Source organism: Anser anser (genome assembly GCF_964211835.1).
Source record: "Anser anser genome assembly, chromosome: 4".
Classification (NCBI taxonomy): Eukaryota; Metazoa; Chordata; class Aves; order Anseriformes; family Anatidae; genus Anser; species Anser anser.
In genome coordinates, this window is record NC_139724.1 from 19,428,702 (window position 1) to 19,500,790 (window position 72,089).

Below are 72,089 nucleotides of genomic sequence, written 5' to 3' on the forward strand. Positions count from 1 at the left end.
ACCAATAATAATACCTTTAAAAAAATAAAAATAAATAAATGAAAAGAACCTTTATGAGAAATACCTGCTCAGAGTAAAGACAATTATCAGTCATTAATCTTCCACACACATTCATGCTTAATGTCAAAGTAAACAATAACAGAAAAGAAACAGAAGATACCTCTTAAGGAAGAATTCCTAATTGTAAAGAATTATTATTATTATTATTTTTAATTGCAAAAAGTTGTATGTTATCAGAGCAGATACTCAAAAGATTCTTTTTAATTAGATAAGGATAATTTTTAATTAGAAGTATTCTGATTTATAAATCGTAGTAGCATATAATCATAGAATGACTTGTGTTGGAAGTGACCTTAAGTAGACCATGGAAGTAGACATTCTAGTTCTGACCCCCCTGCCATTGGCAGGAATGCCACCCACTAGACAAGGTTGTTCATGATCCCATCCAGCTTGGCCTTGAACACTTCCATGGATGGGGCATCCACAGCTTCCTGGGCAACCTGTTTCAGTGCCTCACCATGCTCTGAGTGAAGAATTTCCTCTTAACATCTAATCTAAATCCCCTCTCTTTTACTTTAATACTGTTCCCCCTTGTCTTATCGCTACCTGTGTGTAAAAAGTCTCTCTCCACCTTTTTTTTTTTTTTTTTTTTGTAAGCCCTCTTTAATTACTGAAAGGCTGTAATGAGGTCTCACTGAAGGCTTCTTTTCTCCAGGCTGGACATCCCCAGCTCTCTCAGCCTTTCTTCAGAGGAGAAGTGCTCCAGCCTTTTGAAAAGTCTTCCAAAACACTTGTTTAAATATCTCAGAGAACAAGTTGCACCTATTTAATATTTTCTTTCCTTGGTATGTGATTTTTCATCTAGGTTTCCTAAGCTTGAGGTTAAGTACTCAAAACATTGAGACAACTGTTTACTAATGATCATTTTTTTCTTGAATAGTTTCCATAGTTTACATTTTTAATTATTAATAGTTTACATCCAACATAGTGAAGTAATAACAAGTGGTTAAAATAAAATAGAAAAAAAATCTGTAAGCATAGAGCTATCATATTAATTGTAGAATTAACGCAATCTGGTAATTGTAGTAATATTTTTACAAAAATAAAAAATCAATCAGATAAAAAAAAGTTGACAAAAATGTCTATAACGTCTGAAATTGGAAGAATATATTTAATATTTTTAAAGAATCAATCATCTTTTTAAAGTACTTTGAGGTAGCTTTAAATTACACCTATTAAAAACTCATAACACTGAAGTGTTGCCTTAGGAAATAGACTGACTAAAAGTGAAAAAAAAAAAAAAACAGGCAGTCAATTTAAAGATGTTCTGAGAATTTACAGACGTTCTGAGAATTTACAAGTAAAAGAATAAAAATCATTAAAGCCATGATGCAGGTATTAAATAAAGTGTAATGAGCTGGAGGCGTTATTAAGACCAACTTGTAAAAGTCACTAGAAGAATAAAAAAGAAAAAATCTTTTTGTTTTTCCTGTAATTATAGAAGGAAAAGGTTAGGCAAACAGATTTTGTTCCGATTCTCTCTTTTTTTTTTTTTTCTGATTTCTTCTTCTACCGCTAATTGTTTAGTTTACATATTCCTGAAGACAAAGTGTTACTATTGTATCAAGGGAGAAACTGGGCATGCAACTTGATTTTAGATTATTTATATTGGTTGATTTGCACATGTCAAGACCATTTATTTTTGATAATTAATTTTTATGAAATTAATAATAATAATTAAATAATTAAATTATAATTAAACAATTAATAATTAAATAATTGAATAATGAACATTTTTCTGCTTGGCTATAATTTCTGATATTGATCATTTTAAATTAAGATTATCCACGATAAATAAAACACAAATAGCTAACTCATGGAAGTTTTTGGTTCCCTATCTTTAAACTATTTTACAGTACAAATATATACATGTTTTGTCTCTTTCTGATATTCACATTTGACTTAGTAAGAAATAATTATTTGTCTCATTAAAAATAAAGCTATTACGGTTTCCTTTAGGGTAGATCTAATCTGAAAAGTGCAGCTTTAAAATCTCTTTACAAAGGTTAAGACCATAGAGGTTTTAATGCCACTTGCCACTGTTCACTGTTCACATGCTCTTTTAAAATCTGTGCACTAATCACTGTTAATAAAAGTTATAACAAACTTAAAAGAAGGAAAATAATGTCTTCCAATATTCAGAAAAGTTTACAAACACTCAAAGAGAGTGAAGAAACATATCCCTTCTAAAATTTGTCCTGTTATTTCTTAGCAAGATATATTTATTAACTTTAAGCTAGCCACCTGTGTCATGCAATTTGACCTATTTTGGCACTTGATCATGGTGATGCACTATCACATTCTGCTCTTGTCTCCTGGGATAATTCTGAATGAAGAAGAAAAAAGAAAAAGAAAGTATTATACTAATTATTTTTGATGCATCAAAAAAAAATAAAATGCACTTTATTGTAAAAGAATCCTGCCAGTTATAAGTAAAACAAAGAAACAATCCAGTACTGAACAGCCTTGTGAGCAATTTCTTCTCTGTGGTTTTCTTTTTCTCTTAACTGAATACCTTAGCTTGCACATAAGCTTGGACTACTGCACTTGTCTTTTACTGCTCATATTTTCCTTTTGCACAGCTAAGTAGACATAAAGTGAGGGAGTGTAATGGGAAAGAACAACCTTAGAAACATCCTTACTTCTACCCACCCTGGATTGTAATAATTATTCTTAAACGTTCATGCACTGGCTATTTTCAAGTGACTGTGAAGAGAAGAAAATATGTTCAGCCAAGTGAGGCAGTGTATGTTATGCAGTCACGGTTTCAAATAAAGAATAGAATAACTTGAGGTAACTGAAAGCATCACCATTTCATAATATTATCAAATTTTATGTTAGGTCTTTTACAGCAGTTTTTCTTTCTCTGACATCTGAGGAAGCATACCCAAGTTTACATTTGTTTGTAAGATTGTGATGAATTACCTATATAAAGTCAAACAAGGAAATTGGTAAGCTGGCTTTGGGTCAGCAAAGCCAACATTTGTTTTGATGTGGAGCATGTTCTTTTGGATATCTGTTAAGCATTTGTTATGTTAACTTGGATCAAAAAGTATTTCCTGTCATTTTATTTAATATGTCATTCTGAAATTATGAAATTCCTACAGAGAAATTAAGATTTTATCAAGTCCTTCAATTATTTTTGTAAGGTTGTTAAATATTGTCATGTCTTTCTCTGAGATATAGTTACTTTTCTTCACAGAGGCTTGTATGATGCTGTGTTTTGGATATTTGATGAAAATAATAGTGATAACATACCGTTGTTTTTGGTTGTTGCATAGCATTGCTATGCAGAGCCAAGGACTGTTTACATTCTCGTGCCACCCTGCCAGCAAGGAAGCTGGGGCTGCAAAAGGAGCTGGGAGGCGACGCAGCCAGGACAGCTGACCCAAACTGGCCAAAGGGATGTTCCATACCATGTGGTGTCATGCTCAACAGTAAAAGCAGGGGGAAAGAAGGAGGAAGAGGAGGACATCTGGAGTGATGGCATTTGTCTTCCCAACAAGCTGTTACATGTGATGAACCCTGCCATTCGTAAGTGGCTGAACACCTGCTGGCCAATGGGAAGATGTGAATGAATTCTTTGCTTTGTTTTGCTTGTGTGCACTGCTTTTGCTTTACTTAGAAATCTGTCCTTACCTCAAACAATGAATTCTTGTACTTTCTGATTCTCTCCCCCATCACACGTCACCTGCGGAGAGTGAGCAAGCCACTGTGTGGTGCTGAACTGTCTGCCAGGGCTAAACACAACAGGTATGTATACAGACAAATACGAAAAAATAAGAAATAATATTCTGTTGCATGAATTATTACATAATCTCTATTTGTAAATTATTTTTTCCCCCAAAATCTTTGTCCCTGTCAATATAGAGAGTAGAATATGGTCATAAGACTCTTTATAATGTGACTTAAAACTGAAATTCCCAACCATCTTTGAAAGCAGAAAAATTTGTTTCCTTTGTCACTAATTACCATAGTACACAGAGGCTTCAGGAACAGAAATAATGTTTTCACAGCACTCTCAGATGTGGTAAAGTCTGTATCACCATTTAGATACTTGTTTATTTATTTATTTATTTATTTTAAATCCAAGCAGCATAACTGATCAGTGGTTTATCAGTTTACACATAGTAAGAATTTCTGCCACCGTAAGTAATTATATTTCTGTGGGCCAAAACCAGAAGGGGATGGACCAGGCATATTTGGTTTTAGATATATTTCCCAAAATAAAATAATGATAGTCTTAGTAACAAAATGTGGAAAGTTTATGCTGCATTTCAGGTTTCAAGGAGAAGGGCATCTAACAGTTTTTCTCCAAGGCTTGCTCTTTTGTCTCAGTTGTTTTCCACTCTTCCATCTCTGTTTCAGCCCTCAGCCTAATCTCCTTTTCAGACAGTTTCCCTCTGATTTTCCATTCAATTTTTTCCTCTTGCCACTTCAAAATTCTCGCTGTGCATTGTTTTTTTTTTCCCTTCAAAGGATTCTTCACCATAGATGGACTTGTCAAATTTGACCTGAAGCAAGTGAGTAATTGAGTTTTTCAATGAGATTATTATAAACAGTTTTATGGATTTGTGGTCTTTTCCTTTTTTTCCTCTTTCTAATGGAAAGAAAATACATCACATTATACCATCAGAAACAGTAGATCTCTTTGTGCTGAAATCAGTAATAGTGGCAACCAATCTAAGACAACTTCTATACAAAATATTAGATTTGTAAATTTATAATTAAACAAAAGAAAGTTTTGTAATTGAAAATTTCAAGCAACTGTAACTGTAGGTGGCACTACTGACAGGGTCTATGAAAAAAAAAAAAAGTGCCAGAAAGATCCCAAAGGGCCTCACCCTACAAACATATTTATATAGAGTTTTACTTCTATAGAGAGTTATCAAGAATAAGGATACACAGCTATATATATTTGGAGATTTTCACCTTAAATCTATGTTCAATACTTAGCAAAAGGAACTGTAGTATCATGTTGGATACTACTGTTTTATTTAAAAAGAAATGATGAAAGATATATAAAATTATAATACATCATAACATATATGAATTGAGTTAGAAAGCAACAGCTGATCAAAATTAGATGAACTCTTTTATATTTTTTTTTCTAAAAATTTTTGATCCTTTCCCCTCAATTTAAATAGTCAGTTTCAGACCAAACAAACCTAAAATGTTCAAAATTTATGGTCTTATACTCTTATAAGTTTTCTTCCTTTTATATATTTATTTATACAGCTCCAGACGGTGACAAATGTAAAGTGGATTCCACTAGTTTCCCTCAGGTTGCTTCGGAACATTAATTCTGTGTGTGTATTTATTATCATTTATTTTATTATTATTATTATTAATTATTATTATTATTATTATTATTATTATTTTGTTTGGTTTGTTTGCTATTTTAATATTATTATTATCATTTTCATCTAAACTATCTCTAATCTAATGCAATAAGGCACAGAATTTACATTAACAAATTTTACATTGGATTCTATATTGTCATCAAATACCAATATTACTATTTTGTAGAGCTAAAACATGTGCTAGATAATTCAGCCCTCATCTGTGCTGGCATCTGCTTCTGCTTCACGTAGCTACATATTGACATGAAAGGAAGAAACATCTGGTATGTAAAAAGTAACTTGTTGGCTGATTTTTAACAAAGAGGTGAGCAGACTGTTAGCTTTTTCAAGCTTTGCTAGATGGAAAAAAAGATTAGGCCAACTCAGATCATACAACTCTAAGATCTGTTCCAGATCAGTAAAGCCTTTTTTATTCAGTTTAGTTCCATGTTAGAAATAATCATCACAATTTACATTATGAATTTCCAATTTCAGTGCTTATGCCATGTAATTATTCTGTATAATCAAACCTAACTGGTGGTTTGCTGAGCTATTGAATGAATATTCTGGCATTGAAGCCAATATTTAACTATTTGTTTGAGAAATGTGCAGAACCATAATTGTTGAAATACGATAAATTTGTAATTACAATGTGTACATGTCTTTAGCATTTACAAACAATGACAGCAAAAGAAATAACAAATATCAAGCAGCAGAAGGGAGCTCGCAAAGTGATTGGAATGCTCTGACAAATTATTTTCCACCATTTTAACCTCAGTGCCAAGTTCTACTTCCAGTCTAATTATAAATAAGACATTAAGTTCAGAGGCAGTTTCCATCCTCACAGAACCTGCCCAGGCAGTAATTTGCAAAAAACATTTTATTTTTATTTATTTTATTTTATTTTATTTTATTTTATTTTATTTTATTTTATTTTATTTTAAAGTTGTAACAAATTCAGTGGACATAGTTATTTGCTAAAGAACTATCTGTTGACACCTTTAGAATCTGTATGTCAAAAAAAAAAAAAAGAAACAAAACAAGAGAAACAACTAGAAACAAACTCTAAAAAACAAAACAAAATAAAACCTGTTTTCATTGATGTTAACATTTTTTAGATTAGCTCGGAAGGTCACACATTGTTTTGCAAGAACAGACATTTTCTAGAGAAAAATATTTTACAAATTTCCAGTTAGAAATTCATATGGTAATCATGTTGCTAATTAGCAATTAGACGTCTTCACTTCTTCTTCTTCTTCTTCTTCCTCTTTTCTTTTTTCTTTTCTTTTTTTTCTTTTCTTTTTTTCTCTTTTCTTTTCTTTTCTTTTCTTTTCTTTTCTTTTCTTTTCTTTTCTTTTCTTTTCTTTTCTTTTCTTTTCTTTTCTTTTCTTTTCTTTTCTTTTCTTTTCTTTTCTTTTCTTTTCTTTTCTTTTCTTTTCTTTTCTTTTCTTTTCTTTTCTTTTCTTTTCTTTTCTAAAAATGCAGTTCTAATATATTTTCTATGTGGTTTTCAATTAAGAAAGTTGATGGTATTCTTTCTTTCAATGAGAAAATATAATAATATATTAAATCATTACAATAACTTAGTATTTTGCTTTGGACAAAAATCTAGAGTCTTCATAACGGTTGTTTCCAATAAATAGTTCCAAAAATCCTGCCACAAAAATTCTGTTGGATATCTTAAAGAATACAAGCTGCAGAAGATAGTGTGACCAGTTCTACTTTCTTTCAATATTTCAATACAGGAATATTACAGAGTGACTTTTATACTATAAATAGCCTGGTCTTTGCTAAGATACGGGGGTTGTCTGTGATTAGTTTCCTACAATGGCAGGAATATAGTGTGGGAGAATGAATCTGAGGGGTAACATGACTGTATTCTGCTGGGAATACCCAGCCTGTATATGGACTGAGCTGGAGGTATTCATACCAAGAAATCCTCAGCAAGTTTTGAACTGCTGAATACAGTTTCAGGTACTGTAATGCTTCACGATCCAGCTATTTCATACAAGTCTGTGGTAGTCTTCACATGGATCTTTCAGATACCTTTTATTAGCACCAGTACACAGTAAGTATGTAACAGTTATAGAACGTTAACATTCTGTGTTGTACCTTTTTTTTTTTTTTTTTTCCTATGGACAATATGAAATACAACACTGTATGTGAAAATTCTGCTTCTATCCAAGAGAAACATGAATCTTTTCTCTTTGACACTGTTTATATACTACATAACTGTACTATATTAACAGTCATGTTATAAAACAAGGTCTAAACAGCCAAATGCTGAAGTACCTTGCTGGGGTATTTGTGTTCATCAGTGCCTTCTCTCACACAGATATAGCAATATTTCACAACAGCTGTTTTTAGGAAGCAGTGTGAGCTACTATTAAGCTGCCAATTACTTATGTAAATCATTGGAGTAAACATTAAATGATCGTCCTCTCTGTAAGCAGGCATGTTACTTTATCTAGCTAGTTTAAAAGCCCTTTATCTAATTTGTTTTATTAGTACTTAGGACAAAAATCATTCTGGAAGATACCACATGGGCTGATTGAGGCAATAAGGTAGAACAGGCAAGGTCTGTAATGGCAACCCATTATTTAACTGTGATAGCAGAGATTTGTGAGAGTCTTAAATGGTACTGCAAAGAAGACCCAGGAATGAATTCACAGGAATATCTTGGTTGAAGATTGTCCATTTATATTAATATTACAATGTGAATTTGATGGTATCTGTACAATATAAAGAAAATTTGGAGAAAAACTATTCTGAGAGTAGAAGAGGTTTGTTTCTGTGACAGGCAAAGTATGATAAAAATTTAGTTAAACAAACATATCCCTTTCTGTTTGGCAACTATCAATGAGTTTAGAGTTTTATAAATACTCATTCATTTATTTATATCTGAGGGTGAATTTTTCCACAGACTCCTTTACTTAGTTATTTGTCTTACTAAATACCATTTACTGGATTCCCACCAAACTGTGTCCCCCATGGCAATCTTCTTGCACTTTCTAAACCACAGCCACAGCTCCTCTGCAGTGTACTGGGCTTGCTCCTCTGGTGTCAGGAAGAACTTGAGGTGTATTCATGCAGATATCTTTCTTATTAAAGACAATAATACCTGGCTTGTAGTTCTACTAAATGTTAGATCACTTTGTCTGGTTTAGGGCTTTGCAGTAATGAACACCTTAAGTTTTCCTGAATGTGTATTGCTGTTTTAAAATGGTTTAGTTTATTCCTGGGGCGGGGCAGGGGAGGGGGGGGTGGGGGCAGAAGTGAGGAAAATGCAGCATTGCCTTTGTTCTCTTTGATTTGGGACTGCCAAGCCAGGTAGACAATCTCCTCTGCCTTTTGTGTGCATATGAGAGTGTATAGTTCGTTATATCCTTTTTCTAGAAAAGACATCACAGAATCATAATGGTCTTATCATCCTAGGGATTTCTTATGTATATCTTATACATAAGAAAGAACTGAAGCTGCCCTAGATAGGCAACAGTAATTCAGCATTCTCTTTTATTCATTGATGATTTCAGGTATTTTTTGAGTTTATATATACTTGACTGATGACCCAAATACAGCCTGCATAATCACCTAGGCATGATATTGACTGTTTTTTGAGGTAAGAGATGACATGTTAGGTGACTGGTATTTAAATGTGATATGGGCATTGGTACTGTAAATTAGATGTGGCCTTTTTAGTAGCCATAATGTCTATATGAAACAGCAAATTGCTTATTTAGTTCAAACATCCACTAAAGTGAAAAAAATAAAATAGGAAAAAAAAAAAAAACACTTGAGAAAAGACCCTATATTAATATATACAGCTGAGAAGAAATGTTAATTTTTCTGAAATGCAAACTCTGAATGGAATAACAGTAAGGTGTTGATACATTTATAACAAAATGATTTTGAAATCATCTTAGCAAGAGATAAGTTTACCTCAGCAAACAAGAATAGTAAAATGTAAGATGTCTGTACTGACTGGCAAACTGCTGAAGTTGGAATCATCCTGTTGAGCTGACTTATTCAGATGTCATAGCATGAGAAGAGAAGGATGTTGGGGCAAGTGAAAACTGAAATATGCGTTTCTAACTGTCTGCAAAATTTCAGTGAATTCCAGAGATTAACTGATCCATTTAATTTTAACACTCTTACTAAAGGGTGTGACCTCTACTGCTTAAAATCTATACATCTAACATTCATAATCAACTTCTTGGATACTTACTGTCTCTGTGACCTGATTTAATTGTGGGATATTCATGATAGAACATTAAGCCTTCAACTACATCTCAACAACAGAACAACAGAAAGCTTCATATCATTGAATAGAAACAGATCTGTATTGAATATAGGTATTTAGAATATTGGTACATGCAATGGATGGACTCTGACCACATACCAGACAGGTCCCAGATAGGATCACATCAGGAAATTAGTGATTAATGATCTTGGGTAATTAAGAGCCAGGTTCATTAAAAGAAAAATAAATACATAAATCTTAATATCAGGGACATCAGGACAGGAAAATTGGTTGGCCATTTCATTTTGCTACATAGTGAAATTTTTTTTTTCAATCCATTTATTTATCTATATAATGAGGGAATTCATCAAGTTTCAGCATATTGTGCAGATAAAACAGCATCTTCCACTTATGCCATCTGTACTTCAGCTTGAAAATACTCTCTAAGCCAACAACACCTAGTTGGCTAAAGTAGATACTGAGCTTCACTGAATTTTAACAAGCACTTTGTTATACTTCACATTGGGTACGGTATGTTAGTCAAATTAGAGTGCTGCATGCAATACAATAAGCACATTACACACAAATGGTACAATAATAGATTAGTTGTTATCCAATAATCTCTAATAGATCAAAATGTTCTAACGATTCTGGATGTCAAGTGAAAGAATGCAACTGAAAAATGATCGACAAATGACCAATCAGCTGATGTCATCTAAATTATATAAAGCCACCTTCCTGTAAATAAAGAAGTATAAGTTAGAGTTGAGTAAATGAAGAAGAATCTATTTTACCTTCTTGCCCGTAAGACATTAAGAAATTAATGTTAACATTTTTTGTTTGTTTGTTTGTTTTTGTTTTAAGAAAAATCTGCCTAATTTAATTATTTTATTAAACGTTGTTAGCTATAAATTTTTCCTGAACATACCAGGAAATATTCAGGACTACTGATCACCCACAAAAATGTTCTCAGTGTCAGTCTTGATGTTGTTTTCTTCCACCTCAAGGCCTTTCCCTTTGCTTCTTGCCCTTTCATGTGTTTTCATATAGACAAGGCTTCTGTCTTGTTCCAAGTTAGCTCTATTAATATATCTACTGGTAATCTCAGATATACACATTTTCTTATTGATTCAGCCTATACAGGGTCTTGCAAGGTAGATTTGAAGTTAGTGCAGATTTCAGAGTAAGAGCCTTCCGCAGTGCCCTGGAGTGGAATAGAATGATGTCAGGACTAAAACTGAAAGCACCTACAGACCCATTTGTACTGCAGCACAGATCATTCAATTCAACAAACTGCTGCATTGTATTTGTTTGGGTCTCTGAACCTGTTGGAAACCTTCTTACATCTCAGAGCAGGGCACAAGAACTTTTCTGCTCCTAGGAGAGAAAGTTTTAGAGTATGAGTACCCTTCTGTCTTCAGCTTACTTCTTACTGCTAAATGCTAATCTTTCTCTGCTGCAGAAAAGGGTATGATGAAGGAGCACTTTTTCCATATTAGGTGAACATCCTGGCTAATGGAGCCGCACTTTTGAGTATTTTATAATTTATGGAACTCTTTAAAACCTTTTTGTTGGAGATACTCACCTTTTCTCAGTCTGCACTCTAAAGCTCATTCATCATAACAGAGATGGAGTAATTCTTTCTTTCTTTCTTTCTTTCTTCCTTTCTTCCTTTCTTCCTTTCTTTTTTTCTCTCTTTCTCTCTTTCTCTCTTTGTTTCTTAAAATCTAATCAGTGCTACTGTTATAATGCCCTGCAGCTAACCACAGCTGCTAAAATACTAAACTTGTTGTAACATGAACTTTTGTTATCTCTATCATCAGAATACAAAAAAGGCTCAGATGCTCTGCATTTACCAACTCAGCCCCAGAGACAAGAAAGATTCTAGACTAGTATTTTAAAGGAATCAAAGGGAGATAACAATCCTATCAGCACTTTGAAAGCAAGCTCCCAATTCACTTTGTTGATTTTGAAATCTCTTAGTTTCATTGAACAGTATTTTTTAATCAACTACCTGAGGACATACCCAGATACACAACTTTGAAATAAATTTCCTGCCAATCAGCAGAAGTTCAACACACAAGTTCTCAGTGAATCTAGATATACAAAGTAGTATAGTAGACATAGAAAACTATTCAGAACTGTGCTTATGGTACTGTTTAAAGCAATGAGCTCCCTAGGATGTAGATGAAAGTCTTTTACATATCTAGTAATTAATCATAAAAGAATTTTTAACTGTAGACAGGCCACCAATATCAAAGGCAGATTTGTCTTTTCTTTTATATAATTCTTCTTTTCATTTAAATTTCCTTTTCCTTTTTCTAATATTTTTCTAATACCTTGAGCTGAAAAAATAAACTTTAGGGCTTCAAGATGTTTTGGTTTAGCCCCGGCACTCAGCTAAGTGCCACACAGTGGCTCACTTACTCACTCTACCCAGGTGGGATGGGGGAAAGAATCAGAAAGGTAAAAGTGCAAGAATTCTTAGGTTGAGATGAGGACAGCTCACTAGGAAAAGCAAAAGCTGCATGCACAAGCAAAGCAAAACAAAGAGTCTATTTGCTACTTCCCCTTGGCAGGCAGATGTTCAGCCCCTTCCAAGATATCAGGGCTCATCACACATAATGGTTTCTTGGGAAGACAAATGCTGTCACTCCTCATGCCCCGCCTTCCTTCTTCTTTACTCCAGCTTTTATTGCTGATAATGATGCTGTATGGCATGGAATACCTTTGGAGAGTCTGGTCAAAAAAGTGTGCTATATTAATACAAACAATAAACAATGCAAGAGTGTAACCATTGTAGAAAAACAAATTCTTATATGAATGGCACCTGTAAAACGGATATTGCCTCTAATAATAGATTTTTTGGAATACTCTTACAAAAATTAAGTTACGCTGTAGCAGATGCTGTTCAATGGCATGGATTTTTTTATTCATAATTAATAGCAAAATATGAACCATAGATGTATTAAGATTATAATAGCTATTGATAGTTTTGATTGATAGTTTATTGACAAGCTGCATCCTCTCACCTCCTCAAATAAGGGTTTAGCAGATGTTATTCTGTATTCACTTACCTTGTTTTCCATTTAGGAAGCTGTAAAACAGAGGGGAATCATGTCGCAGGTCTCAATCGTGGGTCCGTGAGCACAAGGACTGCAGGATGTATAACTACTTGTTAGGATGTATAAGTACTTGTTAAGTGCTCTTCTATGAGCACTTAACAAGTAGTTATACTTATCCTAAATATTGTCTATACTAAAAAATATATTTTTGTTGTTGTTGTTGTTGTTTTAAAGTATATGAGATTTCAAGGACCAACATACATTACTGATGTTACCCATTATCTCATAAAATTCTCCGTCAAGCACTAAAGGAAGAGGAAAGCAAAATAAAGGGAATATTTATGTTAATATCAAAATCTTTTTTACCCCTTTCCCTTGCTTGTAATCTAAGTCTTGCTGCTTTTAGCTGGCAGTGAACTCTATTTCCTTGCTGTTGCTTGTTCTAAATCATGTGCCTCTATCCAAATAACATACTTAGATGACTTTACATACATTAATGTAGGAATCTTAAAAAAAAATGCATACTGATACAACCTGGAACTAAGGCAACTAGTTCAAAAAACATAGGATAAGCTGTTATTTAAAACAACATGAACAGAATTTCTAGTGTGGTGAACAATTAAAGCAGTCAATTTTGGCTGAAGAACCCTAACAAAAGTATGCAACGATACACGCAGTTTAGCTATTGCTATTTATGAGTAACTTTGACAATGCTGATGGATGTAAGATAAGGTGAAAAATGGGTAATTCGAATGGCTTATATTGGCATTTATTTATCCAACTAACTGCAGCCTTTTAATGACCTTTTTTTCAAAGTTGCCATTTTCAACAATACAATGAAAAGGACTATTTATGATCATAAAGTTGTAACTTTATAAAGTTATTTTTTTCACCTCAGAATCAAAATTGTGTGTATTCCCTTGACCTTAAAAGAGCAAAAATTACGATGAAGGCTTTATCAGGTTAAAGAAAGAGGAAATTAGACTATGGAAATGGAAGAGTAATACTATGTTGCACCATTTGGAGGGAAGATGTAGAAGATGGTGGGGGTGGGGGGGTGGGGTGGAGGTGTTTTTAGTTTCTCGCTGTTCTATACTGCTGATAATAGGCAATAAATAATACTAATACCCCTATGTTGAGTCTGTTTTGCTTGTGATAATTGCTGAGTGATCTCGCTGTACTTCCCTCAGCCTTTGAGCCCTTTCCATTATATCTTTCCCCCTTTTCTTTTGAGGAGAGTGAGTGAATATAAATAAACAACTGAAAATAAACAACTGTCTTACATCAAAATTTATTGGTCTGCTACACTGAACTTGAAGACAGAATGGATACTTAACGTATATTGTTATGAAGATGTTTTAGAGGACTAAAGCTATACTAATATTTCTGTTGTTGAGTTGAAATGTTCCTCTCACGGTATCAGTGTTGGTTTGCAGATGTGGGTATGAAAAGAAAGGATGTGTGCAAACATTCTGCTCCTAGTGTAGACACTGCAAAATTAACAATTCAGTGACTTGCCACTGAGGAAAGAAATTTGATATGTTGATATGCAACTATCCCAAGGTATGTGTTTTCTGAAAAAGTAATTTCATACATGATGGAGTTCTAATCCAAAAACACAATTTTGAGCCTTTTGCCTGTTTTTGGATCAGGAGAGATCCAACTGATTTATATTTCAGGACATGATGTTACCTGAGTAATTTTCAAATTCTTGCAAGAAAAATACTTCTTAGCTCTTGTTTGGGGTATCTTTTTCCAAGGTTTTATTTAAAAAATTAATTTATTTATCATATATTAAGGTTGGGTTTTAGAAAAGCTTTTTTCAAGAAGCATCTTTGAGATCAGATCTGACAACAGTGAGAAAAAAAATAAAGCACACCTACAATCATTTCCAAAAGTAACAATGGCAGGTTTCCAGCACAATGGGTACTAGAGCTGAATTGTTTCCATTTTCTCCAGAATTCCATTTCTGTCTTTTCAAGTTGGTCTCAGCGAAGAAGGATGACCTAGATGGAGATGACTTACTGTATACTTGTCAGAGGACTGCAGAAAAGAATCAATTCAAGTATTCACATGCACTGCTAAGTTCTTAATCAGCTATTTGAGAACAATGTTTGTGTGAAAGAAAACGTACAATTAACGTCCTGCAGGGGACATTTCCATCTTTTCAGGAAAGAAAGTACTTCCCTGTAGCGTAAAGCTAAGCTAATTTGGATACTTTAACTATGAATTATCATATTTTCAAAGGTTTTGTTTTCTTATAACTTTAAATTGAGAAAAAAAAATATTTTAATCATTAAAAAAAAAAAGAAGAGGAGGTGTATTATGTTTAATGTTCTTGAAGGGTAATAAATATTTTAGTCAAAGATCTGTGTCTGCATTTTTCCCCTAGATTTCATGGGGGTATTATTAAATATCTTGGGAAATCTGCCACTCTCTATTCACCAACATATTAGCAGATATTTTCTTCTTCACACCCTGAGGTTAAAAATTGAGCATTCACATTTTAATAAATTGTCAGCCTGGCACAGAGAGAACCTTTCTTCATTATTTTGTGTGCATGTAGCTGGGAGAGAGTAGGTATTTTTTGACAGTTACTTCTTGGTGACTTATGAGTGCTTTTAAAGGCTAAATCTTGTAAGAATGGGATGAGGTTACAGAAACGGAAGAGGAAGAATGCAAGTTAGAAATATTGAGCACTTTGCCTGAAACTATAAACAACAACCTCGTTTAGTGTTGGACCACTATATAATATAGCTATTGAGATATATTCCTCATGAGTTTCTTCTTCCCAGTTCTAGAAGTATTAGAGAGCTTGAAATATATGGTGCTGCTTTATTTTTACCTTTATGATGAGTACTGACACTGGGTAGCATGGACTTGTGTACTAAAAAGGCAAGTGCTATCAGCTTAGTATCCTGTTTTACGCTAGGTAGTTAGAAGCAGAAAGCAACATTTCCACCCATTTAAAACAAAAGAAAAACACCAAGACAGCAGAAATAATCAATTTCTCTTACACTTAGCAAATCCTTTCCCCTCACCAAGAGACATTGTTGAAAATATGAACTGGCTGGTATTTTTTGCAATGTAAAAACATACTTCTTGCTCCTGTCTCCACAGACATAAGAGTCACAATACCTTGGGAAGTTGATGCAGATGAGAAATTGGCCTTAAATAAGGTGATTTTAATACCCTAAATGACATTCTTTTACCTGCATTTGGTTTCTTTTATTGCATTTTGGCTTGAGTCAGTACATGAGAAACAATGCACAGGAAAAAGGACTGAATGCTGTGTTTGGAAGTGTGGTACAGAAAATCAATATATGTACTACAGAATGGAATGTGTACATCAAAAATATTTCACTGGTCTAACCTATTTTACCTTCAGTCAGGGTGGTATTATTTGAGGGTGTGAAAATATAAGAATTCATGATCAAATGACAAAAAAAAAAAAACAAATCAACCAACCAACCAACCAACAACAACAGCAACAACAACAACGACAAAAGCCAAAGAAATAGCTGTGGAATCTAAGAAAACACTTTAGACATGTTTCAAACTTTAAAATTAGTGGATGTCTTGCTAGGATTTTTCCTGAGAAGTGAGAAGTGTGGTTTTTTTTTCCAGGTCAGTCATGGACACAGTTACTTAACCTGTTTAAAAGTTTTTCAGCAGTTGAGTTCTCTTAAGCATTTTTGTGTGGTTGTTGCGAGGAAGCTTGTTTCAAGCATTTTCAAATTAGGGATTTGGGTTGCTGAGATAGTATGAAGCAATTCTCCTGATAACTGTGTTATAAATTATATAAGAATCAACTATGACATATTATCTTTGTCATACAGTGTTGAAAAAGTCATGAAAATAGTAGAGAAAATATATACTGAAAATATTTACAATTTCAGTTCTGATGTCAATTTGCACAGTAAACATGATGATCCATTGGCTTATGTGCTCTGTATCCTGTTATATCTGTTATTTGTCAGGATCTTTAGAATAGCTCTAACTCCTGCAGATTAATAATACTAAGCTTAATAATACTTATTTTTTTATCTGATTTTTGAGATATACCTAATTGATGCTAGTCCTGAACAGTTACTAAGATAAATGTGCCCTTTAATTGATTGCTACTGAAAACATTTAAAGAAATTTTCATGAAAAGTAGCTAGGAACTGAAAAAAAAAAAAAAAAGAGAGAGAGATTTAACAGCTGATCATATAATTCAACTGATCCAGTAATTTTAAGATGATTTATGACTCCAGCTTGTTTACACAGTCTCATCATTACTGTATTTGAATGGTATCTAGAGATTAATGGGAATGAATGAACACAGCAATTAATTGTATTGGTGCAGCAAAATACATATGCAGAGGTGATAGTGTTTGTTCACTTGTTCAGGTACTCTTTAAAATGGTCTTTTAAATTGTTCATTACCTAAATGACCTTAAGTTTATAGCTTTAGTTGATACAATCAGAGACAATTATCTTCTAATCCTCACATGCAAATAAAGCAGCAGCACAGTACTTAATCTGAGTATTAGCGGAATTAGATATGATCCTATAGTTTCATGTGCTTTTTTTTTTTTTTTTTTTTTTCTGACTTAGGAAAGCGCCTATTGTGAGTGATCTGTTAGAATCCAATACTGGTTTTAGTTTCTGTACTTTCAGAAACACCCTTAGTCCAATCTTAAAACATGGAACAGTCACAACTGTCTGTAGGCCTATATCTATAACTTAATTAGAATTCTTTTGTAATAGGAATATTTAATTCAATATATCAGGGGTTTTATGAATTCAAGTCTAAGTGAAGAAATGCAAGTCAAAAATGGTTCACTGTGCTAGTTTACCTGCATTCAGCATTGTTTGAGAGTGAAAAATTATGAAAGTATAAAAAAATCATGATCATTGCCCAGTTATTCCAGTACGATGCATAATATCACAGGACATACTTGGTGTGAGCCCTCTCTTTCAGTTGCACTACCCACAAATAGGATTTGAAGAATATTAAGCCTAATTAAATGCTTGGAAAATTCTGCCATGAAATGAAATTCAATTTGTTTCTAAATTGAATTATGTCATATGTAAGAGTTATTTATACATATAAGTTATGTCAAGTGTTTTAGATAGCCAGAGTCACAACACGGATGCTAGCTACTTATAGGAACAGTAAGCAGGCAACTTTAACTCAATTCACTAACTGCATTTTCTTGGACCAAGTATTTCTTGAATGATTATATATGCCAAAATAGCTTCTTGCTAGACAGTTTAGTGTTCTTCACAATACTGAACAAAATATTCTCCCTCTTCATATGACTCTTCAGTTTCTTTGCTTTTCAAGAGCCACTGCATTATTTCTCTTTCTCGTTGTTTCACTTTCTTTCTTAAATGTCTGTGCAACTTAAAGATATTTCTTTTCAGTGGCAGGTTCTGAGTTATCTTCCTTACATGAAGATTCTGAAAGAAGGAAACACTCATATGTCTTGTGATGAAGTTTGCCTGAATTAAAATAAGTTTCCAAATACAGATGTTGATTTCAAGAGAAAGCCAAAAGAGTATCAGAAATCAATCACAACATTCTTGAAATTCTCTATTTTTCCTTTCATTTTTAATTTGATGTAATTCTTATTAAACACCAGGTGAAATTAAACATCAGAGTTGTAGTTACTGATGAACTATATAATTCTTATAGTATGGTAAAGTTGTCAGTAGAAAAAAGTGTCATTTAAATACAGCAATAGCTCTTTCAGTTACAGTTGTTTAAAATAGAACTATCATTTTCATTGAGATGTCAACATTCACAATTTTTCTATTTTAACAAATAGGAATGAAACAGATATTGCAAAAGTTTCACCCTAGTGGCATCAATGAAGGTGGTATGCAAAAGGTCCAGGTTCTCTGTCCTGATATTTAAACACAGCTGTGTCTACAGCATGATTTTCTCTTTTCTTGCATTTCTGCACTCTATTCTTTCTCCCATTCTACAACTTGTCTCCAAAATCAATTGTTTACCAACATCCCATCTTCAGCCTTTTCTCATGTGATTGCTTCACCCTCTCTAAGGGATATTAAAAAAAAAAAATCTTTCTTTTCCTTTATTCACCTGTATTATCTGTCTGTCTCAGAGATTGTGAATGTACAAGTTATATACTATCAATATTCTAATGAAAGTAGACCTTTGGGAAGGGAAGAAACTTTTTATGATATATTGTGACAAACATTTTGTTATTGGTCATTATCATGTGATGGTCATTATCTGAAAGAGTAGACTTACACAGAGGTCAGCAATTTATATAAATAACATAAATAGATATATGTATATTAATTTTATTAATTTCAAAGAAATTTTCTATGAAAATAAAAAAAATACAATGAGTATACACAAGATTTGGAAGCATTTGATAGGGAATTTTAGTGAAAAAAAAAATGAAGTGTACTGTTGTTAAATAAAAATTTACATTAAAAAGTCTGAAGGGTCCAGTGTATTCTCTAACTCTATGTGGAACATCTTAAAAGCATGATGGCAAAAACATTACTGGTGTAATACATAGAAAAGACTTGATGAGTGTTTCAGAATAAGAGTTTTTTTCTTTAGAGGTGAGCAAATGGGTATATAGGGAAAGATATAATAGGCATATTGCTGTTGTACAGAGCAGGAGAAATATTCATGCTAGAGGAAGAATATGAACAGGAACAAATCAGATAATTTCCATATGCAAACACAGTGCTTTGAAGATGTTGTATCTTTACACAAAAGATTTCATTGTTTCCCTCTAAATAAGAACAAGATGCTTACTTGATATAAATAACACAAAAAATATGGCTTAGTCCATAAAAGAGATTAGCAGCTGTGCAATTAGTAGCCATATAAAAATAAATGGCTATGAGTAGCTGGGGAATATGCATATGTGGCTGATGCCAATCTTCACGTATCAAAGTAATTAACAAGAATCTCTTCTTTGAGTAATAAATGAAACACAAGTTTAAACTAGGAAAACGAAAACTTACAAATTCTTAAGTACCATTTGTTTTGAAAAGCAACCACTTTCAACCTGTCACTTGGGCTTGTTCAGATTTATAGAGCATATATAAAAATTATGGTATTTAATCTTATTGTACTCATGCAATCAGAAGAACCTGAGTTTGCTTTCTCTCCTGTTCTATATTGCCACAGAACAGTCCAATGGAATTCTTGTTTTTTACCTTCATAAACACTACATCTTCAACGTTGCATAGGCAAGAGTCTGACAGATATCAGATTCCTGAAAACACATCAAACAGAGAAAATGAAAATTCCTGTGCTAAATTCATATAGCTAAGAGATAATTTTTGTGAAATTTTGTTGTTCCGTATACACGTTTTGATACATAAAACAAATAAGAAACCATCCATGTGGAGCACCACATTGCCACTGCTCAGATTACTTTTTTTTTTTTTTGAGATGAAACTTCACTTTTTCTGATTAGTTAACAACTGTTAAGATAGGTAAAAGAACAATTCAAATCAGGGATCAGTCTTACCTAAACAGCATCTAAATTAACAACTATAATGTATATTAGAGTAAAAATTGCAAGCAAATTGTAATTTGCAAATTGCAAAATTGTAATATAAATGATTATTACTATTTACTCTTGTAACAGAGGAATCATAACAAGCCTCAGATAGAATATAAGGCTGAAATTTTCAATATTATCCAACAAGATAAAAAATGAGGAGGGAGGAATTTTCAGAATTAAAACACAATGACACATTTATTTTCCTAGGTATTATTTTTAGTATGGAAAATGTCTTCTTCCTCTGAGGTATTTTGAATTTGCATAATGCTAACAAAAGTAACTGGTGAGAAGCTTCATTTAAATGTTTCCTTGAGGTTCTCTACACAGAGAATCCTTGCAAGATTGGTATGTGTATATATTTTTTTTCAATTTATATACAGTTAATGCGGAGGTTCATATGTTCCTTGCATGAATTGGCCCAAGATTTCTGTTCTCCTGCCTGATAATTTTTGTGTTTCTATGCATGATCTTTTTGAAGGAAAAAAAAAAAAAAAGCACATGACATTTATTGAAGGAATATGCACTCACTTAGCTGCAGGCTTCATGTAAAGCAAATTAATTTAGTTTCCAGTTTTGCTTTAGTATCGTACGCCTGGACACAGATGATCTGAGTTTAATTAAAGTAATTTCTAAGGCAAACTGAAGCAACAATTGATGTGTATTCTAGTTTATTTTAAGCACCACTGCTGCTACCAATAAAGAAATACAGTCTATGTTAGACTGTAATTTCAGAACACATATTATTTAAATGGACAAAAAATGTGGAAATTACCTATGTTTTAATTTTTTTTTAAACTTAATTTCTCATCATACAGGTAATACAGTATTACTTAGTGAGTTACTAACCTTTTGAGCACAAATGATAAACTTCTACAGAAGTTTAATCTAAATTCTAAGGTAGACTTTTTAAGTGACACTTTGATCAGAAAAACATCTATCAAGGACTGCATTCATTAACTACCATCTGTCTGAAGATGTGGCTGTCAGTAGAGCAGTAGGTATTTTCCATCTGACCACACACGCTGCTGTACTTTTAGGGAAATTCTTTCAAGACAAAATATTTGTAAGGGATATTTGTTTTTCTTCTTCCTGCCCCTGAGCTAAACACTCTCAGAAGCTATTAAAAAAATGTGAGCTCTCTGACTTCACCCTAATCAACTTCAAATACAAATGACTGAGGTTGCAGACTTTCTCAAGCAGAAAGCACAGAAAATTGCTTCAAAAATCCCCACCGCTCTTTCAGCAATACCACTGAATAAAAAAGCATAAATTGCATGGATGTTAAATACACTTTACAAAATATTTTGTTTATTTATATAGTTCAGTAGTCTCTAGACAATTTATAGTTTTTACTTGTGTAATTAACCTATTGACCTCACACACAAGAAGTATACAAACAATACATATTAGTAAGCTATTTCAAAAAATGTGAATATTGATTAGTTGTTTTAAGTTCTGCACAAAAATAGTTTTGAAATTAAAGGAAAAAAATAAAGATATCTGACAAGTAACCAGGAGATCCTTCTCCATGGTTTTCCCTTTAACTGTACCTTGTCTCAGTTCTCAATGAAACTTTGATTTTGACTGATTTGAGGGATCAGAGGTGCATATATTTGAGTGAAACTAACCTTGTTTATTAATGAGCCCCAAGCATAAACATGGATCTGAAGCATCTTAAATATGGAAATAGCTCAAGTCTTCATCTAGCCTTTGGGATTACACTGGTTGCTTTACAGCTATTGTCATAATTGCTTAAACACTGATTTTTATATAGAAACCTTGGCTAATCAGGACATGTTCTCCCATGCATTTTTATACAACATAGCTAATATTTTTCAAGGCTGTTTGTTACTAAATATTTAGATGTTGCATGATTTTGAAATTGCCTTGCTGAAGAAATAAAAAACAAAGCTGATGACAGCTTTGGCTTGTTGCTAGCTAGATTGTTGTTTCCTGGCTATAGGTTAACCCCTTGTTAGTATGGATATCTGCTCTTCAGTGCTTGCACAATCTTCTGGGTATCCCTTCTTGGTGAGAGTTGGGTTTATACTTCCAGACATGGCAGAAAACTGTATTTCTATTTGTGGAACACCAGAAATCAAACAGCCAAAGTGGAAATGATCTGCAAATGTAACAAAAAGAAAGGTCATTCCTATGTTGGCCCTACTGTCTTATGAAACATATGTATAATTTCTGGAATGGCTAGCTCTCTTGGTCTGAGGTAAAATACAACATTTATGGTATGTATGTAGTGTCGGAAAGCCCTAATGAAAAATGGTTAAATAAATAAAGTTATTTGATGACAGATGTACCCTTATTGTTAATTAACTACTTTGCAGGAATTTGCAGCACTGAGTTGCCAGAATTTTTCAGTATGTTGCTATCAGAACTACTAGCCCTTAACTAATAGAAGAACTTAGCAGATTGGTTCTCAATGATTTGTTTTTCCATGTGGACTGCAATTTACTAAAAAGTACTCTCCCAGGCATCCACTGTTCTTTTGCTAATAACATTTCTCTAAATGGCTTGCAGAGCCTGCTTACAAAGAAGGTTAAAAAAAGAGAAATATTCTCATTTCTTTTTGTTGCTGTTGCATCCCATATAGAAACCCAAGCCTATGAGATGAGAGAAATTAACATTTTAGTTCATCTTTTCAACATAATTTGTCACCTAAAGAGGCAGAAACATGCTTATCTGACTGGTTTTGGTAATCTGAAGAGGGTAGTACAAATGATATGTTTTTTCTTTTTCTTTCTTTTCTTTCTTTTTTCTTTTTTCATTTTTTTTTCTTTTTTTTTTAACAAGCTTTTAATACTTTTATTTAATAATAGGAAAAAAAAAGATAATATTTAAACAATTTGGGGAAACAATAGTAGTAACAGTTTTGTACCACAAAGGACCTTTGTTTTTTCCCCATGTTTTAAATTCTTCTCAATAAATCTGAGCACCCTGTTGAAACCCTCGTTCCTGTATTTTAACTGTGAGGTTGTAGTCAGACCACTGGTCATCCAGAATGGGGTAATAGCTGCATTGTACTTTCCGGACCAACCACAGGAGAAATGTTGCAGAGCAGGGATGCTTGTGGGAGCTGTGTAGTCACAGATCCCTATGTCAATATTCTCTTTCTAAGAAGAAAGGGAATTACAATGGCTAAAAAGGAAACAGGGCTGTTCTTAGCCCTTGGTAGTCTTTCATTAGCTACAGGTATCTACTAACAGGATGGGGGAAGGGAGGTGGTTGACATCCCTCTGGAACTGCTTTCAGTTATGAGGGTCAGATTGAATTTCAGCTTATCTCATGCCTGGCCTCTAATGTAGCTCTGCTGATTGGTTTTGGTGGAAACACTGTGACGCAGTTCAGCTGTGAGAAGAAAAAATGCTTAGCTTGATTCTAAGCCCATCTACAAACTTTTTCCTAGTTTTGGCAAGTTTGTTCTTTTTTGTTTTCTGGGAAGTGAGACTAACACTTGTACCATGTGTGGTGAAGACAGTTGCCTGCACTTGTGAGTTTTTTCATCTTATGAAATAAAACAACCAATAAAAATGTATGGATTAATATGAGTTCTTGCACATGTACCTATATATCAACACATTTCTGAAAATGAAATTATGCGAAATCTGGACTAGTTGCAGTAGCTTTTCAGGTTGTGTAATTACTTTAAATACGACAAAGGTTGTTTTCCCTTGTGCTTCTAAAACGATTTTAAATAACTAGGCCTCTGGAAATTCTCTCTGAGTATGTGTGGAAAGGGAGAAGATTATTTAAACAAATGAATAAAAGGCCAATATATTCTAATGAAAGACTTTGACCCACTCTCAGAGAATGTCATGAATTTAGGGTGAATGATTTCAACTGCCAGCCATATAGATGTGGTTCAACAATTTATGTCACCCTCACTCCATAATCCATGTGGTGACTTGTGTTTGGTGCCCAGTCAAAGCAGAATTAAAAAACTCAAGCCAGCTCTAAAAGAAGCTGACTGTGGTGAGAAAGGAATGACTAGAATGTAAGGGAGGAGAGAAAGTTCATGCTTGAAAAGGGTACATCAATTTAAATGGTAAAAAACGACAAAGAGAACAACGGGAAAACTATTTGAAACAATCCAGCCTAAAACGCCGGTCCCAATTCTCCAATAGTCAGCTACCACTGAGTAGTGAAAGAAAAAATATACACATAAGAAAAATACATAGCTATTTTATATGTATATACTATAAACCACTCTATAACATGTCCATCTCACCTAAGTTTTTCTCAGGTATAAAGCAGTGAGATTAAAGTCTCAGAAAAGCTGATGCATTCAACTTGAAAGGTCAGAGGACTGATTTATAATGTTGGCAGATATGTGGCTGGTTTGAACATCAGGAGTTGAACAAAGTGCTTATGTTATCTCTGAAGTGTCAGAATAGATTTTAAATAGTATTTTGTATTTGTATTTAAACAATCTTTTTAAATAACCTTTGGATATTTTTAAAACCTATTTTACAAGCATGTATTCAGGATTTCTGCTGAAGACACAATTTCTAGGAGTTTTCCAATTCCTCAATTTTCATGTTCCTAAAGAAAAAAAAATGGCAAAAATAAACTACACTTCAAAATTTATAACATTTTTTAAAGCCATAAACTCTAAAACCTCATTTTGTTTGTTTATTTTCACAAATGAGAGAAGGAAGAGCAGCCCAGGATTATTATTATTATTTTTTTTTTACACCAAAAATATGTTATTCAGTTGGAAATTGGCAGTAGGTGAATATAAAATTGAGCACCACAACAACGATGTAAATAAAGGTAGCTTAGTAAGGTAGGCTGTGATTCTTTGTGAGTAATAAAGAGCTAATTTTGGTGGACTAGGAGGTACTCTGCTTGAAAGGTCGAGGCATCTTCCAGAGATTTTGGGAAAGCAGCAGTAATGTACACCATCATATATTTCTGAAACACCATTAATTTGCCTCACACAGCTAGTCTACCCTAATGCCTAGGGAATTACAGAGGAATGAAACTGACCTACTATCTGTGTGACTTCCTGAAATAACAGCAACGAAAGCAGTATTTTTCCCTTCTTTCCAGCTCTTCACAAGAGTACTGTCCAAACTGGGCCCTAACCTAGCCCACGGGAATGAAGTTTTACAGAACTAGCTCAACACACTTGAAGACATACTTTGACTCTGCTTTTCCTTTGCTGAACACAGTAATGGCTTTGAACCTTTAAAACATATTGGTATTTGTGGGACTGTTGTAATCCAGGACAAAGGAAGCCTCTCTGTGGGTACAGATTTGTTGAAATTTACCTGTCCACCCATCCTGAACCCTTAAGTAAGTATGTATATACAGTTTGGTGCTGTCCTAAGTGGGAGAATGAGTGTGGAATTGGACAGACAAATCAGCTGGTTTTGTTGTGAACTACACTGAAAAGCATTCTAACCAAGGCAATGGAGATGGTGTAATAATGCCCTGATGTGCTGGTACATGTTGATACAAGATCTGGCACAACATCACTCTGCCAACTCACGCACCTTCTTTATGTGGTGGAGATGTAGCCCTTAGGCTACAGGTGGAAACTAAAAATCTGTTGCTCTCTTATACACATGAACTTGATAATGAATGTATATATAAAATTTCTCACTGTTTTTAAATCTGTGATACACATGCTTCACCATTTTTGACAGAGGCATATCAATTTTCAATAGATAAGTAAGATTATGCTTAACTATATCAGTATGATAAAGTGGAAAGAAAACCAAAGCAATGCAATGGATCTTAAAAGGTAAATAATAGCACTCATTGACTATACGATATTAAATTCAGGATATTAGAAATAAATTTATCACTGTTCTGTAATGTCATAAAACTAAAAGAATAAATGTCACCAAAAATTATCAGTTACATAATACATATACTCATACAACTGTTGAAAATAGAGATGTATTTATTGCATTAATATCATACACTTGCTATGAGTTAACCTTCTATATTAAGCTTCAGTAATGCTTTGTTTGTTTCATTTGTTTGTTTGTTTTCCAGAACTGAAGCCAGGGTTACATATAGACATGAACTTAAAATATAAAATAATGAAATAGACTTAGATAAATTGTCTCAGATTTTTGGCTGCCTGCAGTACAGTAATTTTTTTTTTTTTTTACCAATACATATCCTTTACCTAAAATATGACAATTTTATAGGCTATTTTTAAAAATATGCTATTTTATAGCTGTTCATCTTTGGCAATTAGTACTCTGTTTTGGCTTTAATCTTTCCTAAGGTCATATTCGATTTGGAGAGAAGCAAGAGCGCATTTTCAATATGGTACAAAATATAAAAAGGAACAAGTTGAAGAAGAATAAATCTCCCAAAGGCATAATTTCCAGACAATGATTATAGTTCATATTTAAAGATAACATCACATGGAAAAGTCTAATTTAAGAGAATGAAAGATAATTTTGAAAGTGAGCAACGTTAGACAGGAGGAGGAATCACAAAGGATGACAGATTCAAAAGCACTGATGTCTTCATAGCTTTCTCCAAAGATGCAGAGCTAGACTGGTTGTCATTTGCGCACTGGCACTGTGACAGAGTAGTAACTTTGAAAGTTGAAAGAGAGCTTAAACAAGAAAGGATTAAGACAGAACTCTAACAATATCTTCCTTTCTTATACATGTGATTCATGTTTCTAATTAATACTAATTAGAGTTGAACTCAGTACAATAGAGCAATTTTTATTTTTTGGCACTGCAGAGAGTATTATATCTAAGTGCACATAAGGACATGCCTACAGTTTATGAATACTACTATGCTGAAATGCAATTTTTTAAAGTTAATGTAATCTTTTCCTGTCTTAAAGGTATTTCCAGAAGCAACATATCAGATTATTTCTATAATCACACTAGTATAGATCTTATTCAAAAGTATTAGTACTTTTTGAGGGCTTTTTTTTTCTTTTTTTTTTTTTCTTAACATGATATACATATGTTCTCATAAAGAAGTTTTTAAATACTCTGATTCTTGATAATCTGACTATCCTCTACTAAAAACATTTATCAAAAGTGCTTCTCTATGGGTCAAAGTTGAGGTCACATCCTGCAACTATTGCAATGATTCATAACTTTGATACCATACTTTAACTAGACTGAATTTTCATGCTGAGGTAAGTATATTAATACTTAACAGAGTAGACTGCTTTCTTTCTTGTACTGTTGATGTTGAAAGTCTTCCCAAATCTTTTCTCTTTGGAGTGTTGTGTCCAGTGTACCATTTCGATGCCACTCTGGTTGTATTGATGAGTTATTTGCTAGATAGAGGTAGGAAACTCCATGAATCAGACACAAGCAATTAGGCTCAAGCTGAAGAATCTTGCTGGGCTACTGTTACACATACATTTTTTGATCAGCTTGTATTGGACAAAGCTCAGTCATGTCAATCTGCAAAAGACCACACAAACAAGTCCTCTGAGTCCTTTTGATATTCATGAGTGAAAGACAGTTGTGTTTTTCAAGGCCATAGGAAACATGTCACAAATTGAGATGTAAGCCAATAAGTGCCTAGATGAAAGTTTTTATTCCCCGGAAGACAAATATAGATATGCAAAATACTTGGATGTACTGACTGATAGAAACTGTATTTTCAGATTATAGGATATCATTCAAGTCATGGGTCTTGATGGAAAATGTTACCTGTAAAAACTGACTAAATATGTGTCAATTGGGAATACATCTGTTTTACCATCTGCAGAAGTGGCTTGAGACTTTATATTTATGTTAGAAGAAAATCAGTGAGAGACCAATGTAACTGCTGCAAATTTTTGAATGATGAATAAAAATGTAATTCAGAAGACATCCCAAAAGAATGAGCAGGAGTTTTCAAAAGGAATTAAGACAGCATCAGTAAGCAGAGAATAAGATTTCATGAAGGTGAACTTTGCCAAAGGCAGATGACCTAGTGAGAAAAATAGTTCTGAGTTATGGGTTACCAGAGGTTATTGTGCACTTGATCAAGAACAGTCTGGTAGAGTACAATGAGTAAAAATGGTGTGGAAAGAGTCCAGATGGATCTGAAAGACAGAAAAACTATTCAGTGCAGCAACACATTCACTGAAATTAGAGCTGAAAATGGAATAATCATAGAATCATAGAATCATTATGGTTGGAAAAGACTTCCAAGATCATCTGATCCAACCATCCCCCTACCACCAATATCACCCACAGCACCATGTCCCTAAGTACTATGTCCAATCTTTCCTTAAACACCCCCAGGGACGGTGACTCCACCACCTCCCTGGGCAAACCATTCCAATGCCTAACTATTCTTTCCATGAAGAAATTTCTCCTAATTTCCAACCTAACACCCCTCAACCCCCCCCCCCCCCCCCCCCCCCGGCACAACTAGAGGCCATTCCCTCTTGTCTCCCCTGAGCTTCCTCTTCTCCAAACTAAACAACCCCAGTTCCTTCAGCCACTCCTCAGAGGACTTGTGTTCCAGACCCTTCACCAGCTTTGTAACCCTTCTCTGGACATGCTCCAGGGCCTCAATGTCTTTCTTGTAGTGAGTGACCCAAAACTGAACACAGTACTAGAGCTGCGGCCTCACCAGACTAGAATACAATGGAGCAATCACCTCCCCGGTCCTGTTGGCTACATTATTCCTGATACAAGCCAGGATACCATTGGCTTCTTGGCCACCTGGGCACACTGCTGGCTCATGTTCAGGCGAGCATTGAACAACACCCCCAGATCCTTTTCCTCTGCACAGCTTCATAGCCACTCTGCCACGCTGAAATTCATCCCATTGGCCTCTGCCCATTGATCCGACCTGACCAGGTCCCTCTGCAGGGCCTTCCTGCCCTCCGGCAAATCAACACTACCTCCTAACTTGGTGTCGTATGCAAACTTACTGCAAACTTACAGTAGGGAGACAGTGAGATTTATTGCCTATTACTAATAAGCTAGAGAAGAGAGAAACAGAGGAAAGAAACCAAAAACAACTTGCCCCCATCCAGCCTCTTCCACCTCCTCCCCCCAAGTGGCACAGGGGAACGGGGGTCTGGGGGTTGCGGTCAGTCAATAGCACTTTGTCTCCACCGCTCCTTCTCAGTCACAGCCCTTCTCTGTGGGGTCCCTCCCACAGGATGTTGTCCTTCCCAAACTGATCCTGTGTGGGCTTCCCACAGGCAGCAGCTCTTCAAGCACTGCTCCAGATAGGGGTCTGTACCATGGAGTCCATCCATCAGGAGCAAACTGCTCCAACCTGGGTCCCCCACGGGCAGCAGCTCCCCACAGACCCCCTGCTCCTGCATGGGCTCCTCTCCACAGCCTGTAGCTCCGGCCTGGAATCTGTTCTGGCAGGGGTCCTCCATAGGCCGCAGCCTCCATCAGTGCTGGTCCATCTGCTCCACCGTGGTCTCCTCCACAGGTTGCAGCATGGAACCCTGCTCCACTGTAGTACACCATGGGCTGCAGGGTGGACAACCTGCTTCACCATGGTCCTCACCACAAGCCACAGGGGGACTTCTGCTCTGGTGCCTGAAGAAACTTGCCCTCTCTTTCTTCACAAACTTTGGTGTCTGCAAGGCTGTTTCTCACTCCCCTCTCTCTCCCAGCTGCTGTTCTGCAGCAGGTTTTTTTTTTTTTTTTTTTTTTTTTTTTTTTTTTTTTTTTTTTTTTTTCCCTTTCTTAAATATGCTCTCACAGAAGTGCAAACAATATCGCTTATTGGCCCAGCTCTGGCCAGCAGCAGGGCCCTTATCTAACATGGGGCAGCTTCTGGATTCTTCTCGCAGAAGCTACCCCTATGCCCAACCCCCCCCCTCCCCCCCCCGCTACCAAAATCTTGCCGCGTAAACCCGCTACAAATGTGTGCTTGTTCTTTTTGAGATTAGACAGACTACATTTTATTCATGCCTAGGCAAGTAAAGTAGTAGTAGGAAATCAGAGGTGAAAGAGAAGAAAAGGGTAGCCAGTAGTATTCTTCTGTATGCCTCCTGGAGCAGGTCCCAGCAATGTTAATTACTATACTGCTATTAGCTTCAGTGTTGTCTCCTTTCTTTTGAATTTCCTGAGGGACTTCTAAAACCATGAACACTTATGGCTATATAGGAAGCAAGGTTTATTTTTCATTTCTATTTTGGTCTTAGCTAAATGCTGGAAATATGATCAAGGAATATAAAAGAATAATTGAAAACACCATGATTAGCATTCCTTTATGCTGTATAACATCTTATTACATTGTTGTTGTTGTTAGTGGTGGTGGTGTTTTTTTTTCCTATCATGATTCATAGTTTGCTTCAGTGAATCCAAAATAGCCCAAAAACAATATAAAAAAATTACAAATCTTTCAAAGATATTTCAAGAAAGATAGGTGTAGTTCTATATTCAGTGTTCATTGCCCACCACAAGTGAGAGCACAAAACTTAACAAAGAATAGATAGAAACAGTTACATATGAATAGCACAACCAGGAAAAAAAAAAAAAAAAAAAAAAAGGAATATACAGTAGGAATCTGGATTTTGGAAATAAAAAATAGCAAAAAGTGTACCTATGCTGACGGTTAATGATAAAGGAATGGTTGAGACTAAAAATCCTCAAGATTATCCAGACTTGAAATTTTGAGACAAAGCTCATAGTAATGTAGATATTTCTGCAAATATATTCTCTTCTTCAAGGAGTAATGGCTTTAAACTAAAAGAGGGTAGATTTAGATTAGATATAAGGAAGAAATTCTTTACTCCGAGGATGGTGAGGCACTGGAGCAGGTTGCCCAGAGAAACTGTGGATGTTGCATCCCTGGAAGTGTTTAAGTCCAGATTGGATGGGGCTTTGGACAACCTGGTCTAGTGGCAGGGGGGTTGGAACTAAATGATCTTTAAGGTTCATTCCAACCCAAATCATTTTATGGTTCTATGATTCTCCCAAGAAGCCATACCCGTCCTTTCTATCTATATCCACTGATGATTCCTCTACACAGAGATTCTTTTTCTCTTTGTGATTGTTTCTGTTTGTTCTGGATCAAATTTTTTCATCTTTCTGTCATTTCTTAAAATATGATTAAAAATGAGGCAATGGCTTTGATTAAATGAAAAACAATAGTCCTGCCACCATGAGTCACTGTGAAGAACCTGACCTGGTCTTCTCAATACCCTGTAGGTACTGGGGGACTGCTCTTAGATACCTCATGAAGCCACACCTTCTCCTGTTCAAATAAGTCCCCAGTCCTGCAGACTCTGCTGACAGGGTGAAAGCTCAAGTCTTGGATTGGGCCACCCCCTGGACTGACCCCTTTTTATTGTTTTATTGACAACTTTCTTGTATGGGGGGGGGGGGGGGGACACGGGACGGGACGGGGACAAAGCTGAACACAGTTCTTTGTATGTAGTTTAATGCACACATCAAAGCCTGAAACTCAGATTTATGTAAGAATAGAGCTTTTTCAAAGAGAAAGACTGGGTGCTTCATTGACATAATCTGTGTTAACAGTTCAGTTCCATAACAGTTATAAATACTCAGTGTTGTAGAGAAATGCTGAAGGAAAAATGACGATTTACTCATATCCTGTTCATTCATATCAATCCCAGTAAATATGATGAGAACAAATAACATGGTAAATACTTGTGTATGTGTAAAAGGAAGTTACCTTGTGTTAGAAAATGTGCTATTTCTACTTGACATATCCAGAAAGAGAACTGAACTGTTGAACAACTTTGTTAAATGGTATTAAGAGGTAGTTGCCTTGTCTAAAGAAATATGATTAATTTTAAGTTCATAAAATGTAACTGTATGTGATTAATCCTATTTAAATAATAAATTTTAAAAGAATTTATGGTAAGCTCTTGATTTAACTGAACTTTAAATATTATGATAAAAGACATATGTAGTACCTTATAGTATACATTCTTCCTGAAGGTGTTTTCTGGCCTGGTTTCTGACTGTAAGGAGTGTTATATATAAATGATGAATGATTTTGGCATTGAAGTGATATGCTAACTTTTTGAAAAGCAGACAAATAGATGTGTATATATTTATGTATATAGATGCATGTATATACATGTAAATATATATGTATATAGTTTTGGACTCCTCATACTCATCAAAGATGAAATCTGTGGCTTGACACTTTGATTTTCAAGTTCAACTTTCATAAACTCAAGTCCTTTAGGCAAAGAATGAATACAGTGCTCACTTTGTTTACAAACAAACTTATATACTTTTCTTACAAACAAACACTCCAGAGACTTTCAGTCAGAGAACATAAACTGAAGCAAGTTAGCAAACAGTATTGAAACACGATGCATGTACAGGTGGTAGTTTAGGCAGGACTGGTCACAATGTCTGCATAGATGCCCATCCTCAAAGGCAAATCAGCAGGGTGCCACCTTCAGCGGCGCTGTTTTCAAAAATGACAGCTTCAGGGACATAACCTATTTCATGGTCCATGATATGAGCCTGTCATCCTTTTGTATACCTGGCATATAGTTATATATGCCTCATGTGTTGCAAATGGAAGTAAATTCCCTTTCTGAAAACAATTTCACAGTCAGGCCAGTATCTGTGTTAAGATAAAAAACAGTTTCTTGCAAGAATTTCTTTCACAGCATGGTTCTTCCAGGTATAATGGTCAGTCTGATGGAAACAAGTCTAGAATGAGAATGGGAAGGGAAGCGATGAAGGAAATTCAGAAACACTCTAAGAAATAGAAAGATATAAAAGGGGAGATGTAGGCAAGGGTAAAGTTTAAAGTCCTTGAAGCAGTGTAAGAGGTTTCTGAAATTCTTATAGAAAAAATATTAATGCAAGCAGCACACAGAGAAGAAAGATCAGAGCTTGAACAGATGATCAGCAAGGTAAACAAGATTTTCACAGCTAAATCATAAATAAACAAAGTCATGGGGATCATGCTTTAGGAGTATTTGTTGTTGTAGTTGATTCATTTTTCCTTATTTATTAAACTAAATCTGGTAACACAAGCTTAAGCCAACTATGTTACTTATCATCATTTCTCACTTGAATTAATGTAAGGGGAAATTGAAAGCAAAGAAAACTCTGCTGCTTTACTCCAGTAAGAATAAGTAAGTTGCTTTGCACACAGAATACAAAATCTGGGAAACATTTTGTCTGGGTAATGTTCTTTCTAGATACATGTGCTTTCCTTTATGTTGCATATAACTTGTTGTAGTACAGGCTGTATCAGAAATTATGAAAAAGTAATAAATGACATGCATATAAATAAAGCAGATGATTGTTTAATGTAGTTAAGATGTGTTGGCCTGGTCTTGACTTTGCATGTGTTTTACTTCACTGGTAGCTGAAAATAAGAAAAAATATGTCTTTTACTGAAAGTTCTTTCCTTAATGATGCTTCTCACCTGGCTGACAGCAAAACTGGTACTCCTACAGTGTTATCACTGTATACAGAGCTGTGGTCCTCACCAAAGACATGAAGAATGGAAGAGAAGGTGCCTAGTTTTCACTTTAAAAACTTTGCAAGGTTCACTGCTTCCACCTGTAAAGTTATCTTGGGGAATGTGAAATGAAGGAAACTCATCACCCAGTTTGAAATTGTATTACTGATTTTCCCCCTAAAGCTCCCTAAAAGATAGCAATCCTGAGATAAGTCACCTCAGTTGTTGAAAAGATAGAGTGGTGCCTAGGTAGAAGCAACAGCAGCTTCAGCTTGTCACTAACAGCTTGTTAGTGTGACTGTGATTTAGAGAAGCAAAGGAAGAACTAATCCCCTCTCTAACACATAAGATGCAGTCTAGATTTTTTAGACTGAGTGCTGGAAGTTAGTTATATAAATCCAAAAATCCCTGGAGTAAGTCCCTCCTCCCTCTTTCCTTACCATGGAGATATGGTGCAATGGTAGGACTTTTTTGTAATGGATATTTCAGTGAACTAGATGTACCAGATTACTGTGGGCATCTGTGGGCTCTACTGTGAGCTAGTAATCTTCTTCTCAGTAGAAATGTATGTTTTGCGTCTTTATGTTTTGCCTCCATCTGTACTTTGTCCCTTGCTTCCACAATTAATGCAGAGGAACAGTCCCTTCTCTTTACCTGAGAGAAAGAATTATATATTTTGCAATGTAAGCTTTCTTCATTAGAGGGAAAAATTTATGTTGTTTCTTCATGAATACAAATCTACTCTGAAGTAAATATTCAATGTATCAAGTAGTGTGGGTATAATGCAGTGTGGAATGTGCTGTTTACAGATAGAAATAATTTCATAGTTACTGAGTTACTGATTACTATGTTAATGCTTCACAAAATCACTTTTAAAACAATCACATGGGAAGAGAAGAGAAAATACCCTCAAACCTCAGTTAGTTACTCTGGCTAACTTAAGTTTGTCAATTCTTCTAACAATATAACATTTAATATAGATCCACTTCTCAAAAGGGAGTTTTAGAAACAATGGGCTGAGCCTTAATACCATGTCTCACAATCCCTGTGTATGACAAGAGACTGGATTTGCTTCAATTTTCCTTCAGTATATGTAAACTATTGGTAGCACACCCAAATAACTGGAATCAAAGATTAATGGCATAAATGTATTTGGCAAGCAGAAATATTAAATAAAGTAGTTCAGGCTCATTTAAACCAACAAGATGCTGTTTTGTTCCTCCTCCCCTCCCCTCTCCACCCCACCACCCACACACATTTCCAGGCACATGGAAAAAATGTATTTGAACAGATTTTGCTTGTGTAGAACATTTATAGATGGCATATTGCTTACATCAAACACATACAAATTTTACCCACTGGTAATTCCCTTCTGCCTGATATCACCTGAGTGTGATATATTTCTCTTGCTATGATATTAAGAGATAGACTCTGAGCTGATACAACTTGCTTGTTTTATTGCTAGCCTAGAGGGGAATGAAAACATTTGTAAGTATAAAAATTAGTGTTTGTTGTCTTTGCCTTCTTCTGCCTCCTGAGATTTCCCCTCTGGACTAAGAAAGATGTGTCTGGAGGTTAAAAGACATGGCATAGTGGACAAATTGAACTTCAGAATTGAAAGGTCATTTCAAGCAAATTTTATATTTCCCCTGTGGTGGTCTATTGCAAATAAATTTTGGTCTAATGGCTGCACTTGTACTAGCTTTGGATATAAAAGATTAATAGATTTTTATAGAATCTGATGTCAGAAGGGACCGTTAGAACATATAGCCTGACTACCTGAAAATCAGGTCATTACATTTCACTAAGTTGCCCTTATGTTTGGTCTGATGGTTGTCCAGTACCATGTCCAGGTGGTTTTTGAAGATCTCCAAGGAGAGAGACTCCATCACTTCTCTGGACAGCCTGTGCCTGTGCTCCATCACCTTTGCTAAAATGATTCCTGCTGTTCAGAGAGAACCTCCTCTATTTTAGTTTGTGCCCATTGTCTCTTGTCCTGTCCCTGGGCACCACTAAAATGAGCATAGTAATGTCTTCTTTTCATCCTCCCATCAGATATTTGTATACATTGATAAGATCCCTTCTGAGTCTTCTCTTCTGCAGGCTAAACAGTCCCAGATCTCTGTTATAAAAATTATGCAAGTCAAATACCAACAGGGTTTGACTCTAGGTTTCTGCAATGTTAATAAACCATAAATAAATAAATAAATAAAAATCTTTTACAGAGTTAAAGTTACAACAGCTCAAGCTGTGTGTCTTTGAGGAGGGATCCCAGAGAAATCCTTTGGCAATTATGACCTCACACTCTACATTCCCAACCCCTCACCTGACAGTCCAGATCAGTAGTAATATTAGGTTTGGAGTTCTTTCTGCTCTGGATTGGTTTCTTTCATTGTCTCTAGGCGAGAAGTTTTCTCCTGTCTTCAGGGTTATAGAATCCACTGATGGTTGCAGAGTCTGTCAGTGTAGTCTCTCTTTCTTCCTTATCTTCTAGTTCAAGCCAGCTCTATGGCCTTCCTTACTTGTAACAGGGAATATGTTCAACAACCTGCAGCCTTATACTTCAGAAAATTGTGCTTGTGCTAGTAAGATGCAAATAGCACGCTAAATTGCACAACACTCTCTCAGCCTCTCCTAATAGGAGAGCTGCTCCACTCCATTCAACATTATGGCCCTCCACACTGGCCCTCTCCAGTAGCTCCTTATCTTGTACTGGGGTCGAGAACTGGATCACCTCCCTCAACTTGTTGGCAATACTTTGCCCAATGCATCCCATGATAGCATAGCCTTCTTTGTTGCAAGGGCACATTGCTGGCTCATGTCCACTTCCAAAGGATTTATTTCAACAATTTTTTAAAGAAAAAATGTTATTAGTGTTTTCAAGATGAAAATTTTTTTTCCATTTATTGACAGAATATGAACTTGTGAACTGAAATTAAGAATGCCAAAAGAACAATCTATTTTTTTTTTGATAGGGATGAGAAATAATTTTAATTAAAAATAATTTTTCTAAATCTAGACTATGTTGGAAGGAAAATCAATATACATTGGAAATATTCATCATGAAAGTTATTTCCTGCTATATCTTGTTAGTTAGTCAAACACCCTTTCAGATTAGGGGTTTTTCCTTTCCCACTTACAGTTTTAATTTATCTTGTTTTCAGTTTCCATTAAAATCAGTAATGACTTGCATTCCTTTCTTGTGCATCTGCAGGCCTATATTTGCCTTACAATAAATAAATTTTATTTGAATGGGCCAGTTTTTCAAATGATCCATATTACTGTGCAGTTAACTGCAAACATTATTTCTTAACATTTCACCAAGCCTTCTAGCTTTAATAATTTTATAAGTACTGATTTTATATTCACTTCTAGATCATTAATGAAAATTCTGACATATTTATATCAATCGCTTCAAAATCTCATAAGGAACTTCAGTTCATTAGCTTCTTTTGAGTTCAGTGTCTTCAGTTCTTTCAGTATCAATCCACTCTTGGTGATCTTCAGAAGTTCTCTGGACATGCTCCTGGGCAGCCTTTAAGTGGCCTTGCTTGTGCAGGGGGCATTGGACAAGATAACTTCCAGAGACCCCTTCTAATCTCAACCATTCTCTGATATTGATAATAAACTAGGATATTGTAATTCAGTGTTAGATAAAAACCATAAATCAGTCAAAATATGTTGTATAGAAATACCTCTGCATTAATTCAATCAACCAAACTGGTAGTGAGCTCACTTCTGGATTTCCCAGAATTTATTAAAAATTGTTTACAGGTCATAAAATTCTGGAGCCATCTCTTTTCAGATGAAAATTTTCCTTAGATCTTTACAAATTACTGGATACCGTTTCATAAACATTCCAATCTTTTTTTCCCAGTGTTTTCAAATAAACAACAACAACAAAATCTCCCAAAGATCTATTTCTATAATTCCACTTCTTTGCAAATATAGCACAGAACAGTTATTGAGGACTATTTGCATCACTCATCAACTTTATTAGTTCTCTCTTTCATAGGTCACAAGTTAGTTTAAAATTCTTTAGTTTCTAATTAATATATTCAAAACACTATTTTTTTTTACTTACCCCAAGTATATTTTCCCCTGATAGAACTGGCATTTTTAGAATCCTAGAATGGCTTATGTTGGAAAGGACCTTAAATATCATCTAGTTCCAACCTCCCTGCCATGGCCAGGAATGCCACCCCTAGATCAAGTTGCCCAGGGCCTTATCCAATATAGTGTTGAACACCTCCAGGAATGGGGCATCCACAGCTTCTCTGGGCAACCTGTGCCACTGCCTCATCACCCTCTGAGTGAAGAATTTCCTTCTAACCTCTAATCTAAATCTCCCCTCTTTTAGTTTAAAGCTATTCCCCTTTGTCTTGTCATTTTCAGCCTGAGCAAAAAGTCACTCTCCATCTTTTTTATAAACCCCCTTTAAGTATTGAGAAGCTGCAATAATGTCACCCTGGAGCCTTCTCTTTTTTCAGGCTGAACATTCCCAGCTATCTCAGCCTTTCTTCTTAAGAGAGGTCCTCTGATCACCTTGTGGCCCTCCTCTAGAAGTTTTCTAACATATTTATATAGTAAATACAAATATATATATATACATATAAAATAAATTATAAATGCATATTATATAAATTATAAATTATTTTCAAGTCATTGCTTTAATAGTTGTTGCCTTGGCTTATCCTGTGCTGCAAGTTATTATTATTATTATTTATTTATTATTATTATTTTAATTCGGTGTGTATTAATCAGATAGATCTCTTGGTTCTCAGTTACTGTAAAATTTTGTTTTATGTCTTCTCTACTCATACATATATTTTCATATGATAACCAAAGCAGAAAAGCAATTAAAAAAAAAATAAAATCCAGACACAACTTAAAACAGCCTTGTTGTATAATTAGACACATATTTCCAGCTTTTTGGCTTAAAAAGAGAGATGTGCTATTCTGTGGCAATAAGATGTTTGATAATTATACTCAAAATACACTTTAGAAATTGCATAATTTAATTCCATTAGAAAGACCTCTGTTTTCTATGTGATGATGTAGCTGAGGCATTTCTTATTCAAGTCTGAAACTTAGCTTTTGCCATCCTTCCATATCAACCTCCTTATGTTAGTGGACCAGCAGGGATTTCAGCTATCAGGATTTTGTTTATTCAAGAACAGAGAAAATGAAAGATGTATGTAGTGTTTTTCAAAGGCATAGTGGCGGTGGTGATCTAATAGCAAAGACAGTGAATGAGCACATAGTTTTGGTTGGCTGGATAACATTCAGATGTCAAGCCACAGAGATGATATTTTTATTCAGAATATAAAAGTAACTCTGTGTTATACTTTCCTTCTCAAAATCGGTTATCTAGATGCCCTCTGGGCAGTCTCTAAGGCAGGAAGTCTGGATGTGCATTTGCAAATGGTTTCTCAGTTCTCAGCTGATGAACTGGGGAGAACTAACCTGATGATGTAGAATCACCAGTAGGCTACTGTACGATACAGAGGGAACTGGACTGTGTAGTTTCTGCTTCAGTGAAGTTCGTTGGTGCCTAGTGTGCCAGAATGCAGTTACATTCAAAAAGAGGCTAGAATCAAAGAGGAGAAAAAGACAAAATTGTAAACCAGAGATGTGGGTTACTTGAGTGTGATCTATGCATCCTGTCAGCAACTAATAAATATTTAATTGTAATTAATTGACATTAAGGATCAGGGTTTATATGTTTCTTCTTTACAGAGAGTAAATGCAGTTCTGTAGAGGTCAACACCAATCCTCAGTACCACAGAAATTCTTAGAATAGCTTATGGTTCTCTGCATGTGAAAGAATTTTCTGTCATTAAAGTAAATAAATAAATAAATAAATAAATAAATAAATAAATAAATAAAAGACCAAGTTCTCCCTCTGACTATGCATAAATAAGAACATCCATTGATGTTTTTCAGTAAAAGATGAATCTAAATTATCCCAGGAATTTGTTACATCTCTAATTCATGGTAACTATCTTTTGTATAAGCATCAACGGTGTTAACTTTTATAAGTGTACGCTCTCTACCATATTGAAAAATTGGCAGATGAAGGAAACAGCAATTTTTTTGAAAGCGTTAAAACATAAAGAGTTAGAATTTTGATTTAAATAATATAAACTGGCATGTTTGGAAACATATCTATACATGTAAGTGCATTTACTGTTTAGTAAATTGCATATTCAACTTAAAATGTATTTTAGAAGATATAAGCAACTTAACTTTACGTTAAAAAGACTGGGATGAAGTAATTGTGTCCCAGCTGACACAAGTTAATGTACTAAAATAATTGGTTTTAGAAGTAACTCTATTATTCAGAGCCAAATAGTGCACCTGATGAACAATATTAATTATTTTTCTAGAAATGTTTGTGATACAGGCGTTTTTATTTCAGACAAGAAATCATCATTTACTTAGGGCTTAAAGACAGTACTACATTCCTCTTATTTTATTTTAATATAGGATTATATCTAATTGCTTTGATAAGTAATTATAAGCTTAATTTATATGCAAGTTTAATTTAAATTTAAATATGTTTTTAGAAAAAAAAATCATTTTCTTTTACTAATACATTGCTTATATAACACTTTCTCTACAGATCTAAAAAAAAGAGAACACTAAAGAAAAAATGCTGTAACCTGTACATGAAGCATACGAGAATCTGTCAGCTCAATTTCATCATGTAGCTAGAGTATAACTACTTAATGGGGTTAATATACAGACATCTTCAAGAGCCAATGGCTATCTTCTACAGTGGTTTGTGGACTGCAGTTAAAGCCTTTTTTTTTTTTTTTTTTTTTTTATGACAAGGATTGCAAGTCCACAAAAACTTTCATAATAGTCTGCATTCATTGGCAATATTAGAGCTAATATTATCTCCAGTATGTGCTTATTAAGTTCAAAACTTTGAGTGGCACCTTGACTTTTGTAGCCTCTGGATGCCAGCTGGATGAGGTTATAAACCTAACACAGTAGTTTATACAAACATTATTTTTCTGTATCCAAGAAGCAAGCCCCAAGCAGTTGAACAGAAGGAAGCATTTTCTCCTTCCTTGAACAAAGAAGAAAATTAATTTTGCCTGCATTTCAGTCTTCAGTGTGATAAAGTCAATGGAATGTTAAGAAGCTTAGTAAATAAGTCATTTGGTGATTCGTACAGAGAAAAAGACCTATAAAGATATATGGCTACATGATAGCTTTAGTCATTTAAACACTGTAATCTGACAGCTAAATCTATTCCCTGCAATAAGGAGTAAGTCAAAGAATTACACAAAGCAGTGCATTAAATTATATAAAGCTATTCATAGTCACACACAGGCCACTACTGATCTGTCACAGATGATCTTTGCATAAATGCACCTAATCATTGAAGGACAAACAATTTTAAAGATTTATTTATTCATTAAGCAATTTATTAACAATTATGGCCCATTTGAATACATTCTCTACATATAATCTGTGTCAACATTTGCATTTGTCATTGTAAAACAAAATGATGACAACAAAAAGTGACCTTTTACAGTTCTTTCTTAACAGTGTAATTTATTACAATGGCAAGTATGAAGCTGTAGATAATATCTGCAGTTTGCTAAATAAATCTTTCTTAAATTAGTTAGCTGCAGCTAAAACAAAATCTTCTAAGGAATTTAAATTACTTTGGAGTTACCATGGTTCCCTGGTATTCCCTCCATCATAATGCAAATTAAATAAATGGGACTTAAATGTCATAACAGCATCAGAACGTTTGAAGTTCATACACGCCCTTTGTGATCACTTGATTCAGCAGGGTCTCAGTGGTCCCTATGAGACAGATTATATTGAGAAAAGGCATATACGTTTAAAAAAAATGCTTACTAGATAACAGAATATTCACATCTCCTTGCCACATCTCACATGCTGTTTTCTGTTGATTTCTTCTGACTGAAAATACTTTCATGTAAAATATTAAGAACTATAGGCTATTGTGATAGCATAAAAATTCCCCAAACCAAAACAGAGCAACAGACTATGTATTGAATAAAAATATGTATTAAATAATATATTTTTTTCAATAAACATTTAGTTATTTGCTTGCAGAAATAAAATTAAACTAAGGTTTATTTATTAGGTTTTATTTATTAATTTGCTCGCTCACTTACCATGGCCATTTTCACGTAAACAGCCTTGAAGAATTTTTAGGAGGTTTGTGTGGATACTACTCAGTACTCAGTAAAGGTCCTGGAAAGCACTATCTCTAATTAAGAGCGAACACATATTAAAATTTGTTACTTAGGCCTTAATTGCCCATGTGTATGTGTACCAAGTCTTTTTACTTTAGTCTGAGATTTTATAGATGTAGAGCAAGAAAGGCAGTCTTAAAAGACGGAGGAAATCTCTTTCATCTCAGTCAGAATATATTGTTTCTGTGATTTTGTGGACACATACATTCATAACATACATTATGCTTCGCTGGGTTAAAAACTGGCTGGATAGCCGGGCCCAAAGAGTCGTGGTTAAGGGAGTTAAATCCAGTTGGAGGCCGGTCACTAGTGGAGTCCCCCAGGGCTCAGTACTGGGGCCAGTTCTCTTTAACATCTTTATCGATGATCTGGATGAGGGGATCGAGTGCACCCTCAGTAAGTTTGCAGACGACACCAAGTTAGGTGCGTGTGTCGATCTGCTCGAGGGTAGGAAGGCTCTGCAGGAAGATCTGGATAGGCTGGACCAATGGGCTGAGGCCAACTGTATGACATTCAACAAGGCCAAGTGCCAGGTCCTGCACCTGGGGCACAACAACCCCAAGCAGCGCTACAGGCTGAGAGATGAGTGGTTGGAAAGCTGCCTGGCAGAGAAGGACCTGGGAGTATTTGTTGATAATCGGCTGAATATGAGCTAGCAGTGTGCTCAGGCGGCCAAGAAGGCCAACAGCATCCTGGCTTTTATAAGAAACAGTGTGGCCAGCAGGGCTAGGGAAGTGATTGTCCCCCTGTACTTGGCTCTGGTGAGGCCGCACCTCGAGTACTGTGTTCAGTTTTGGGCCTCTTTCTACAGAGAAGGACACTGAGGTGCTCGAGCGAGTCCAGCTGGTGAGGGGTCTGGAGAACAAGTCTTATGAGGAGCAACTGAGGGAGGGGTCCCAGTGAGGGGAGCTTACAAGGAGGGGCTGATTGTTCAGCCTGGAGAAGAGGAGGCTCAGGGGTGACATTACTGCGCTCTATAGGTACCTTAAAGGAGGCTGTAGCGAGGTGGGGGTTGGTCTATTCTCCCACGTGCCTGCTGACAGGATGAGGGGGAATGGGCTAAAGTTACGCCAGGGGAGGTTTAGGTTGGATATTAGAAAGAACTTCTTTATTGAAAGGGTTGTTAGGCATTGGAATGGGCTGCCCAGGGAAGTGGTTGAGTCACCATCCCTGGAGGTCTTTAAAAGACATTTAGATGTAGAGCTGAGTGATATGGTTTAGTGGTTTAGTGGAGGACTTGTTAGTGTTAGGTCAGAGGTTGGACTAGGTGATCTTGGAGGTCTCTTCCAACCTAGATGATTCTGTGATTCTGTGAAGCATGAAAACTTCTATACAGGAACTATATCATACAGCAATTTTCCTGAAACATGTTAATAATGGGAACATAGACTCATTTTACAGTAATCTGTCCAAAAGACCACTTCTGGAAGTTTTTTGTGTCCTCACACTCATTTTTTTCAAACATCTGATCTGTCCTCTTGCCTGGCTAGCTGCATTGTATTGCAGCATCTTCTTTGGGAAGCAATACAAAATCATGGTCTTCAGAAATGCTTCTTTCTCTGATGTCTCTCCATTTATTTTCAAGTCTCGTTCCTAGAAAGATCAGGAAGTAGAGGAAGCAGGCTCTCAGAAAAATAAAAACAGAAAACAAAGAAACAAACCAAGAAAAAGGATTTTTTTTCTTTTTATAAAAGCTATTAACAATTTTTGTATTTTTATTTTTATTTATATATTTATTTTTCCCCCAGTCTGCTCCCTCTTATTCTGATCACTTAGAGAATTGTTATAACCTATTACAGCTTGCTCAGGTCTTTTGCTGTAAGGCTCTCTCTCTCTTGACAACATCTATTTGATTTAGTTCGTATTAAATCAATATATATATATACGAACAGGTATAAATAGGAGAGTGGAAAATAAAAAAGGATTAAATGAACACCAATATTATATATTTTTTATTTAAATAAATGTTTCTTCAGTCTAATCAGGAGTATTTGATTCTAAAGCATCCATTTATGGTTTGAAAAGTCACCTAAAGATATGGACTACTCATTCTATATTCTGAGTAATTTCTGTTTAATTTACTGAAAAAAGAACAAGTTTTACTATTTCCAGTGCTCAGAGTCAGTAAATCCATATTTTATTCCACCTCATTTGTCTTGATGAACAGAGAAAACTGGAAGATAAATTCTTGCTCAATGGCTAAATTGTCTTTGAAAGGGTTGGTAGTTGTCCTGCTAAGACATCAAATAGTAGTAATTCTACAGTATGAATTCTAGGTATTTTGAGAATGTCATTTATTGATCTGATATCAGCTTTTACCTCAAACAAAATGTGACATTATTGGTTTTGATGAATATGACGATAGGGATTTGGCAACTCTATAAGTACCTATAGAGTTAGAGTTGCTGACTATATTACTTAAAAATTTTAAATTTGTTGGTTGTGAACAGTTGTTTACCTGAGAATTTTAGTATGCAAAACAAAATTGCCTGCTTCTGAAAGGAATGATTCTAATTTGTGAAACATTTTTTTTTCTTTTCTTTCTCCTTTTTCTCCTCGTTGCTTTCTGATAGCTATTATTTTTCTGTCTCTTGAAGCTTATTTAACTTGAAAAGCATATGCTAGAAAAATGATACACACAAAAGACAATGTTCAGGAATGTTTTTTTCCTCCGAGGCAGAGGAAACTCATCCCTACTGTGACTATTGAAATGAGTAGAACAACATCAAACATGCTTTTAGGTGTATTTAATGAACAAAGAGAAAAACAGATGTTTTTATTCTTGCTGGTTTTTGTTTTTGTTTATAAGTAAAGGCAGCTAGTCTAAGTGTCTCTTTTCCAGCCTTGGAAGCAGTACAGCAGTTCTGGTATAATGTTCTGGTCAAGTTCAACACAAACCCAGTTATAGCTAACCCTCAAACTTTTTGAAAACCCATAGGATTAGTGAGAGTCTTAATAAACTGCCTAATTTGTAATCTGCTACTTATCCATAGTAACTGATGGAGGGAAGAAGGGAATAGGGGTCTTTTAGAAAGTTCTCAGAAATTGGAATTCTCTCATATCAAATTAGGAAATGGAAGTTACCAGGAACATCTAAAAATATTTCTGTGTTACCGTTATAACCTTAATTATTTTGTTAGTTGACAGTCCCCTCTGTGGGAAATAAGACTGGCTAAATTTATAGCTGGGAAAAGTTGCTGCAGCACGAACTTGATTATAAAGTTTAAATATAAGCTATCCTGAGCCTCAGTGACAGTCTGCTTTTACTGTCTAATAATTCTGAATTTGAAATATGCAGAGTGGCAGATTTTACTTTACTAATAACAAATAATTGTTCTACTTCATATAGAAAGATGTTTTGGAAGAGGTTGTTCTTAATTTACTTGTCTATTTGGTCATGGAAACTGGCTTAGCCTCCCACCAGCAGAGAAATAGCTCATGGAAGATTCACCTAAGGATTAATATACAGTTGTGCCCAAACAATATGCAAATATCTTTCTAATTAACCGTGAAAAAGTTATGACAATGTCAACAAAAGAAGAAAGAAGAGTCCACCTTGACTCCAGTTATCTCTTTCTTGTCTTTACCTTATAAAAAGGATCCATCAATATGTCCTCCCTCAAGAGACTATCTTGTTATTTTAAAAATAATTTTACCTCTCCAAATCCAGAAGAGACGTGTGGTATTTAAGATATTCCCTTGAATTATTTCAGTAGCCCTGAAAACAGTTGATTCAGAGTCCTACAGAGTATATAATTTAGTCAAGAAACCTTGACTAAAAGTCATTCTTTACCTTGTATTGAGTAGGTGTCCTGGTTTCAAACTTTATAAGGATTATAAAGAAGTATTCTCTCTTTTTTTTTCTTTTTTTCTTTCTTTCTTTTTTTTTTTTTTTTCCCAAAGACACCTTCCACCATTTTCACACATGATTTTATACAGAAAAAGAACACTAGAAACAAACATCCAAAATTTCCTGGAAAATCAGGATTAAGAAAAAAACTTCAAAATTGTTATCTTTTTAATTTTACTTCAATGTTCTTTTAAAAATATATATATATTTTGACACTCATAACAATATTTGCTGGACTGCTTTATTGAAAGTGTAACTAATTGGCTATTGGATGTAATTACTTTATATTTATTCATATCCAAAGTACTGTGACGAATTTTGATTCACCCAGTATGAGAGAGAGATTAACAAACTGGAACATCAGGTGGAGGGAAAATAAGATGGTCAGTGAGACAGAACACTTGAAATATAGAGACTGAGTAAACTTGTTTTGTGTGTGTGTGTGTATGTTTTTTTCTATGTCTCTGAAGAACACAAAGCTTAGGGGAAGTCGAGTTTAATTTCAGCCTTGTGCTACATAAAACTGTTAATCAGAATGTTGTGGAGTAGAAGAGCTAGAATCTTCTTATATAGCAAAAGGAGAAGAGACAATGTTCACAAAGTGATGCATGGGAAACTGCATATAAGGTGCAATTAGCACTGAGACATATTTTCCACAGGTGTAGTGAAAGCTCTGCTCCTATAGATTTTCAGAATTTGACTGGACAATGCTTTGTGAAACCTGAACTAACTTTGAGATAAGCCCTGCTCTGATCAGGAGGTTGTAGAAGGGATGAGATGATGCCTTTTCCTTAGTTATCTGTATGCTTCTTTAAGTCCATGACAACATAGAAATATAGAATATTTTATGCAAAATAGAAGTTTAATCAATGTGAAAAATATGAATGTTTTTCTTACAGCAATATCAGCATTTAAAAAGCATTTAAAGGTTAGTGACAATATCAGATTTCATTAAACAGACAAAAAGGAAATACCATCCCCAGTTCTGAGCTATATCAAGTACTTGTTCTGGAAAAAATAAATAAATAAATAAAATTAAAAACAAAACAAAACAAAAAATGGAAAGAAATGCTTTTATATTTCCAACCATTTGTTGGCTATCCTAAGAAGGTGATTAATGTACATTCTAAGAAGATAAATAGTTTAAATATGAGGTGGTACAGAATCACAGAATGGATAGTGTTGGAACATACCTTTGGAAATCATCTGCTCCAACCGTCCTTCTCAAGAAGGGCTGCATAATCACCTGCAATCTACAGCTAGATGTTCAGGCAGATTTTGACAATCTCTGAGGGAGACTCCATGACCTTTCTGGGCAACACATGCCAGTGCTCCATCACCTGCACTGTAAAGAAGTGTTTCTTGATGTTCAGTGGGAACCTCCTGTGTACCAGTTTGTGCTCCTTGTCTCTTGTCCTGTCCTGCACCACTGGAAAAAGCCTGTCACTCTCCTCTTTGCACTCTCCCTTCAGGTATTTGTATATGTAGATCCATTCTGAGCACCCTCTTCTCTAGGCTGAACAATCTCAATTCTTTCAGCCTCCCTTCACAGGAGAGCTGTTTCAGCCCCTTTATTGTCATGCCCTCTTTTGGATTCTTTATAGTAGCTGCATTTCTGTCTTGTACTGGGGGGCCCAGAGCTGGACACAGTATTCCAGGTGCAGCCTCAGCAATGCTGAGAAGTGTGGAAGGATCACCTCTCTTGACCTGCTGGCAGTATTTTGCCTAACACAGCCAATAATTCCGTTAGCCTTCTTAGCAGCAAGGGCACATTGCTGACTCAGATTGCATACAGATTTCATATGATACAGATTTCCTATGGTCAGAGAAGTTACTGGACTAAGCTATAACCTGGGAGGCTTGTGCGTAGTCCCGGTGTTTTGCCCAAATCTTCTAATTCTTTTCCATTTATAGTATTTTGGAAGCAATTACTCTACCCAAATTTTACAAACAATATAACTGAAAGACTGCAAATCTTCATGCGAACTGTAAAGATGACTTGCTGCTAATGTCCTTCCTATGTCTTAGTCAGTATTCCAGAGTGACTTTCAGTATAAACAAACTAGATTTGCAAGAATTCTTGCTAACACAGTGTTGTCCTTTTATAGTCACTGCATATACATTCAGTAATTTCTAAATTTACTACCAAATGTATTCTAAAAGTCCTAACGCTGGACTTACACAACGAAGCGTAGTTTCTATGCTCTTCCAAGGAGTATCTTCCTAGACTTACTGCTTAGTTTCTTTTAGTTGTTCATATGGTCATTAGTTCACATATCTAACTCTTCTACATGCCTGAATTAAAGCTTATGTCTAAGTAGTTAGCTCACCTACAAAAGCACCAATTTTTAGAAAAGCTGCAGGGCTGATTGGGAACTATAAACTGTCAAGTACAACTATTTCTGTGCCAGTCATTGACAGAAATAATATATTCATAAAGTATGTATTATATAATCAATAAAAATATTATCATTATAATATATGTAATATAATTTAATAACAATTATTATGTGTATTACATTTAAATATTGAATGGGGCTTTGGTAGAGGACAGTCACACTTCTAAAAGGTGGTAAGAGCTCTTTAAAAGTGTCAATAAACATGTGAGTGACAGTGTTTTGAAGAGCCTGACATAACATTTTACTTCATTAAAAAAACTAATAAAAACCAAAATGACTGAAGTTAATATGATGAAAAGATAGGAGGAAACTAAACATATGTTTTTACCAGGAAAGTGAATCTGTTAACTTAGGTGATTTGAATGTGTAAGTCATCTTACGCAACCAGTATGCATAAAGTCAAATGTTTGAATGCTACCAGCGAAAAAGCTGTTTCCCCTTGGTGACTACCAACTAGCTTTCTAGAACCTTCAATTCACCATATGTTTCTCATTCCAGTTATAACAAAAATATGGTCTTCTAAAGATCTTTTCTTACAGCACTTAGGAATAGCTAGGTTTTGATAAAACCTAATGAAAATACAGTCCAAAGTCTTTGTTCCCCTAATGATAATAACTAAAATAACAGATTTATATCATAGACAAAACCCAACCAACCACCACCACCACCAACAATAACAAAAGGAAAAAAGGGAAAACAAAAAAAAAAAAAAGCAAAACTCATGACAAATACATGGCTCTTAAACTTTCAGGAAGGACTAGGATGGTATGTTAAAACCAAAAATGATGGAAATGTCTGTTGCTCATACTGGCTTGAAAAGTGAGGATAAAAATGTAACTGCTTTAGATATCAACCTTACTTGAGTGTAATATTTTATTAACATTTATAAATCACTCAAAGGCTCACCTTGTTTTGAGTAAGTAGTTTCTATGTGCAGTATGCAAATGAAGAAATAAAGATAAGGAAAGATGGATGTGTCTACTTTGTGGATCCAAATATGCTTTTGTAAGAAGTCAACAAGATTTTTGCTGGTAGAATAATTCAGAGCAGATGTTCTCTCACTGCTACAGCAGAGAACTTCATTTTACCTTAATCGTTTTAGCCCCATAGTGTGCCTCTACATAACTGTTGAGTGTGCACAATAGCTGTTTTTTTTGACATGCAGTCCCTTACTAAATCTTATTTAGTAATACCTTATAGGTAGAATCTGTTCTATATATATTTTTTAACTTCTGGATACAGATACCATCTACAACAAATTAAAAAAATGCATAACACAAAGAAGATACAGGTAATGTATACTGTAAAAAAAATGTTTATATAAAACATGCAGCACGTGGACTAATATGAAACAGGTTATCCAACACCTAGTACTACGCGTGCATATTATTATGGGTCTGAAAAATAGTTTTGAATGTTCATGTCTGATTCATGTGATTTCAATATAAAGTCCATGGAATTTGCTATTAAATAAGTGGAATAAATATTTTATTTATTTATTTATTTATTTAATGTTCTTAAAGAGGCTTACTTGGACACAAAATCTTTCTCTGTGTGTGCCACAGAAAATTAATGCATGTGGCCTTTAAAACTGTACCAGCAGCATTAATTCTTGGAGATGAGATATAAGAAAAGCAAGTTAAGCATTTTAATCAATGATCTGGAGTCATGATCAGCTTTGTAGCCCAGTCTCTAAAATTTTATTAACTCTTGTTCAAAATACCTCAAATAATGAGATAGCTATGACTTCCACTAGAAGACTGGTCTACTTTAATAAAAATATTTGATAGGATATTTTCTTTTTAAGCCCTTGTCTTTTTGCTTGCCTGAGAAAGCTGCAGGTTTAGAACTTCTCAAAATTTAGATGATATTTTGACAATATGCTTTAAAAAACAAATCCTCTTTATACCATCTTCCCTCCCACCTACGTTGTTGACTACTGTAAATTATTGCCTAAAAGCTGTTCTATTCTTGGCATTTTGGTTTGGACTGCTGTGCCCAGGCTTCTTTGCAAAATATTAAGAAACAATCAAATGAAAAAGTGGAAGAAATCCAGAAAAGAACAAAACAGAATGCTAAGAGTTATAGTGACCATTATCTTGTATATGAAGCTGAAAGAGCTAGGTGTTTCTAGATTACAAATGTCCTGAAGAAATGTTGTTCCACTATACAAAGTAAGAGGATAATCTTTTACTTTAACTAGGAAAAGATAAATCAGACACATTTGTCATCAAGAAGGCCTGGTGATCTGAAGGAGACTTTCTATTTATAAGTAGCAAAACATTAGAATAGACCATCTAGTAATGTTGAGGCATTTAAGAAAACATTAGGCACTAATTTGTAAAAGATAGTCTAGGTGTAGCTGACCAATCTTTAGAGCCGATATGACTTCTGAGGTCCGTTCTTATTCATGTATTTCTACATAGCTGTAATTTTACAAATTACAATCTGAAAGTCATTTGAGATTCAAATGTAACTCTGTGAAAGAAGATACTTCTTTGTATGTATGACGAGTGTAAAAAGTGAAATAGAAAATAAGAGAACAGTAACTAAAAGACTGATTCAAAATACGAAGTCATATTTATACAACTATTTTTTTCATTATTTTATTTAGCTGAAAGGAGCACTAGTACTGAATATAGTCATAAGTAATCAAATGATAGGGTACTAAATGTGTGCATGTCTGTAAACATGCATGCAGTCTTGCGTATAAGTTTCACTATTACTCAGTATTAAGATTACTGTGTTAGTCTTAAATGTCCTATATTTCTACATATTTTCTGAAATCAGATAAACTTTTTTTTATCTTCAAAACTACATCTTTTGGTTTTGAAATTTGTGTTCCAAAAATATTGGTAATTTTAATTATTCTTTGGCGGGAATTATTTTACATACTTATTTTTCTACTCTGCTGAGGATGAATTGTGGAAGACTGATGGCAGTTGTGCACTGCAGGTGTAAAGAAATAGGTGAAGAAAATCATTCATTTTTTAGGGTAGTATAAGTACAAAGTGTTATAGATCTACATGTAAAAAGTTCAATAAAAAGGAAGAAATCATAATAATAAAAAACAATAATTGACCTATTATGATATCTTGAACAAGTAGGAGAAGGCTCGCTATTTTATTTATTTATTTTAACTTGTTTTTTGGTTGGGAGGATATGCGTTAGGAGGATTAGAAATGATAAGAGCTAAAATTTAGCGTTTAGCAAAACTGATGGAGTTTTGACACTTCTAGACAATATATCAATCCATTTGTCAAGTAGTGGTTGTTCCCACTTAAAATAAATTGCATAAAAATAATAAACACTAAGCCCAAAAACATATTTACAGATATTTTATTAAATAAAAAGCTACAAACAGACAAAAACAGATCTATGCAAACCTGATTGCTACTGTCAGAGATTGGTAATAATGGTATTATTTGAGTTAATATTGTAACTATATACCTATGAAATTAAATCACCTTTAGCCATACCTTCAAATAGAATCAGCCTATACCTGTTTCTTTATCTCTCTTTATATGAAACAGTTACAAAATGAAAATATAATTCCTCCCTTAAAAACAGATTTCTGTAATAGAAAGCCATGAAAGAAATGGCTATCTGTCAACTTTAGAGTTCCTTTGAAAACTTTAACCTTCTTCAGTATCTATTCACTGTCATGATTTCCTTTTATATCTACTTATTTGTTGGACTGGCTTGTGAAGTGCTTTGAAATAAGTTTAGGCAATGTGATACATAAAAGAAGCTGAAGAAGCATTATACTCCTCAATAGATGCAGATCTGGTGCAGAAAATTGGCAAATCTCTCAAATTCCTATTGACACATGGTTTACAGTAATAGGGTTTATGACTGTAAATATCAATCCCAGGCACAGGAATTCTTTCTTTCTTCCTTCCTTTCTTCCTTTCTCCCTTTCTTCCTTCCTTCCTTCCCTCCTTCCTTTTTCTTCCTTTCTTTTCCTTCCTTCCCTCCTTCCTTTTTCTTCCTTTCTTTTCCTTCCTTCCTTTCTTTTCCTTCCTTCCTTTCTTTTCCTTCCTTCCTTCCTTCCTTCCTTCCTTCCTTCCTTCCTTCCTTCCTTCCTTCCTTTTTCCCTTTTAATCTAGATTTTTTCTAATTCAAAGCTGTTTACCAAAGGGAAACAGATCATTCTTCATCCCCTTTACTTTTTCCACATATTTGTTTTCAGTGTTTCTCCCAATCTTCATTGTTTAAAAATGTTTGCTGGAACAGTTTATTGTTTTTATTGCACACAAGATACAAATGTAAAGGTTATGCAGTTCAGCTCAGGTGAATCTGATGCACATTAGGGGAAAACAATAGTAAAAACAGCATTAATGCATGACTTGCAACTGTACTGACAATTTCTAAATTTATATTTAAAATGAAAATAAATTTATTTTCTAAGACTGTTGTCAGATGAATTAGTTAGAGAGGACTAAAATCAGGATTGCTGTTATTTTGGAAATTAATTGGCCAAGTTCAGAATGGGTTTCTTCATATCCCTAAAAAGTTTGCAGTCAAACCCTTGTTTTGTTTTATGCTTCAATTTCTAAAACCTTTCCTGCTATCTGAATAAATTACAGATTTTTACTTTTCAAAAAGATTGAATAAATATACTCACAGGTGATGTTTTAAAGCTAATATGGAAGGCCTAGAGATTTCATTCTGTATAAGACACACCTGAAACATCTTGAAGTTATTTATTTTTTATTCCTACCACTAATATACATGTATGTTATACATAATTTTTAAGACAGAGTTAAAACAGACATGTACTGTGTGTTGGCTGAGAAAAAATGTCACTTCCAAACAATCTTCTTCTTGTGCCTCCTTCTTCAGGAGGGAAATGATTTGCTATTTCAGTTGCTCTCTTTGAGCAAACACATCTTCTTACTGTCCAAGGCAGGGAGGTAGGCATGGGGCAGTGTACTTTCCCAAGGTTTATCTGCGTGCTTAAGTAGATGGTAACAGAGGAAAGAGAGAGCAATTGCTTTTCTAGAAATTGTTCTTCATCTGGTGGTAGGGCTTGTCAGCCTTACGCATAACAGGGTTTATACAGGCTCCTGTTGTGAATTTGCATTCTCAGATAACAATACAAGATACAGCAAAGTCTCTTTTTGAGAAAAAACTGCTGGCTTCTGATTGAGACCTCAAAAGAGTCCTTTAGCTTAAAACACATCTCTGTTAGACTCACTGCTGTGGGTCTAATTCACAATTATTTCATTTCCTGAGACCATCATTGCTATTTTATTTGCTTGTTTTGAAAGAGTTCCTTTTTTCTTTGTTTTCTCACCTAAAGCAGTGTTTCTTCTTACTACCTGCCTTTAGAACCCCCACAGTTGCAAATCCAATGTCATGAATGAGAGATCATGCCTACAGGATAGAAATAAAGGAAAAGATTTGCATAATAAAAATAAATGAAAGCATATTTCTCATTTAAAATGTGAAAATAAATATCAATTCAAAGATTTATATAAAAGAATCTTTTCTGCTATATATGATATATACATAGTTCTACTTTCAAATATATAATTAGTATTTGCTTTTAAATATTTTTTCTGCAGTTGTGATATAACATTTTCAAACAATCATTCTCTAAACTTGATATTTCAGAAAAACTTACTGTAAATCTTTTTTTTTTTTTCTCTTTTTTTTTTCTCCCAATGGAATGTTCTTTCATTTCATTTTCTTGCTCTGGAGAAATATAAGAATGCTTTATTTATTTATTTAAACTTATTTTTAAACACTACAGACCTGTAACCATTTTAATTAACATAAAATAGGCAGTAGACATTACAGAACTGAGAGAAAAAACAGCTGTTACAACCGGGAGAAATGCAGAGAATATGGAAGTAAACAGATGCTTAAAAAATTCAAGATGGAATTTAATAGGACCACTCTGAACTTCCAGTGACATTGATCAAAGCTGTGATATAGTTCAGCTGTGATAGGAACCTGGGTAAGCACAAAGACTTGCAAGACAACTGATTTTCTTTAGTGCTAAGCACAGCAGACCCTGATCTAATGAAGAATATACATGCATCTAATCTGTTAATTCCTTTAAAATCAACTCACAATTTCTCTCCCTTCCCTCCCATCACAAGCATGTATTTATTTAAATCTCTGATGAACTTCATTTACTAGGATGGGAGGTATAGTCTATATTGCTGGCATGGAGCTGCTGAACTCTGCCATCACTGCCTGCTATGCAAGATGGAAGTTGAGTCATTCGCTGAATGCCTAGCTTTTCTGGAGAAATTTGGGTCCTTTTAGAATCAGATTTGATTAAATCACAGTATCCACATCCCTCTTTTTATAAAAAAAAAAAAAATAATAATATTTATTTATTTGCCATGTAGACCATAAACTGTTGTTACCTAGAAAATTAAGAAAAGAAATTAGCAAATTAGTGACAGTTTTTACCTTTTAGGGTAAGTCTTGTGTAGGCTAATGTAAGTGAATAATCCAGATACGCGTTAAATCCTATCTTTCTTTTTTGTTTTTCATTAGACTTTATCATTAGTAGTATTTTTTTTAATCTGATTACTTCCTTTTACTTCCAGAAGTCTATGGAATATGAACATATGTCAACCTAAAAACTAGATCTTACTCATGGCAGATGGTATTATAACTAAGAAAAGTACTTCTTTGTGCAAGGTGTATAGATTGTAAAACACTCAGTGAGTATTTGGACTAAAAGTTTTTATTTAAGCCTAACTTATTACTGTTATTGACTTTGTGACTTTCCTTAAGAGAATGTGTCTGTATATAACTTCTTGGTATGGTGTAAAAATGTGGCACCTTCCATTGGTTTACATTAGTGAACCCCATATGGTTTATTTTTGGTCATCTCCTTCCAGCTAGATAAATGCTGTTTAGTATACTGTGAATATTAGCATGAAGTAAAAAAATAAATCTTTAGAATGATTCAAAAAATAAAAAATATTGAAAGAAATTTAAAATGCACAATTTCCTTATAAGATGAAAAAAACAAAGACAAAATAAACAACGAAAACAACAAAATGTTAATTTAGAATAGTACAGAAGATGGAGAGGAAAGTGAAAAAGAAAAATTTACCTTTGTTAAAGTTGTGGAAAAGTAACACGACTTGAAAACTGAAACAATAGGTCCGTATGTGCTATATGTAGAAATCTTTTCAAGAAAAATATCTGAAAAGGACTTCATTTATTTATTTATAGCTCAGGTTTTACAGAACTTTATGGTCTGCATGCTTACATGATCACTTGAGTATAGCTGAGCCAAATTTAGCTCAGGAAATTTCACATTCACTGAAATATATGCTTTGAGATTTCCAGGTAGAGCCAATTTTAATGAGAGTTCCAACTTTTTAGCAGAAGAGTTAATTGAAAACGTAAGGTTCAGTAATATTATGTATGTGGGGAGGGACAAAAAAGTCTTTGCTTATAGACCCTTAAACTCAGTGCTGAAAAACAGCAAAGAAAAAAGTTGCATAAAAATATGGAGTAATAATACAGAATGCACTATATATATTTTTTTTTCATAAGAAAACACACTCTTTTATATAGTATTATGATATCTGTGAGGTCATGCTCAAGTTCTTTGCAAGACTGTTTTTCTTCCTTATGGCTTGCAAGACAGGAAGAATTTGAACTTGTTTTCTTAGGAGGTACCAGAACTCTACATTTAGCACATTTATCATCCCAATCTTCATTAGAAACTTTTGTTTTGTTTTGTTTTAGTACATTTAAAAACACATTCACACACATAGTGATAGAAACAACCCACACCTTTAACACAGCAAAATATTATTTGCCTTGCCTTGCCTTGCCTTCACTAATTTCTATGCTGTGCTTTTACATTTTCATCAGGTCATAGATTGAACTCTAATAACTGAATGTTGTGCTTTGTCTCTGTTATCATTTCTTTCTAGCAATCCCATGTTATGAAGTAATAACAATTAAAATTATGAGGTGCTTCAAGTAGTTCTTTCCTATCAGTTTCTTTGAATGTCTCTGTATGTGTTTTAGACTGTAAATTCTGAAGAGCAGGTATAATGTATTTTTCAGACATCTAATATGTAAATATATGTAGCTTTTACTAAATAAAAGCAATATGACAGGCACTACAGAGATGGAGCTATAGTTAATATAGATGTATGCACATCTAGTGCAAAGATACCTGTGGAGAATAGTCATAGACATATTGGTATCACTGATAAGCAATGGCCTTGGCAAAGGAGGAGTTGAGCAGGTTATCTTTTATAGAAACCTTATGGATAGAGGCTTGCAAGCTTGGTATGAGAGGACGCCAAAGGTGGGAGTCTTTTAATGGCGGGATGGTCCTGTTTTGGTGGCAGAACAGAATCTTGAAGGCCATGGTGCCTGGAGTGAAAGCTTTTGATTGACTATTTCAAAAATGAATATTCAAGTTAACACCCTTGGATATGATAATGAGCTTATTGAAGTACATGTAAAACATATATGACTGTAGTACTCAACTCTCCACCCAAATCATGTTAAATGTTATCCCAGGGAGGGGAGATAAGGATAGGATGTATAGGAAAAATTTAGTGGAAGGAAAAAGAAGACTGGGGGGAGAAATAAGAGGTTGGAGGCATAGAAGAGGAAGTCAATGGGCTGTGCCCCTCCACCAAGACAGGGATGCCTTCTTAGTAAGCTCTGCACCTTCTTCTTTCGCTGAGGAATACCTGAGATAACATTTTGCTAGCTCTATTGTTATAAATTAGCACTATTGCAGTAAGTGTCAATGGCAATTCCGAATCAATGGCAATTCCAAATCTGTCACCTTATTAAATACATTCAACTTTGTGAAACTGTCTCAGTGAATGTCCTTGGCAGGGCTCTGAAACAGGTAAATGTCTAATCACCCTTAAATGCAACAATGCCTTCTGCCAAACTATTTCAAACAGTGACTTATTCTCTTCAAGGTCCTCCTCTAGTTTTGCAAATGTAAAGAACCTGAGTTCTCAAAACTACTTGTAAGAATAGTTTCTGTGAAAATACAAGTAGATATTAAAGAATCCTCTTTTTTGTTTGAAATCTAGCAGAACTATCTTGTTGTTTTTTTTTTTTTTGTTCGTTTGTTTGTTTTTTTAACTCAAATGTGTGAAAGAGAGAAAAAAAAATCTTGATTTTGTTTGCAGTTAGTGTTCAAGTAGATGTTTGGACTCAGACCTTTCATTTTGCAAATACTTATATTTTGCCTTTTAGATAATGTTTTCAGAACTGCCTTGAAAAAATATTCTGGTCCTAATGGAATGTCATTCACCTCAATCCATGAAGTGACATTAATGACAAAATATGTATTGAAATGAAAGGTGATATGAGGCACAGAGTATGTTTCACATGGAGAAAGAGAATCATCTGAAATGTTTCACTTAAAGGGTTTAGCTACAGACCCTGGCCCCCACCCATCCTTGGAAAACAAATCACAAAGAAGAAAATGGAGAACTGCTTTCACTATAACATTAAGAAAAACAAAGGGATTGTGATCAAGAGAAAGGTCTGTGCCTGGAGTCTCAAATGCAAATAAATCATGGCAATACATGTCATCATACTGTGTAACTTCAGATATGTACTGACTGATACAGAAATGCTTTCATAGTTTTAATGAGCATTTTTAGGTATATGTGTGTGTACAAGGGGGAGAAGCAAGGCTTGACAGAAGTAAATGGTGAAATGTTCTTTTCTTGGAAATATGTGAAGATGAGTAAATTATGCTATCAGTTCAAATTTATCATTAGGATTCATAACACTCACATTACATTTTCCTTTCAATAGACAGATTGTAAGGTTATCACAGAATCACAGCATTGTAGGGGTTGGAAGTGACCTCGAGAGATCGTTGGGTCCAAGCCCCCTGCCAAAGCAGGTTCCTTAGAGAAGGAACATATATACATACACACATATATACATCTTCCAGAGGAACTACAGGAACTCCATGCTGTGTGTGGTGGAGCTATCAGTTGTTGAGTCTTCTATGGTTGATTGACTTTACAGTAATTAATGGAGATAGTCATTGACACTTTCAATAAAATGGAAATTGTACAAGTCTTGAGGAGTGTTATGTTGGGTGCCCACAAAATGAAGGTGAATATATTACTGATAATTCACCCAGATAGACAGCAATATTTTTCAATGTGTGAGAGAAATAGTGCTAACATCAGTAGGGTATCAAAAATGTTTAAGATGCATAAAATATAGAGAAGGCAATTTAATCTAAATAATGACAACTTTTTCAAAAGTATTTTTAAGTCAATTTGTGAAGCAACATGTTTGTTTTTTAAATTATGAAGTAGTTCTTCTTATTTAAAATAATCTAGGGTGTTTCTTTATTTTTATTTATTTATTTTTTTTCCTCCAGATTTATTTCTTAAGTTGAATGTCTTAATCTTTAACAAATGTCTTAATCTTCAGGTCTGGGGATTTTTATTTGGACAAGGGACTAATTTTTATTACTGAGCTATGTTCTAAATCTAGATTAAGCTCCTGCTCCTAAATGCCTTGCTCTTTTTTTTTTTTTTGAGAAATTATTATTGTTTGAACGTATCCATCTTTGTAGCTGCTATTTGAAAAATATATATCTGCTGTCTTTGAACATATTTTCCCTTTTTAGGTTATTTCCAAGGTTTCATTTGACTGTTCTTTCTCATTATTGGATTAATCACAAAAATTACATGTTACTGGAATTTTATAGATTTCTATGTAATATGTAGGCTACAGCTTGCTGAAATGTTTGGTTTTAATAAAGCTGAGAGATATTTCATCCCTCAACAGGCATTAGTTCTTTTTAATCAGGTCCAGAGTGAGAAGTGTTACAGGATGTTTGACATGCATCATTGTATATTTTTTTAATTTAAGAAGTATGAAAGTCAACAGATTATATCACTAAGGCTCTTTGCACTGGAACTTAAATCATAAGTCAATAGTAATTGTTTTTACATTGCCTTGCTAGTGACCTCACAGCCTGGTTTAGGAGACAGCTCTTTTTAAGGAGACATAAGCCTTTGTTTGTTTATTTCATTGGTTGTTATTTGGTGGTAAATAGAAATTCAGGTGCCTAGCAGTTCAGCCTTTTCTTGAAAAGAACTGTTCTTTCTGCTATCCTAAAGCACTCTGCTAAAACAGGAAGTGAATAAAAGAAAGAGTGAAAGAAAGCATAAGCTAGTATTTCTTTCAGCCAATGTTATTTGAGAGTATTCTGTCTCATGCAAAGTGCCTAGACCAGGACTATGCATTTGTATTGTGCTGATTTATTCCTGAGACCACCGCCAATGGATGGGTACCATGTTATGTGGTGCTTTAGTAATAGGACTATTACAGACACCATGCTTAAACTGAGTTCAAGGGACTCATTCATCTGACTGATTTCAAGGGCAATCCAGAACAAATGTGCTCTTCTGACAACAAAATACTAAACAAACTGTTGTATACCTTTTGTACAAACTTACACTCTCTCCATTTTGTGAAATAATGCACTGGACAAAATCACTCTGCTGGAGTGAACTAAGGTTAAAAAGGATAACAAACAAAGAAAGGAGAGGGGAAAAAAAAAATCAGCCTGGATTATTTTTTTTTTTTGGAAGTGAGACACAAATTAAAAGTAGACGTGCAATGTTGCCTTGTACTATAGAACAGAAGGGTCTTCACCTCTGAATAGGCTAATCTGGGGTTAGCAAGTCATATAAATGCATGTTCCAGAGTCTGCTGGAACCTACTGCAATTATAAAATTTAATAAATATTTGACAATAAGTATTGGTATAAATCCCCAAAGATTATTAGATTAAACTGGGGCTGCTTAGTGTGGCTTAAAATGCTTTCAACAGCTTTTTCTTACTAGTAAGAACTCAGACAGCGTTTTATGAAAGAAGTAATAAAGTAAAACTTTCCAGTAGTCTAACCCAGAGGTCAAAAAGACATAGATAAAGTTATCATCATCAGTCCACAGAAGCCCTGACTGAGTTGTGGTTGGTGACTTCATGTATGAAGTTCCAGCAGTGGGCCTAAAGCAGTATTGACTGGTCTTGAAATGTCCACCAGGTAAAAACAGCCAGCTTGTTATGAATGTTATCCAGAGAGTTGTGGTCTATGTCCAGGTGGAGGCCAATGGTGAGTGGTGTCCCTCAGGGATCTGTCTTGGGACCAGTGTCTTGGGACCATATCTTTATCAATTACGTTGACAATGCGATCAAGTGCACCTTTAGCAAGATTGCAGGTGGCACAAAGCTGAGTAGTGCAGTAGATACAAAAGAAGGATGGGATACCTTCCAAAGGGACAAGCTTGAGAAATGGGCCCATGTGAACTTAAAGAGGTTCAACAAGCCCAAGTGCAAGGTGCTGCACCTGAGTTGGGGCAATCTCAGACATGAGTACAGACTGGAAGAACTCATTGAGTGGCCCTGTTCTGTTTCTGGGAGAACCTTGCAGGTTCTGACAGATGAAAAGCTCAACATAAGCCAGCAGTGCATGCCTGCAACCCAGAAGGTGAACTGTATCACAGAAGATGAGCTTCATCAACAGAGGCCATGGCCAGCAGGACAAGGGAGGTGATTGTCCCCTCTGCCCTAATGAAGCACCACTTGGAGTGTTGCATCCAAGTCTGTGGATCTGTGGATCATATGTGGATCTGTTGGAGTGGGTCTAGAGGAGAGCCATTAAGTTGATCAGAGGGCTGCAGCACCTCTCCTGTGAAGAAAGGCTGAGGGAGCTGGGCATGTTCAGACTAAAGAAGAAAAGGCTCCAGGGTGACTTTATTGTGGCCTTACGGTACTTAAACGGGGCTTATAAAAAAGATGGAGAATGACTTTTTACACAAACAGATAGTGATAGGACAAAGAGGAATTGTTTTAAACTAAAACAGGGGAGATTTAGACTAGAGGGTAGGAGGAAATTCTTCGCTCAGAGGGTGGTGAGGCACTGGCACAGGTTGCCCAGAGAAACTGTGGGTGCTCCATCCCTGGAGGTATTCAAGAGTAGGTTGGATGAGACCCTGGGCAACTTGATCTAGGGGTGGCATCTCTGCCTATGGCAGGTGGGAGATGGAATTAAATGATCTCTTCCAACCCAAACCGTTCTATGATTCTATGACATACATAAGACAGAAATGATTTAGAGGAAAAAAAGCAAATTTAAATAGAGAGTTTTTCCTTTGTTTGTTTTGTTTTTATTTAGACTAGACCCAAGGCTTAAATTTCCAGAACATTTCCCAGAATAAGCTATATGAAATCCTTTTTTAAAAAGACAATAAAAAACTGAAATATTGAATAGGATATAAACTTGTTTAAAACACTTTTTATGTACTTAAGATCCAAGAAGAAAGCTCTAATACCTAAATTAATTAATTGCTCCTTTGATTATCACATCTAAATCAATGCAGGAAGAAGACTTTGTTTCAAAACTAGTTGCATTTGTGCTTACTGTTGTTATCACAGGTAATATCTTTCCAGATGGCTATTGCCAACTACAAACTGATAAAATCTTATTTGCTATTAAAATTGTTTTTTAAATGTACTACATATCTCCTTTTATTTTATGGTCTTTAGGGGAGTTGCTGTTTTAAGAGGTCATACAGCTTGTTGCTGTAGGAGGTTTTACGATGATAAAGCAAGCTTGTACATGCAGTGGATTTTTATTTTTTTCTTTCCATGTGAAAGAAGAAAAGCTACCAGTTTATCTTCAGTAAACTTCATTTGGAGAAAATAATAGATGTTGCTTTCTAAGTTTCAGAAATACATGCTATTTCATTTCCCATAGAAAATGAGAAGATTTGAGCCTGGCTTAGGTAGTTTGATAAATGAAGTCTGAATTTCAGAAATTTGTAGATAAGGCTTTTGAGTTAAGCATTTTTAATGATGACCACTGCTGAAGATGATAAGTGGGTACTCCCACTAAAACAAATTAATTTGCATTTGAAAAGTCTGCCCTTAAATTTGTGATTTGGATATGCACTCATGTTTGAATATTCATTCCAAGTCTATTCAAACCTTTAAAATATCTTTTTTCTAAAACCATGATGTAAACATTAAACTTTTGCATAGAATTTCCTTTATAGCATATTTGCTAAAAAAGGCACAACAGCAGCCCCATTTAGACTAAATATAGTCTGTCAGCTTTTTATGGCATAGTTGCTGCCTTTTCTCACAAAGTGTTCGAAGACAAAATGACCCTTCTATTATTTTTATCCATTTTTGCCTGTACAAGGTTTTTACAAACCTCTCCAAAGTTTTAAGAATCCCCAGGATTTTTCATTAAAGAGAGGTGATGCATAGAGGTGATGCATTATATTATATTATATTATATTATATTATAGGCTGCAATAGTGCTGAGATTTTAGTAGTCTTAGAAAACACAAAAAGATGAATGAAGTCACAGGCTTCTCTACCTGGGCTTTCTCTCTTGTACTAATTTCAGTATCTGTTGTGTATTTTTCTATTCACTAATTTTTGCTGAAGCTTTGACTCTGTAAATGTTGTCTTTCAAGCCTAATTGCAGATAATAACATACAATATTCTTCACTCTCAGAAGGCAAAGTATGATCTCTAATTTGATGTGAGTTTCATTAGTGATACAAATACACTTGAATCCATTCATTATTACGGTGATTTACCTCTCAAGTGTTGATAACAGCATTAGGGAAAATGTTCAAAAACTTGACTTATTACTCCAGTTACTTGATTTATCATACCTACAGAGTCACAATATGGTTAGGATATTACATGTTTTTGTGGTGTTGTTTCTGTTTGTTTTTGTTTGTTTGTTTTCAGGGAACATGCAGGCATTACAGGTGTGTTGTTATAAGCATTTTTCTGTTTGTGTTTATGAAAGGCAAAGCTTAGTTTTGTCTGAAGTGGCATTTTCAAATTTGCAAAGGAACCTGACAAAATGAAATTTTATAACTTAAAATTAATAGTATAATAAAAGGAAATGTTTATTAACCTTATCATCTCATTAGCATCACTGTTGTGAATATTGCAAGAGATTGGAACACTACTAAAATGTCTCATTTGCATTTTGCATATCTAACAAAAGCAGATTACTTTGTTTAAATTTTAGCTGATATCATTGTAGTTGTGTTATATATTAGAAATTTATTATATTTTTTCTTCAGTAATAACCTCATTATATTTGATTTTTTGGTTCCTCTTTCTTTTCTTATTGAAAAATAAGAAAATAATTATGCAACAGTGAGACATTTTATCCACATTTTTGTTTCCATCTAATCCTTCAGATGAAACACATTGACTAGACTGACAACAAATAAAAGTACTTTGACTATGAGCATTATGTGTCCGTGAATAAAATGTCTGTCTGTGATAGATTGGGTTATCTATAAAGAGAAGAAAAAAAAACTAATATCCCATGTATTTTCAAAGAATGGGTTAAACAGTATGTTGAGTATATGGAAAGGAATAGCTGTGAGTAATAGAGTGGGAAAACAATCTTTGCAAAACACTATGAATGAGTATAAGAGAAAATAGGGGAAAGGAGAATCTGAGAGCAGGATTTACTATATGGATCGAACCACAGAACCAGAATAGCTGTATGCTGCTCTTCATTCTTGGAAAGGCATCCTTGGACATTTTGTAGTGTTTTTTTCTTAGTTCTGATTTATTTATATATATATATATATATATTTTCAAATGGTCTTAGATTATCATAATTTTTCTATTCTGATGTCTAGTCTTTTTTTTTTTCCTACTCTGTATTGTAATTGCAATAGAATTGCAAATAAAAATAATCCTCTTATTTTCAAGATTTTTTCTGCCTCCTCCCCAAGCTATGGAGGGTTTTACCCTGAGAACAACATTGATTTGAGTGGTACAAGAGTTTACCCCTTTCAAGCAGTTATCAATCTCTGTTCCTCTGCAGCTGTCTTGTAAGATTTATGAATGTTGTATGGTAGTTATAAGATATTTGTACCACTATATTTACTGTGTATCTACTTAGATGAGTTACAGTAACTCATAAATGAAGCCTTCTAGTCATTTAATCATATCCTTCAATTTCTTGGCAAGTTTCTTGTATTGAGTTGCCCACAACTGTGCATCATATTGCAAATGTGTAATCAAGTGCTACAAGGGATTCTTGTCTCCCTTTTTGTGATGTAAACCTGCTGTGAATTTCACTGTCATTATTTTATAGGGCAGGTCAAAACATCTTGTGTTTGTATTGTATGACCTTCCAAGATCGAGTTTCTTTTTCTTACCAGAATTATCCCTAAGTTTTATACAGTTTTACCTCTTTCAAAATATTGCCATGTGTTTACATGTGGATTCTGGATGTTTTCTTACAGATATACTAGGTTTTCAGGTTAGATTTTATTGTTTCCTTCTCTTCCTTCATTCTTTGCAGACAACAAAAAGTTGGAGGGAAGTGTCGATCTGCTGGAGGGTAGGAGGGCCCTGCAGAGGGACCTGGACAGATTGGATCAATGGGCAGAGGCCAATGGGATGAGGTTCAACATGGCTAAGTGCCAGGTCCTGTCACAACTTTTGTCACAACTACCCCGTGCAGCACTACAGGCTTGGGGCAGAGTGGCTGGAAAGCTGTGCAGAGGAAAATGATCTGGGAGTGTTGGTCGATGCTCACCTGAACATGAGCTGGCAGTGGGTCCAGGTGGCCAAGAAGGCCAATGGCATTCTGGTTTGTATCAGGAATAGTGTAATTAGCAGGACTCAGAGTAGTCAGGCATTGGAAGGAGTTGGCCAGGGAGGTGGTGGAGTCACCATCCCTGGTGGTGTTTAAGGAAAGGTTGGATGTGGTCTTTAGGGACATGCTTTAGTGGGAGATATTGGTGGTAGGGGGATGGTTGGACCAGATGATCTTGGATCTTTTCCAACCTTAATGATTCTACGATTGTATGATTCCTATGATACTTTGATACTTTGTCCACATGTCTCTGATGTATGCAACCTGTTCAGAGTGAAGTATTTATTAAGGTTTCAATTAATTCAGCTGTTTATAACAGTTCAGGTTTTTGTTGTTGTTGTTTTCAGTTAAACCCACAGAAATCTGAAAAACCTCAGCTGAGAATAATGGTGATCCTTTGATTTTACTGGGTTGTATCTAAAAGCAAACACTATACTATGTAAAACAAGCCTACAGTTGCAATTTATATAGATTTCTTGACATAAATAAACAAAAAGGCATCGGTTCTTCAATTGACTTCAGTGACACTTCATATACAAACCAACTGGAATTACTTTAGTACCTCATTTTTAAGTTAGGATGTATCATTTATTAAAATCTAAGGATCTCTTGCTGTCTCTTGAGAAATGTTTGTGAAAAGCAATTTGTAGTTGGAACATTCTATCAAGGCAAGTATTGGATTGTCCATTGTATGACATTTTCACATCAAGACAAAAAGCTATTTTGGAAGAGTTGATTTAGTTAGTGGGCTTTTCACAGAGGAAAAAAAATTCTATAGCTAGAGAAATACAAAAGATAAAACTATACGACCCTAAAGATTGGATTTGCCCTCACATTTCCTGGTGTGTTTAAACACAGTAAAATATAAAATTCCTCTCTTGTAGCTAAAGTAAGACTGAGACCAAACGTACAGCATTTTTTTTGCTGCTTTAGGCAAGGTATTCAGTAGTCTTTATGGAAAAATGCAGGTAATAATCATTTTTATGATTAACATTTCAACAAGTCTTCAGCACCTGAAAAACTTTAAATGTTTATAAAATATATATTATAGTTGAATATACTCCTTTTGGAACTAAAATCAATATTTTATTAGATTTAAAATCTCCTCTCAGCTGCTAACAGGAGGTTACAGGCTTGTGGCAAAAGTACTCAACTCTTGATGCCACCAAATACTTGGGCAATTACAAATTACAATTCCTAGACATTTTTAGCTGAGAAAATTGACAGTGTTGCCTTACACTAAGTGCAAGTTCTCAGCCTTTCCTGCCTATGTCCATCCTCATTAATTCCCTGTTTCACTGCAGCTGGGTTTGGACAAACCTGAGGCAGATGTGGACAGAAATGGGAAAAGAAAGGTTCAACTTAGACACATTTCACTAGGGAGATATGGGCACATCAGAGAGATGTCCTTATTTGATTAGGACAAAACGAGTGTTTTTTGACAAATACATACACAGATATATTCTTAATTTAATATTATATCTCTTGTAGGTATTAGTGCTTATATAGAATATATAAATATTATGTGTGTGTATAAATATAAATATGTATAATATACAGATAAAGCTGTCACATATGGGGATTTGTTCATGCAGGGTTCAAAAAATTCTTTCGATTCTTATGCTGAAACATTCATTCACAGATCCTTACCAGTGGATGTTCAGATACTGCTTGGGTTAAGTTTGAATCAAAACACACCTAGGCTTGAGGATTAGTGCCAGTTTTACATCAAGTGTTAGAACTCCTCTTAGTTGCTATGACAAACTCCCTCAAAAAAAAAAAAAAAAAAAAGGTGGGGGGGGGGGAACCTCAATACCTTCCGCATTAAAGAGCATCACCAGCATCTTAGACCTCTGGCCAGCATCTTAGACCTCTGGCCTGGACAATAGGTGGGACAGAGCTCATCTATTCTGAACTTAGCAGGAAATAGGTCAGGCCACAAGAGAACTCCCTGAGGGGTTATTTCTCAAAAAATAAAATAGTTTGTTCATATGTGAAAGATGCTGATAAAAATGAATGAAATGCTGCATTTAGTTTATTTCCTTTAAAATTAAAGTCAGAAGGTGTTTGTTTTCTCTTCCCAAACAGTTTGCTGTAGGTTTATTGACAACTTCTCAGTCAGAGACTCATTTTTCTGCATAACTTTACACTCCAAATTGCTACCATTGGAAAGAATCACTTCGTGGATATTTATGCTACCTGTAGTAAACTACATCTGTTTTAAAGTCTTTGAAGTGTTTCAGATGTTTAATCTGTCTTCCTGTAACTTATTTTCTTCTTGTGTTCTTCTTTGGTCATGTTGATCAGCTAAACCTGAGGTCAGATTAATGTCAGTAATACTACAAGCAAAGCGATGGATGCTGGGAGTCTTGGACATTCATATGTATAACTCTATATCCACTCTTCACCACTTGGCATATTTTGGTTTTTCTTGCATAAACAATCCATCAGGTAAATGAAAATAATACCTTATTTCTGTAGGTTTTAATGTACGTAACACAAAACATATCTTTTTATTTTTAATTTTTAAATTTTGGTTTTTATTTCATATATTCTTTTTGAAATAATTATTGGCAAACTTGTATGTTATCTGATCTTTTAAAGACTCAGATTCATTTAAGCTGTTGCCAAAGAGTTTTCATGATGGACTGTATTACAGAGTTATATTTTAAGCTCAAACATGGTTTCCAAATTCAAATTTGAGTTTACATTATAACGTGCTCAAGCCATTAATTATGCCCATCTCATTCTATGATCCTCAAAAAGAGTCTGGTAGAGAGAGTCTAATAAAGTACAAAATGTTTTCTCCAGTATTTATAAAATACACGATTAAAATACCTATAGAGTATTTGTTAAAATAGTAGACTGAAGTTTTTGTTTGTTTGTTTATATTTTTATTTTTTTTCCCTGTACTGAAACAATTCGCCTGAGAGGCTGTGTATTTGCAGATTTGCACTTTAACAAAGAAAAAGTCTTACTTTGCATCAGTTTATGCAATATAAAGCTGAATAAACAAAGTGCTGAAGAGCGGTTATAGAGTTAAATATGTTTTTCTTTTTTGTCTTTTTTTTTTTCTGTTTGTGTAAATGAGGTATTTGTTGGAGGAGAAAGGAAAATTCCCTTCTACTTATTAATGCAGAAGTTACAAAATAACCTACAGATAAGGCCAATGAATAGGATTAACTGTTATAGGAAGTTCTGCAGAGAAGTTTTTTCACAGCTAATGAAGCAGTAAGCCTTTGAGTAATGCCTGTTCTTTCACTGGCACATAAGTATTGAAATACTTATTCCAGAATTATTTCTCAGGATGTTCATACATAATAAAATTAAATTTGTTTCAGATCCTTTCATTTACAGCATAAGATATTCAATTAGTGGAATCACAATACTGATAAATATTCTGAGGGTTTCATTTTGCCTTCCTTCATTTTGGAGACAGAGCTTTCCCTTTTAAGACATGGCAAGTAGGGAACAAAAAAAACACCAAATTGACTTGTGTACTGACAAGGGAGGAATCTGAGGTGAAATTATTTCAACAGCTTTTTTGTTTGTTTGTTTGTTTTCTTTTCTTTTTCTTCTATTTTTTTTTTCTCTTCTTTTAAAGAAAATTTTGAATCAAAGATTGGGAAAACTCCTCCCTCCCCCAGCTGAGAAGATGACTGCAGGGTGTCTCTGACTGAAGCCTGCTGCTTCCAGGGTTACAGGAGATAGACGTTATCTTTTGCATACAGACATCAAAGGCTCTTCAAATGCAGGTAGTAGGCAAAGAAGGAGAAAGGCAAAAAAAAAAACAGCCATCTCAACGCATGTTTTCTGAGAAAGAGGAAAAAGCCAGGTACCATAAGGGAAGAATGCAGATACAAGAAATTAAAAAACAAAACAAAAAAAAAAAAACAGACAAACACAAACAAATAAAGTATGCAAAACAAGTCTGAGTATCTGCAGTTCTTGTTTGCTTATATTGCAGTTGCACAGTACAAAAATACACTTCTGAGCTCTAACTCAGCTATTGTGTCCGGTTCCAGGAAACCACTTGCTTCAACTTCCCAGTAATAGGGTTTTTCATTCTAAGCTGTTTGTCATGTAGTATGCTGGACTGCTCAGCTTCTTCCCTTTTTGAAAGATTTAATACTGTACTTGTCACTGGACCTCAACTTCAGGAAAAAGAAAAAAAAAAAAAAAGGTTTCCTCACCTGATTTTTATGCTGAGTACTGCAAACATAAATGTGTCTATTAGCTTTACAGCCAGAACAATGTTGAATGCGTTCTTTGAGAAATTCTAAGTACAAAACCTGCCTAATTAATGAGAGATATACAGAATTTCTTTGTACAAAGACACCTGGGGAAACTAATCTGCAGGTGTACTTGGATCTTTGACGTATCGCAAGTCATTATGATGAATGGGAGAAGAACTCATTGACTACATACCTGCACAGAAAGACTTGGGAGTTCTAGCAGATGAAAAGATTGACATGAACCAGTAGTGAATGCTTGTAGCGCAGAAGGCGAACAGCATACTGGGCTGCATCAAAAGAGGGGTGGCCAGCAGGCCAAGGGGAGGTGATTGTCCTCTCTACTCTGCCCTTGTGAAGCTTCACTTGAATACTGTGTCCAGGTCGGGGATCCCCAGTACAAGAAGGATGTGGATCTGTTATAAGAGGTCTAGAGGAGGGCCACGAAAATGATCAGAGGGCTGGAGCACCTCTCCTGTGAAGAAAGGCTGAGAGAGCTGGGCATGTTCAGACTAAAGAAGAAAAGGCTCCAGGGTGACTTTATTGCAGCTTCTCAATACTTACAGGGGGCTTATAAAAAGATGAGTGGCTTTTTGCTCAGGCAGACCGTGACAGGACAAGAGGGAATTGTTTTAAACTAAAAGAGGGGAGATTTAGATTAGAGGGAAGGAAGAAATTCTTTACTCAGAGGGTGGTGATGCACTGGCACAGGTTGCCCAGAGAAGCTGTGGATGCTCCATCCCCGGAGGTATTCAAGACCAGGTTGGATGAGGCCCTGGGCAACTTGATCTAGGGGTGGCATCTCTGCCCATGGCAGGGGGGTTGGAACTAGGTGTTCTTTAAGGTTGCTTCCAAACTGAGACATTCTGTGATTCTACAATTATTAATTTATCAGTACTAGAGTTCACTTTTTAAAATATTCAACATTCTTCAACATTTCATTCTTTACACTTTTACATATTTCATATTTTTTTCCATTTTACTCTTTTAAATTTAGGGGGTTGTATTGTATTAGTATTTCGAGACTTTTAAAGGTACCTTAAATTAGATGGAAAAGGGAAAGGAAGCAAAAGGAATAAAAGGCAAAAAAAAAAAAAAAAGTTGGATTTTCCTATACGCATATAAAGATAAAAACAAAATAAAATTTAAGGAAATTATCAAGTTCATAATGTGAAGTGAAAATAAATTAACAAGTTCCAGTTACTTGTAGACTCTTCCTTCTGCATGCAATGAATTTATTTTGCTTGATGTTAATCTTGAAGATAATGTTAGTCTTTGAGATAATTCTGCTGATCCTGAGACTATTTGGTTAGAATTTTATTTTGTTGACTAAACAGCCAATTTTATGAATGAAAATAGCCCATTTTACAGACTAAAATTCTGTTGTACAGCACAAAGATGCCCATCCATCACTAATAGTGATCTCTCCATCACTTGCTGGTGATCTTTAAAAAGCTGGTAACTCTTTGTGGTTGCTTCTTGTTATTTCATGGTTTTCTGCAGTGTATACCAATAGTACAGAAAGAGAAGTCAATCTAGATGTCAATGTTACATAATATGTGGATTCACCTTTCACAACAAAAATGTACAATAGACTACATAAAAGTTGGGGAGTGTACTTTATATAAACACCTATATATTATAATTGCTGTAGAGGTCACTGAAATAAATGGCTTTAACAGAGTGACAGTGAAAGCTTACTCCTTTAAAATCAATGAGTTTCACCTCAATTAACTTTAATAGGATGCGGGGTTCATTCTGTCTATTTTAAAGATGTTGCTGCTTTGAAAAACAAGTAAGTTGCCTCCTTTCCTTGTGTACCCAAGTATACAGGTTAAATGAGAAGCATTTGTTTTATACAATCTTTTACATGTTTCTGTACAGATCAAAAGAATAGAAGACAAACTATTCCCCTTGCTTTCTTGCTGATAAGTGTCAGAAGTCCTGTTTTGTTGCTCACAGACTTAAAAATAAAGAGCTGTTTGGCTTTAGCTATGAATAAAGGACATTGCAGACACCAGCTAAGAGATTCTAATGGCTGGCAAAAATTGCGTTTAGATGAGTGTCATGTATACAGAATATGCAGTATCCAGTGTATAACCCATCAGCATAGGTGTAAGATTTGTTGGAGATGCTGATCTCTCTGTTTGTTCTGTTAACTCCTGCCTTACCAGCACTCCTGAAAATGTACCTGGATGTAGACTAGCATCTAGTGATGGCTTAGTGGTCTGAAGTAACAATTTTCACATGCTTTTTTTTTTTTTTTTTTTTTTTTTCCCTGGAAAAAAGCTGGACTTTAACCCTCGTGTAGCAATGGATGCTTGAGATGGTTGGATGGGGGTTTGAGCAACCTGGTTTACTGGAAGACTCCCTATAGCAGGGGAGTTGGAATTAGATGATCTTTAAGGTCCCTTCCAACCCAAAACATTCTATGATTCTATGATTTTATATTATAAGAAATAATGTCTGTATCATACTCTACCAAAGGATGTGAGAAGGTGGATTTAGACCAGTTTTATCATTCCGGGAAATTCCTTTTTGGTTCATTAATATACCAAGAAGTAAGTATTGCCCCAGACATGCCTCCATCTCCTGTTGCCTGATTTCTCTAGGATTTTCCCTCATACATAGAGACAAAGAAGGAGTGATTGTTTTGGTGGTGAATGGTTCACTGACCCTGCATGCATACAGGTCCAGATCTTTATGTGGTTACCAGCCATATGTTAAAGTTCCAGAAGAAGTTTTGGTTTGGTTTGCCTATTTTTTTTTTTCTTCCTTTTCCACATGTGTTCTTAAAAGAAAGGAAAATGAGTATAGCCTTGCCCAAACATCCAAGAACATGAAAATAAGACACTTAATTGTAAGGATTCTGAATTTAACCCCATCCTGAAAAAAAACAGAACACGATGGGATTGTAGCTGTCACCACATTTTGATTGGGCTCTAAAACCAGGAACATTCTTCATACTTTTAAAATACTTGTGTACTATTAATATTGTACAAGTGATAAAAAATCATATTTCCTCTCACTTCAGCTCTGGACCCAATTTTCTCTTGCCAGTTTGGAATTAC

General features: G+C 34.8%; 2 long non-coding RNA genes across 5 annotated transcripts; one reads left to right on the plus strand and one right to left on the minus strand.

The window, feature by feature from the left end:
• Window positions 1-3,142: 3,142 nt before the first annotated feature.
• Window positions 3,143-28,586, plus strand: LOC310899356. 4 transcript variants are annotated; one of them, XR_014584232.1, is made up of 7 exons: window positions 3,143-3,594; window positions 3,760-3,813; window positions 4,540-4,583; window positions 5,299-5,369; window positions 5,590-5,686; window positions 15,828-15,886; window positions 18,120-19,733. It is a non-coding gene; the product is annotated as an uncharacterized lncRNA (long non-coding RNA). The 4 variants fall into 4 exon arrangements; XR_014584233.1 differs by lacking the exon at window positions 5,299-5,369; XR_014584231.1 differs by lacking the exons at window positions 5,299-5,369; window positions 15,828-15,886; window positions 18,120-19,733 and adding an exon at window positions 25,319-28,586.
• Window positions 28,587-52,187: 23,601 nt separating this feature from the next.
• Window positions 52,188-54,599, minus strand: LOC310898291. Its single transcript, XR_014583179.1, has 3 exons — window positions 53,938-54,599; window positions 53,759-53,829; window positions 52,188-53,508 (listed from the first exon to the last, which is right to left on the minus strand). It is a non-coding gene; the product is annotated as an uncharacterized lncRNA (long non-coding RNA).
• Window positions 54,600-72,089: the final 17,490 nt, after the last annotated feature.